Here is a 72089-nt window from a genome sequence, read left to right as displayed (position 1 = left end):
TTAGTCAGTAGTGGGCTGCTGCTAAACATTCTACAACGCACAGAATAGTTCCCCCAATAAATAATTATCTGACTCAAACACTCAATAGTGCCAAGGCTGAGAAACCTTGCCCCAGGCGTACATTGCCCCTAGTTTGAGCTCGCCCGCCTTACCTCTGTAGAGTCTCCCAAAGCAGGCATTATGTGTTTTAATTTTTGATTTCCAGTACTTAGAGGTGAAAAATAAACTTTTGTTGAAAGACTTAATGAATAAATGAGTCAGGCCATAAAAATTAAAACTACAAGGAAATAGTCAACCAAATCTCTAAATGATATAGAGACTGGTTATATCCTACGGCTGTGAATCTGAAGGTGGGATGTACGGTGTCTGTGATTTTCTAAAATTCCGTGTAAAGTATGTTCATATCGGCATTTTTCTGAGTAGAGAACCTAGATTTTATCAGATTCCCAAAAGAAGGCTATTGCTCCAATAATGTTAGCAACCACATTTAACACACTAGTTAAAAATTACACCTTGATAATTACTGTGTCAGCCCTCTTTCCAGGAAACGTCTGGCTGTACCTGTCTGCCATGAAAGGATTACCTTGTGGTTCTGACTCATTATTCCAAAACTTAAGAACCACAAGTGCTTGTTTTTATGCCCAGAGGCTCCCGCCTTTGACTTTTTCATTGTTCTGCTATTGTTTGTGACCCTTAGGTCACATTTACTGTATTGACACATAAAAGTGAAAGCGAAGGTCGCTCAGTCATGTCTGACTCTTTGTGACCCCGTGGACTGTACAGTCCATGGAATTCTCCAGGCCAGAGTACTGGAGTGGGTAGCCCTCAAATATTGTATTCTGAGTGTTTCCTTAATCTCACTCCAGTTTGATTGTATTTCTAATTATGCATTGAATTTACCAAGACTACATTAAAATTTAATAGGGAGATTAGAAATTATCTATTCAATGCCATATTTTACAGATGACAAAATGAAGGCCCAAAAGAAACAGGTCAGTTGTTCAATACCAGAGAAAACTGCAAGGATCAAAAAGAGATCTCCTGTTTCCTGGTTAAATCTGCTTTTTAGCAAATAAACTGATGTTTTAACTATCATGACATTCCACTCACTGGTGGGCCTGTCTTGCTTCTTAAGCAGCTTTAGCTCCTGTATGTTACAGAAACTGCCTGCCATTTCCTGAGACCTGATCACAGCAAAGAAGGAAAGATAAATGAAAGAAGACTGACAGACAATACCATGACTGAGCAATAACTACTGACCTTGGAAGAGGTTCCTTGTACATTACGTCTTAACACACAGTTCTTAGAAAATAAGGGCTTCTGAGGATGTTCTCTTTTTCTTAGGTGCAAACAGAACTAGCACCAGACCCCTGTAGGTCCCCAGGGCTGACTCTGTATGCATTGGGTCTCACTTGGACAGGTCTAGCGAGCTGGGGTCTTATATCATGAATTCCAGAGGACAGGAAAGTTGTGCATTTTCATTCGAGGCCAAAATGATCACTCGGTAAGCAAATTGGCATCAGGGGAGCAGAATCTCATCTCCAAGGAAAGGGCATGTGTCCACACATCACCTACTTTTGACCTGTTACTAACCCTGCAATTCAGAAACTGCTGCTCTGCCCTATTACAGACATGAGGAGATGTCTCTTAAAAACTAGCTGCTTTTTATCATTGTGGCCACCTAGTAGCCATGTTATCTTCACCTAAATGGTTTCTATTTCTAAGCCTTGTTTTCCTCTTTTGTAAAAAAGATAATAATGACAGCAATACCTTATAAGTCACTTAACTATTGCAGAGAACCCAGTAAGCTCATACTAAATGTTAACTATTTATATTTGAATATTTTTAATTATATTGTTTTGGAGGGTAGCAATACTCTAGTTAACCATTATATTTTTTCAGTTTCTTAAGAAGTTAATAAACTCTGTTTGGAAACTGAGCTTTATTTTTCAATAACTTTGGTAAAAAAAACCTTCCTGACCTGACATTTCTGATGAGAAATTTGCTGCTAAACAAGAGGAGAAGTACAGTGTTTAATTTCATGCTTATTTACTAGTCAAAATTGCTGTATAATTACCCGATTTTCCAATTAACCTATACAAAGATTCAATACCTAGAGGAGATACACTTGACTAAATTAGTTTTAATTTATGTTTAGTTTTACAAGTTACTTTCAGCATTTGATTTTATTGATTCACCAAAGTTGTGCAGAGTAACTGATGTGGGGGTGTGGTGCTGACTGTGCAGAGAAATCTGCGTTAAGGAGAAGAAAATAAAAGTATAAATGAGCATAAATGTCTTAATTGATTTGACTAGTTATTAGAAACAAAAATAAACCTTCCCAGTTAAGGCTTTAGAAATAATTGGTTCTGGCTTGGTCCTTACAGGGTGCGTGTGTATGTGTTTACATCCTATATTCTGAATTATGGGAGAGTTTGTATGAAAAATTAGAGAATAAGGCATTGGATTTTTTTTTTCTTTCAGACTCTGGAAACATGGTTATGTTTATTATATTCTTGGGTTCCTGGCTTTATGCAGATATTTTTTCATGTTTTATTTCTTATTTTTCTCCTTTCAATCCCAATACCCACTCCATTCACCAATAGACATTCTAATTTGCTTAATAGTCTTTGATGTGCACATATCTTTGAAAACTGCATTAATATGTGCATCACTTTTGTCACTAACAGTATGTTTATGACGTCTATCCATGTTGCTGTATGTATATCTAGGGTATGATTCTAACTGCGATATGGTATTCCAAATATTCATTGGTTACATTTTACTTACGTTACTCCCCTAGTAGTTGCACCTGCGTTGTCCCCACTCTTATTACATACCACCCAGTATGTAACTATTTATGGGTCTGTGAGAATATTTTGTGGGATATAAATGAAGGAACACGATTTACAGGAAACTGAATAGATAGATCTATATCTGTATACTTTTTAAACATAAGTAGTGACAGACTGCTCTCCAGAATGCTCTTCCTGTTTCCAACCCTACTTCCAGTTTTCCCTTTTCCTGTTTCCACCTAGATTTTACTTGACATTATCTTGCTTCTAACTTTTGCCTCTCAGATCAGTAAAATATGATATTAAAAAGTTATTTAAATTTTCTATTTTTTCCTGCTTACTAGCGAGGTTATCTTTTCATACACCTACTAGCTATTTGGATTTTTCATTTTGTGAATCATTTCTATAGCCATGGTTCTTTTTACCCGCTGCATTTTTCGGTTTGTAGTTACTAGAGAAGTTCTTTGTTTATTCTAGTTTTAGAGCTAGCAAATATTTTCTTCCAGTGACCTGTTAGCTTTGTCTATAGTACACTTCACTAAACAGAAATTCTTAAATTTTATATAGTTATAGCCATCACTTTTGAGCAGTATCATTTGTACTTCATCCAAGAAGCCATTCCTTAGGATGGAGTTAGAAAATATTCCTTTACATTCTATATATTAGCTTTATAGTTTAACCTTGCACTTTTCGCTTTTTCATTTATTGGGAGTTATCTTTGTATATGGAATAAAGTAAAAAGCTACCTTATTCTTCTTCACATGGTAAACCAGCACAGCCAGAATAATGTTAAAAATTTATTTTTCTCTACTGCTTTATGATGCTTCCTCAATCATAAACTAGGTTTTATATACCTGTCGGTCTGTTTATAAGCTCTCTGTTCAATCACATTGGTCTCTTTGCCTGTTCTTATACCAACACCACATTGCTTTTATTGCTAAGGTTAGAAGTGTATCTTAAAGCCGAAGCTGACTCACCCAGCTTTGCTATTGTATTTAAAAATTTACCTAGTAATTTGGAGACTTTTATTCTTCCATATAAATCTTAAAATCTGAAAACATTCTGCTGGAATTTCACTAACATTTTTAGGTCAATATTAAGAGAAAAATGTTATGTTGTTATTTAATTTGTTTACTCAGATTCTCTTCTTACATTCTTACTAGAGCTTTAAAATTTTCCGTGAGTTCTTGTGTATTATATAGTTAAGTTAGTGCCTATTCACCACAGTTTTTATTGTTACCATAAATGGTATCTCCTTTCTATTAATATATTTAGCTAATTATTGCTGGTTGAAGTTTTTAAGCTGATTTTGTTTGGCAAATTTGTTGAACTCTCACAACACTTTTAATATTTCAATATTTTGTCTGCTAACTCCTTTGAAATTTTTTAATATAGACCTGAAAAATGGCAGTTGTTTGTTCCTTTCTAATCCTATATCTATTATCTTGTTTTCGAGTACTACTGTATGGCCAGAACTCCTGTTATCATATCACATTATGATTGCAGCCAACCTTCAAAGTTTCTCTATAAAGTATGATGTTGGTTATAAAGGTTAGTAGATATAAAGTGGATATAAAGTAGCTAGTAGATATAAAGCCTATCTTTATATCTAGGGAAAACTTACACTTCTAAAAAAAAGTTTTTTAAAAATAGTCCTTACCAAATCATTTTTCCAGCAATTTGAACAACAAAATTTTTTTCTAGTCCCTTAATATATAGATTTTATGTTAAACTACCTTTGTATTCTCAAAACAAAACCTTCTTGATCATATTTTTGGTTTTAAAAATACACTGGTTCTACTAGCAAATAACTGCGCTTAGAATTTTCTCGTCTGTATTTATAAGTAATATTGCTTCTTACACTGTTCTCATCTGGGTTTGAAATCAAGATCTTACTAGCATGGTAAATTTACTTAGGCTGCTTTCCCTCTTTTTCTATTTTTATGGAATAACTCATATAAAGTTGAACAGTTCTATAATAATTCAGTAAAACTCTACTATAAAATTGCACAAATGCTTTGATTACCATAAAATTTTAATTGTATTAGTCTATTAAACTTTTCTATTTCTTCTTGGGCCAATTATACATTTCATGTTTTTCTCATAATTTATATAATAAAAATATCAAATCAATATGTGTATATCTGAAACTAATATAATATTTTAAGTCAACTATACTCGACAAAATAATAATAAATAGAAATAAAAGAATATGCATTCTTTGTTTGATAGGCATACATTTCTGTACATATCTATTAGTTCAAATATATTAGCTGTTTAAATATTGTAAGTTGTTTCTTATTTTTGACTCTTAAAGGATCAGTTACTGAGTTATGTCTTAAAAATTCTTCACGTGTAGTACTACTTTCAATGGTTTGAAATTTGCCTGATAGGTATTATTCTAATCTTTCAACTTTTTTGGATTTTTTCATTTTAAATTTCTTTCTTCTTAAGAACATGCTGCTCAGTTTCGTTCTCTTTTTGAAGCTGAACATTTACTGGTGAGTTTATTCATATTGATCTTAATTATATCATTCAGTCGTGTTCAACTCGTTGTGACCCCATGGATTATAGCCTGTCAGGCTCCTCTGTCCATGGAATTCTTCAGGCAGGAATACTGGAGTGGGTTCCCATTGCCTTTGCCAGGGTATCTTCCGGACCCAGGGATCAAACCCGAGTCTCCTGCACTGCAGGCAGATTCTTTACCATCTGAGCCACCTGGGAAGCCTCGTTATTATTTACTAGGACTGAAATGGCAAACCACTCCATATTCTTCCTGGAAAATGCCATGGACAGAGGAGCCTAGCAGGCTATAGTCCATGTGATCGCAAGAGTTGGACACGACTGAAGGACCAAACCACCACCATCTCTAAAATATAATTTTGTGTTTCTTTATCATTGTTTTTGTGTTTTATTTGGTATTTTGTGTTTTATCTGTTTTATCTTTATTTCCTATGGCATCAGGTGGCTCTTGCGCCTTGTTTACATATTCTCACCCTGCATTTTACTCGCCTTTCTTGGTGTGATCAGCTTTACAGGGGTGTGTCCTAACAGTGCCTGACTCAGCTGCATCTTCAAACTCCCGCTTCTTGCTTCCTGCCCCAGGGCTTATCTGATACAGCAGCATGGCATGGTCTGTTTATTCAGGGGCAGACCCAAAGTGTCACTTGGCAGCTTATGGGCACTACACTCTTCTTTCAGTCCTTGGGGAGGCAGACAATTGCTAGGGACATTTTCCACAGCTTCTTAAAATGTCCCATGAGGAACACTCTTTGTCAACAGCTCCATAATGCATTTTGGCTTTTCCTCCCTTCTTTCTATTTCCCTCCTCCAGTCCCCCACTCCTACTCACTGCCATCCCTTTCCCAAATAAACTATCTGCATGTAAGCCCTTGTGTCAGATTCTGCTTTCTCGGTGATACCTAGCCGAAGACTCCTAACTTGCTTAGAAATATGGAATTTTCTTCAGCTAGTTTGAAAGTTACATACTAGCATACTAGAGCATTTTATTTTTCATTGATACTTAATTTATTAAAATGAATGCTTCCTTCATTAATTTCATGAGCTAATAATATCTATAACTGCCACTCTCTCATTTACAAAAAACAGATTTAGTTCAGCATATGTTCACTTTTCTCTGGTTGCTCTGCTTCTGGTGATTTTTGTATCACATAGGCTTTGTCTGAAATTATTATAGATGTATCTTGTTTCTCTTCCTGATTCTTGCATTTTCTCTTTTCTTTTTTTTGGCCACATTGTGCAGCATGTGGGACCAGGGATTGAACCCACGCCCCTTACATCGGAAGCATAGAATCTTAGCTACGGGACCACCAGGAAGTCCCCTGATTCTTTCTTTTTAATATGAAGTCAAACTTTACTCCCTATATAGCTATAGAATCCTGCAATATCTATCTCCCTCTGTAAATATTTGTCCAAGAGTGTATTTAATGAGAATCTTCTGTTATATATTTTCTCAGTCTTACATCACTGAGAATATAAAACCTGAAGTTCAGAGATCTTTTTAACACTTTGTGTTAACCAGTAACACAAATATTACCCTATTATCTTATCCAGCTAAGGTTGTTGTTGAGAAGTTATATAATAACAATAGCTAATACGTACAGAATGCTTATCATGTACAAGGGAATGTTTTAAGCAATTTACATATATTAACTCATTTAATGTCAATGATAGCAATCTCATTCTTGTTCCAATATAGGTATAATTCCCTGTTCCCATTTCTTATCCCCATTTTGAAAGTTTGTAGAATTTTTCGTTTTTGGCTGATGGTCTTAAAGTGTGAGTATATTGCTCCCAGATTTGATTTTTGATTTCTGTTTTCATCTACTCAACTTACCAATCCATGAGTTTTTAAAACCTAAGGTATTATATACTTCCTTAGTTCTGAAAAATTCTAGTTTATCATTTCTTCAAATATTTCTTTTCCTCCATTTATTTGGTTTTTATTTTTGCTTTTTCTCCAGTATTATTAATATACAATTGACATATAACATTGTGTAAGCTTAAGGTGTACAATGTGATGATTTAATGCACTCATATATTGTGAAATGATTTACCACAGTAAGTTAGTTAATATATCCATCACATGATTACCATTTTTTTCCTTTTTTTGTGGTGAGAACACTTAAGATCTACTCTCTTAACAACTTTCAAATATATAATACAGTATTATAAACTATAGTCACCAGGCTGTACATTAGATAATCAGAACTTACTCATCTTATAACTGGATGTTTGTACCCTTTGACCACCATCTCCCTCTTTCCCTCACTACTCTAGCATGTAGTCACCACTCTACTCTTTGTTGGTATAATACGTTTTTAGATTTCATGTATATAATTGAAGTCTCATACATCATTTATCTTTCTCTCTCTGACTTATTTCACTTGGCATCCATGCTGTCAAATGGCAAAATTTTCTTCCTCCCTTTCTTTGTTCCCTCTTCTCAAGACTCCTGTTACATAGATCTCAACTTTTTATAAAAATTTCTATCTTCTCTATCTTATGCCTTTGCTTTATACTTTCCTGCCTGTGCTTCCTGGGAGAGTTCTCTGATCTTCCAGAGGTCACTAATGCATCTTCAAGTGTGTTGAGCTCTTTAACTCTTACGTTCTGATGTCCATGTTTCTTCCACTGATTCATTCTTATAAACATCCATGTGTGTGTTGTGTTCCTAATACTCTCCCTTAATTTCTTCAAGGATTTTTATTTGGCTTAATTTTTTTCTTCTTCTCTCTAGTGCATTAATTGTACTTTATCTAGTGTCAGTTGTTCAGTTTCTCTTCTTTTAAAAGGCTTACACCTCAAAAAATTACTTCTTTAGCTGGTAACTTTTCCAAGCTGAAGGAGCAAAAGTGTAGACCCCACCTAGGACCCCCCAGAGTGTATTTGGCACCAGGAAGGAGATATTCCTCAAGGAAGGTCTATGGTGTTATATCACCCTCCTATCACTCACTCTGCTTGCTCTCTTGACCATCAAGTAGGCAGACTGCTTTGAAATCTTCCTGTGCCCTGGCGTATGGAACTATTTTTTCAAGAGCTGCCTCTCTGAATTGCAATCACCTATTCTATGGGAAATAGGAAGTGGAGAGGGAGGAAAGAATATCAGCGTCCACCCAAGATAAAAAGCTTTCCCTCAGCTGACTCTGATTCAGAGCACAGAATGGTTTCTGCTCTAGGCTACCATGCTCCTCTCACCGAGGCCTAGCCTCCCTCTGTCCTCCCAGGAGTTTCTCACAGTTTGAATGTCAGGTTCTAGGATTCCTCTTTTTCTTCTCCCTTGGCATCCTCAGGAGTGGATCAGGGAACTTAGAGCTAGATCAATTTCTTGACCAGTACCAGCCAAGTACTTTCTGGGAACTCCCAACTGTATCCTCATTTATAAAATGTGTCTAAGAAGACATTTCTCCCAGAAATATGTTCAGGCTGTCTTTCACCCAAGAAGTTTTACAGAGGTGGCAGTTTTATGCCAAGGTGTTGAAATTTCAGAAAGAATAGAGCCAGGGCAAGATAGTATGATAGGCCTTGATAAGTACATATACCTCAACCATATATATTGGCTTCCAGTACCTCTGCAGAGACTTTTTCACTCATTTCCCCCTTTCTTTCCTTCTTTTTTTCTTCTTCTCTCCCTGACCCCTACATCTCTCTCCCTCCCTCCCTCTCTCTCCTTTCCAGCCACCCCCAACCCCCTGAATGTAAAATAATCAGAAGCTGTTTGCCCAGCAACATGAATCCATACAGTAGGACTCAGGTAAAAGCAGATCTGCAGCAGGAAGTTTGGTGGAAGGGCAAAGAGAAACACTTTGGTCAGATGAGGGTGACTGATTTGAGCTCCAGAATCAAAATGTTACAATATAAGTCCCCCAACAATAGGTGATTCTTATAAGGAGAGCATTATATGGTTCTTCTTTGCTCTTCTAATTATAATGTCCCCTCTGATTTCTACCCATTAACGTGTTTCTTGCCAGAAGCAAGCCAGATGATTAACGACAGCTGGATTAGTCACTCCAAATTACTTAATAGTTTATAAAAGAAAAAAATTACCAGAAATCTGTAGTCAATTTTTATTTTCTCCCAAAGTGCGAAGTTGTATGGGACTATCCAGGAAACGTTATTTTGTTTGCATTCTACATTTATGTAAATTCACAAGAATAAATGTTTCTAATGATATTATCTTCTCTCCTTTGTAAGTAGATTATTGACTGTTACACTTTCCAAAGAAGGATTTCACCAAATAAGGGCCTTTGCAAATGCAAATGGTACACAGTCGCTGAATAAAAAATAAATCTACCCCCAAAGAGAAAGTAACTGCTTCTCGGTAATGATAATATTATTCATTTACCTCAGATTTTTTTCTTCAGTTATCCTCAATTCACTCAATATAGAAAAAGGCTCTTAGAGTCAGGTTGTTTTGCATTTTTTGACATCTGAATTCATTTATTGTGGCCAGAACCTATCCCACCTGTTAATCTGGCCTTCTAAGCATGTCATAATCATTCCCTCCCTACTTTCCATGGGCTTCCCTGGTGGTGCAGTGCTAAAGAACCCTCCTGCCAGTGCAGGAGACACAAGAGACTCGGGTTTGATCTCTGGGTGGGGAAGAAACGACACAGGGAAAAAGACCCTGTCCCTATCCAACATGTTAGAGTGTGATAGAGCTGTAGAGAGATGGACATAGTGGGTGCAGGAGTACCCAGGACAGGCATTTAATCCTGTCTTGGGGGACTATGGAAAGATATTTGAAGAACAAATTGTCTATTGTTAAATCAGTATGATTACAGAGAGTTATTCAGGTGAAAAAGGATTGGTAGATAGCATTAAGGTAGAAGGAACTAAGATGAGCAAGAAAGAGTCGGAATATTTGGAGAGTTGCCCGCAATTCAGCATAGCTGAGGCATTGAATGTGAGACAGAAAGAGGGGGGAGACAAGGCTGGAGAGGAAAGCTGTGTATAATATGAGCTGAAACTCATCTTGAAGGCAGCAGGGAAGTAAGCAGTATCTTTAAGCAAGGGCATGACAAATCAGATTATTGTCGGAGGTTTTGTTTTGTTTTTTAAAATTAAGATAGAATTGAAATATAAATGATATTAGTTTCAGGTATACAACATAGTGATTCAATATTTATATATATTGTGGAATAATCACTGTAAGTCTAGTTAACATCAATCACCACACATAGTTACAGTTTCCTTTTAGCATGAGAACTTTTAAAATCTACTCTCTTTAGTAACTTTCAAATATATAACATGGTATTATTAACTATAGGCACCACGCTGAATATTACACCCCCAGATGTTGTTTATCTCATAACTAGAAGTTTGCACCTTTTCACGACCTTCACACATTTTTTTAGCCCCTCTGGCAACCGCCAGTCTATTCTCATCTATGAGTTTGGTTTTTTTAAAAATTCAGATTCTACATATAAGAAAGGTTTGGTAGAAACCAACACAATAGTGAAAACAATTATCCTTCAATTAAAAATAGATAAATTTTTTAAAAACGGTCAGATGAAATTTGTCTTTGTCTGACTTCTTTCACTTAGCATGATGCCCTCAGGGTTCACTCATGGTTTGCAAATGGTAGGATTTCCTTATTTATGGCTGAATAATATTACATTGTGTGTATATGGTGTTATATAATTATATACTATACAATAATATAGTGTATATATATATTTTTTCTTATTGATTTATCCATCAGTGGACACTTAAGTTGTTTCCATATCTTGTCTATTGTAAATAATGCTGCAATGAACATGGAGGTGCAGATATTTTTTGAATGAGTGTTTTCATGTTCTTCAGATAAATTCCCAGAAGCAGAATGCTGAATCATATAGTAGTTCTATTTTTAATTTTTTGAGCAAATTCCATACTGTTTTCCATAGTGGCTGCACCAATTTATACTCCCACCAGTAGTGCACAAGGGTTCCCTTTCCTCCATATTCTCTCCTGTTTTAAATCTCCTAAAATGGGTTAATTTTTTAAAAGATCACCTTGGCTACTCTGTGGACCACAGATTAAAGGGAGACACAAAGAGATGCAAGGAGACCAGTTCAGGAGGCTGTTGTAATAATCTAAAAGAGAGATGGATGTGGATCAGACGAAGGCAGTGGAGAAAAATAGATGTTGTTCAGAGATATTTGGAAGTGAATTTAACAGGATTTGGCTATTAAGTGAAATAAGGGTACAAAGCAAATATTGGTGTCATGAGTTTGGGGAACCTGGGAGGAAAAAGAGGAGAGATGGAGAAGAGAAGAGTGGGACAGGAGCAGGATGAAGAGGTGGATGATGAAGGGTGGTCGGGAAAGGATGCACACCTTGATGCTAATTAAACAAAAATGCTTGTACATATCACCAACCAGGCATGTAAGGAGGACCTTCCTAGGACCCTGAAATCACTCCACCATGGTGGCCATCTAGCCTGTTCATGTGGTGTGATGGGTGTGGCGGCTAAATTCAAGCTGGAAATGGGCCTAGGAGGAGTGCTATGGCTCAGCGTTGCTTCAGACACAGATCAAGGCAGTTGTGGTTACTACAGGTGGGACACAAAGCTGCTAAAAAATAGAACTATGGGTCTCTGTGCATTCTCTTCTAGTTGGGCTTAGTATAGTGAAGGTTGTTAACAACTCCTTATTCCTTAAATACACATCCATTGGTGGGGTTCCTGAGAGATGCAGCTCATCACTACTTACTTGATGTTGCCAAATTTCCAATACTCTATCAACTAAAAAATGAAAGAATTAAGTCTGAGAAAGTTAACGTCAGTTTAGCATTAAAAAATTATCTTCCTAAACATAAAGTGATGACAGAGGAGGCAGAGACTGCAGTGATGCAGCTATAAGCCAAGGACCACAAGCATTTCTGGCTACCACAAGAAGCTAGAGAGAAGCATGAAGCAGATTCTCCCTCAGAAGCCCCCAAAGAAAATCAACCTTGGCAACACCTGGATTTTAGACTTCTGGACCCCCAAACCAAGAATATAAACTTCTGTTGTTTTAAACACCCTCTAAAAAATGATCTTCCTTTTGAGGAAACCGAAATTGATATTTAATCTGTTTATCTTAAGAAATAAAATTTCCTTTGCTGGAAGAACAATGAAAATATGCTCTTCATATTTTTTCTTCATAACAACTAAAAACAAAGACAGACCTAGAGAATTTTTATGTTAATATCAGCGATACTGGAAGGTTGCCCCGAAAGAAAATAGTGCCCACAGGAATGACAACAACATAGATCAAGAAAAGCAACTGTGTACTTGATGGTTTGCAATGTGCTCTGTTCCTGGGTAGATCGGCAACTCAAAGTCCTTAGCAGTGCAAAGGGGCATTAGATCACCCACCACCTCCCAACTCCCCCAACCAGGGCAGGATTCTTTTCTCTGGTATGTTCATAAGGACTCTGTTCAGTCTCGTTTTAAAGGTCTTAAGCTTGGAGGTTTTAATCATCTCTTTTAAAAGACTCTTCCCTCCTATCATAGGAAGTATGTCCTTAAGGGAAATTCACTGATACTTAACCCATATTTTACTTGTTATAATTTCCTATTACCCTAATTAATACCTTTCTCTGAGCCTTTCCTTGTGACTCATTCACCAGGTATCATCTCTTCCTCTGCGGAGTTTTTGCCATTCAGATCCCTTGCATGTGGACAGTTATCCTGAGTCTGTAGTCAGCTTTAATAGTTAGGAAATGTTTAAGCCTGCAGTACTAATAAATCAGCTCAACATATAATTAGAGGCTTTACTCTGTGAAGAGAAGATATAACCCATTTGTTAATAACATCACTTAGGTCTTTTGAAAACATTCTTGCCTAAAATAACTGAGTCAAATTAAGAATGAGCCTTTAACAAAATGTCAAAATGATGGCCTTCTAACAGAGTATGAGCCCAGTTCCTTCACTGAAAGTACAGCTAAGAGCGCTCTGTAGCTTTCTGCTAGCCATTCCAGAGGCAAGCTGACTCAGCTTCTCCAAAGCTGATTAAAATTCATACGTAATTAATATTCATTGATGTGCTAGATGCTTTTGTTTAATCCCCACATTACACTCATTTTATAGACTACAAGGCTAAGAGATGTTAAGAAATGTGGCCAATGCCACACAGTTGGAAGTGACAGATTCAAGGTATAGACTCAATTCTTTTGATTCTAAATTCTGAGCTCTTGAAACGTCATTCACCTAACTGCGGGATGATAAGATGATTACTTAATGGGCTTGAGTCTCTCTACCACACACAAGGCCTCAGCAAAATATCTGCTTTGTATTTTCTGTTGTGCCATAAAGCACATGGACATTAAGAACAAACATTTTTACAGATGTATAAGAGCCATGTAATTCATATTTTCCACCTTGTAGTAATCCATGTCTCCTTGCTCAACCTACTTCACGTTACTCATTTTGTACTCTTGTACATATAGCCACTGACCCCTTTTATAGCTCAGGTGCTCCAAAAAGTTTTCCCAAAGATCACAGAGTAGAGAGTGGCTAAGTTCAAAATCAAACACAAGTCTCTCTGTCTCCAGAGCTCTTCCTTTATTTATTTGTTGGAAGTGAATCAAGGAAGCCCTATTTTGCTTTCTTATTAGCAGTGTTGTGGGGAAACAAACCAAAGAATGATTGCAACTTGTTTTACAAAGTAAAATATGCTAGTGAAGAACCCAGAGTATCGACCTATTCCTAGGAATAGTGCACACGATGAACTTTAAGATTCACTAAACCAGTTTTTTTTGTTGTGTAAATCCTCCTCCTGTCACTGTCTTAAATATGCAATGTCATCTCTTATGTTTTGTAATCTGTGCAGCTAGTTCTAATTCTACTGCTACTCAGATAAATTATGTTTAAAATTGAAGCCAATAATTTTTAATAAAGAGATCACTCTGTATAATCAAATAATATTTCAAAAGAACATGTAACCTGACAAACACTACCTCGGCCAGGGTGACCAAGGTCAACGTTAATGGTGGTAAGTTATGTTGATAGCACCTTTGATGTCATGGGATGAAAATGGCACTTTATCACTGTGGTCTTGCTCTCAAAGATGCCAATCCCAGTCTAATTATGAGAAAAACATTAAAAAAAATCTCAAAAGAGGGACATTCTTAAAATACTAACATAAATATAGATATAGCCAAAATAAAAAAACTAAGCACTTCTCAAAACTATCAAGGTCATCAAAAACTTAGAAAGTCTAAGTAATTGTCCCTGTCAAAGAGGAGTCTAAGGAGACATGATGACTAAATACAACATCATATCCTGGATGGGATCCTGGAACAGAAGAAGGATAGTAGGCAAGAACTAAGGAAATCTCAATAAAGTATGGACTTTAATTAGCAATAATTCACTGATAAGGGTTCATTAATTATGACAACTATACCATACTAAGGTAAGATGTTAATGATAGGGGAAACTAGGTATGGGGTATGTGAGACTCTCCATAGTATCCTCATGATTTTTCTATAAATTTAAAATTGTTCTAAAAAAAGTTTACTTAAAACTAAAACAAAAGAGCAAGTATGTAGGTTCTTGCTTTGAACAAATTCCTTAAAATGTGTATTCTCCTTCTCTTGTTCTCATGTTTTTTAAAAAAATTCTAAGAACACAGAAAGAATAGCATCTTTTTCATCCATAGGAAATAAACTTATCATGGAAGTGTAATAACTTAGGCTATTCCCATCCTTCTATCATAAACAGAGATTAAGAAATTCAGGGCTATGTTTCTTTAACTTTATTGTTAATTAATTATGATTCTAAAAAAATCACTTTTCCATTTGTAAAAAGGATAAAATTCTGCCATGTGGGAGGCTTATAAAATTTAATGAGATGAAATAAACAGATAGTGCATGAAAAGAATGACTTTAAGTACTGAAACATGCATATTACCATATGTATAATAAATAGCTAATGTGAAGTTGCAGGGATACAGGGATCTCAACCCAGCGCTCTGCGACAATCGAGGGGGGTAGGAGGGGTGAGAGGTGGGAGGGAGGCTCAAGAAGGAGGGGACACACGTATACTTATGGCTGATTCACACAGTTGTATGGCAGAAACCGACACAACAGTGTAAAGCAATTATTCTCCAATTAAAAAGAAATTACTTTAGTGCATTCCAATATCAGAGCTTTTAAAAATAATCAGTTTTCATCCATTTCTACAGCCGACCAGAAGATTTTACTTTGCTGTCAGCAAAGAAGCCTATAATGATTTTATTCCTTTGCTGGGTTTTCTTCACACAAATGAGCATGCACTTACACTTCGCTTAAATACCAGGACATGCTGACACAAGAATTGCATAGACAATCCACACCCTGGCTCCTGCTCAGTTTTTAAAATCTAGGACACAGTGTAACCCAGCAAGGCACTGTTTCATGAATCAGCCCCTTGATGCGAGGAAAAAGTCCTTGGCAACCTGGCTGCGCTGCTCTAAGGTAAGAGAAGTGATTGCCTAGGGAGAAGATATCAAGGCCACCACATGTACAGACTTACTCTGCCCAGGAAATGAGGAATTTTGCTTTGCTTAGAATCAGCTCTAGAATTCAGAATTAAGCTAACTACAACTTATTGTTCTAATATCCTAAAAATGCATGCTTTTCATAAGACCCTAGGCGCTAGCTTTCATATTCGTGCTTGCTTTGCCTCTGCTCGCCATCCCCGCGCCCTTGAAGCTAATACACCATTGCTTGATCTCATCAGGTAACATGAGGTAAAGTGAGGCAATCAGCTGTTCAATTCAGTCACAGGTATGAGTGTGGAAACAACCCCATGTGTAATCAGAAGTCACAAGACAGTAAGGGCAACTGCAGGTTCTGAAAGGAGACCTGATTGGGTCTATGCCAGAAACTAGGCAGCCTAGTTTCTGGGGTGGGGTATGGTCATCAATTCTATGCTGTCTGTTGTTCTTAGGGTTTCTGCTATCAGTGGCTGATTCAAGACAATCTCACCTTGGGGGACCAACCAACAAATCACCTCCAGTCTCTGGCCCAGGGTAATCTGAAAGTGCACCTTTTTGTCCCTCATGTAGGCCTGTGAACTCATGCTGATAAAGACTCATGACTCGTGGTAGCTACTGACAAGAATTTTATGGAAAATAAATTCACCCAGTTTGGTGGCTTGAGTTTTAGTATTACATGACTTGAAAATTATAATACTGAATTCTATAGCCTGCATTTCTTTTCTCTTTAATACTGTTCTTACCCATCTTTCCCTAGAGACTCCTCTCTTCTCATCTCCAAGACTGTCTGTGAGTGAATCTTGTACTTTTTTGTGAACTGTATAGACAATGGACACCATTTCTGCTTTAAAAGTTTAGACTAAGTACTAAAGGAATGAAGACACCAGAAAAGAATGTAATAAGCATGGAGAAAGTTGTAAAAGCTAATAAATTATATCAAATTCTTCCCGTCAAATTCCCTTTGGCTATGATGACACTATTTGGCTTTCAGTTCTTATTCGTAAGAATCAAGTTCAGAAGAAATAAGGAAAAGTGCTGACTGAGTTCCTATTTGTGGGTAATAGTTATTTTTCAGGAACTCCCATATGTATGTTACCAAACTCAGTGGGCATTTTCACAATACAGGAATCAACTCCTATGAACATACTGGGATACTCACATCCCTTCCCAGAATTTTCTGAATGCTAAGGAGTTATTCAATCAATATACAGAACAAAGGAGAATTTGACTTCAAATTTTATTTTTATCATTTGACTCACAAGAGCAACTAAACAGAATTTTATTAAATATAAATGTGATTCTGAAACAAATGCACAAGACTGCATGGCTTGGTTTCCAATTTCATTACCATATCTCTGCTCAGCAATGTTATGTGGACTCAAAGTTTTGTCTAGGATTTTCTTCTTCACTTAGTCCTTAGATTCAGAATGCCATTTAACAGAGGCTTATGTTCCATAAAGTCACCAGATAATACAAAATATTTACACTAAGAAAGTTGATTTTTTTTCCTCTGGATATGGAACTCATGAACTAAGGACAACCTTGGGTTTAATGACTATGGAGTCAGTGAACAAAACAAAGAGAATGTTTTGAAGCTAGACAGTTAGCTGAAACTTCCTCTTACAATTGTGACATGACAGTTACATCTGCCCAGGAGCCTAAACAACCCCATCAATGGTCCACGAGTTCTTGGTTTAATGATATACCAAAAAATTCTTACTTTACAATTTTCATTTTTCCGGATACCTTATGAACCCACATCTTTTGAATTCTACATTTTAAATCCCACTGCAACTCTCTTTATAACATTTGGATAATGGAATGTTTTACGCTCCATTTACCTGACTTCCTATGGGAAGGGAAGGAAGTATCTATGTATATTCATTTCTGTTAGTCCACAAAAGGACTCACCTTTTTTTTTTTTTCCCATTTACGTTCTAGCTTATTTTGGTCTGTTTTATAGATCCAGTTACTTTAATAGCATATAAGAGTAACTCACCACATTTCAAATTTGTATTTATATCATCAGTTGAATGAGTGTGATAAGCACAAATGAGCAAAATGGTGTTATAATATCACAAAGAACCAGCATCTAGGATAAGAATTGCTTTGGTCCTCATCCTATATGTGTAAATGGGAGAATCAACATAGGATAATTATATTATCCTTAGTACTTTAATATACAACAGTAAGTGAGGGTGTATAGTTGAACAAACCTATCTTGTGGTCAGTCATTACTGTCTTGAGGTTTTAATTCAGAAGACATTTGTTTTGTTCTAAATACAGTGTTTACAAAGCTTTGATAGACTGGCAAGAAAGCACCCAGAGAGGAAAAATTGTACTATAATATTAATAAATATATTGGAATAAACATAGCCTCTGAAGTATTTTTACCTAAATTTTAAAATGCTCTTAGAATCAAGAAATGGTGCTGGGATAACTGCATATGCATATTTTTAAAAGAGAAGGAAGTTGGACCCTTATTTTATACCAGATGCAAAAATTAACTGAAAATGGATCATACACCTAAATTTTCATGACCTTGGATTAAACAATGGTTTCTAGATGGGACTCAAAAGCACAAGAGATAAAAAAAAAAAAGAAAAAATATAAATTGGATTTCATTAAGATTAAAAACTTTTCAATGGTAACTATATGAGATGATATGCTAATAACTGTGTAATCATGTCATAATGCGTATATATACATATTAAATCATCACTTTGTGCATCTTAAACATACACAGTCTTTATATTAAAATTTACAAATAAGGAAGATTTAAAACTTTTGGCTTCAGTGGAATCATCAAGGAAATGAAGACAATCCACAGAATGGGAGAAATTGCAGATCATATATCTGATAAGTGACTTTTCTCAGAATATAGAAACAACTCATAACAATAAAAAAGACAACTCGAAAAAGCTTTTGGCAAAGTTCAACACCCATTTATGATTAAAAGAAATCTTCAGAAAGTGGGCATAGAGGAAATATACCTCTATATAATAAAAGCTAAATATGACAAATCTACAGGTAACATTATACTCAGTGTACTGGAGAAACATTTCCTCCAAGATCCACTCTTGCCATTTTTATTCAACATAGTTTTGAAAGTCCTAGCCATGGCAATCAGAGAAGAAAATGAAATAAATGGAGTCCAAATTGGAAAAGAAGTAAAACTGTCAATGTTTGCAGATGACATGATATTATACATAGACAATCCTAATGAGGCTAAAAGGAAACTGCTAGAGCTCATCAATGCATTTGGTTAAGTTGCAGGATACAAAATTAATGCACAGAAATCTGTTGCACTACTATACATTAACAACAAAAGATCAGAAAGAGAAATTAAAGAAACAATCTCATTTACCATCACATCAAAAAGAATAAATTATCTAGGAATAAACCTACCTAAGGAGACAAAAGACCTGTATTCTGAAAACTATAAGATGCTGATGAAAGAAATCAAAGATGACACAAATAGATGGAAAGATATACCATGTTCTTAGATTGGAAGAATGAATATTGTCAAAATGACTATATAGCCCAAGGCAATCTACAGGTTCAATGCAATTCCTATCAAATTACCAATTGGCATCTTCATAGAACTAGAAGAAAAAAATCTTAAAATTTGTATGGAGACACAAAAGACCCCAAATAGTCAAAGCAATCTTGAGAAAGAAAAATGAAGTTGGAGGATCAGATTCCCTGACTTCAGACTATACTACAAAGCTACAGTCATCCAAACTGTATGATGCCATCATAAAAAGAGAAATATAGATCATTGGAACAGAATAGAAAGCCCAGAGATAAAACCACCCACTTATGGTCATCTAATCTATGACAAAGGAGGAAAGTATGTACAATGGAGAAAAGAGAGTCTCTTCAATAAGTGGTCCTGGGCAGGGAACTCTACTCAATATTATGTGGCAGCCTGGATGCAAGGGGAATTTTAGGGGGAGAACAGATACATGTATATGTATGGCTGAGTCCTTTTGCTGTGTACCTGAAATTATCACAACATTGTTAATTGGCTACACTTCAATATGAAATAAAATGTTAAAAATAAGTGGTGCTGGGGATTTCCTTGTAAGTCCAGTGGTTAAGACTCTCTTTCTCCAATGCAGGGGGTATGGGTTTAATCTCTGGTCAGGAAACTAAGATCCCACATGCTGCAGTGCAGCCAAAAAAAAAATAGTGGCACTGGGAAAATGAGACAACTACATGTAAAAGAATGAAATTACACCACTCTCTAATACCAAGCACAAAAATAAACTCAAAATGGATTAAAGACCTACGTAAGGCTGGACACTGTTTGACATAAAACACAGCAAGACGTTTTTCAAGCAGTCTCTTAGAGTAAGGGAAATAAAAACAAAAATAAACAAATGGCACCTAATTCAACTCAAAAGCTCTTGAAGAGCCAAGGAAACCATAGACAAAGAAAAAGACAACCCACAGAATAGGAGAAATATTTGCAAATGATGCAACCAATAAGGGATTAGTCTCCAAAATTTACAAACAGTTCATGAGGCTCAATATAAACAATCAAACAACCCAATCAAAAAATGGGCAGAAGACCTAATAAACATTTATCCAAAGGAGACATACAGATAGCCAAGAGGCACATGAAAAGATGCTTAACATTGCTAATTATTAGAGAAATGTAAATCAAAACTACAATGAGATATTACCTCATACCAGTCAGAATGACGCTCTTCAAAAAATCTACAAACAGTAAATGCTGGAGAGAGTGTGGAGAAGAGAACCCTCCTACAAGAAGATAAATTGGTACAGCCACTATGGAGAATAGTATGGAGATTCCTTAAAAAACTAAAAATAGACCTACCATCAGTTCAGTTCAGTTCAGTTGCTCAATCGTGTCCGACTCTTTGTGACCCCATGAATCGCAGCACGCCAGGCCTCCCTGTCCATCACCAACTCCCGGAGTCTACTCAAACTCATGTCCATCGAGTTGGTGATGCCATCCAACCATCTCATCCTCTGTCGTCCCCTTCTCCTGCCTTCAATCTTTCCCAGCACCAGGGTCTCTTCAAATGAGTCAGTTTTTCACATCAGGCGGCCAAAGTATTGGAGTTTCAGCTTCAACGTCAGTCCTTCCAACGGACACCCAGGACTGATCTCCTTTAGGATGGACCGGTTGGATCTTCTTGCAGTCCAAGGGATGCTCCATATGATCCACTAATTCCACTCCTGGGCATACATCCAGAGAAAAATGAGGTTTGAAAGAATACATGCGCCTCAGCGTTCATTGTAGTGCTGTTTACAAAAACCAAGACATGAAAGCAACCTAAATGTCCATCAACAGATGAATGGATAAAGAAGATGTGGTACATATATACAACGGAATATTATTCAGCCATTAAAAAGCATGAAATAATGCCATTTGCAGCAACATGGATGAACCTGGAGATTATCATAAATGAAGTAAGTGAAGTAAGTCAGAAAGAAAAAACAAGTATCATATGATAATGCTTATATGAAGAATCTTAAAAAATGATACAAATGAACTTATTTACAAAACAGAACCAGACTCACAATTAGAGAACAATCTTATGGTTACCAGTAAAGAAAAATGGTGGGGTATAGATTGGGAGTTTGGGATTGACATGTACACACTACTATATTTAAGATAGATAACCAACAAGAACTGACTCTATAGCACAGGAAAATCTGCACGATATTCTATAAAAACCTAAATGGGAAAGCCATTTGAAAAAGAATAGATATGTATAACTGAATCACTCTGCCATATACCTGACACTAATATTCTTTTTATTTTTTTTTGAAGGATAATTGCTTTACAGAATTTTGTTGTTTTCTGTCAAACTTCAACATGAATCAGCCATAGGTATACATATATCCCCTCCCTTTTGAATCTCCCTCCAAGCTCCCTCCCCATCCCACCCCTCTAGGTTGATAGAGCTCAGGTTTGCGTTTCCTGAGACATACAGCAAATTCCCATTGGCTATCTATTTTACATATGGTAATGTAAGTCAAACTAACATAATATTCTTAATCAATTATGCTCCAAAATGAAATTAAAAAAAATCTTACTGACCAATAAATGTGTAATCTGAAAAGCTAAAAAAAAAAAACAACTCAATTTTAAAGTGGAGAAAGGATTTGAATAGATATTTCTCCAAAGAAGATATCCAAATGTCCAATAAGAATTTGAACAAGTGAACATTATTAATCATCAGGGAAATGCAAATCAAAACCATAATGAGATACTACATCAAAACCATGAGAATGACTATAATCAAAATGACAATGACAAGTGCTGCCAAGATTGTGAATAAACTGGACCCCTCAAACATTGCTGATGGGAATGTAAAATGGTACTACACTTTAGAAACAGTTTGATAGTTCCTCAAAAAGTTAAATAAACTGTTACATGAGTCAGCAAATCCACCCCTACAGAATCCACTCCTAGTTATATCCCAAGAGAAATGGAAACATAAATCCACATAAATTTATAACACCCAAAAAGTGAAAAACAACCCAAATGAGCATCAACTGATGAATGGATAAACACAACGTGTTGTGCTCAAGCAATGTTATACTCAGTTCAGTCGCTCAGGTGTGTCCGACTCTTTGCAACCCCATGAACCGCAGCACACCAGGCCTCCCTGTCCATCACCAACTCCTGGAGTTTACTCAAACTCATGTCCATCGAGTCAGTGATGCCATCCAGCCATCTCATCCTCTGTCATCCCCTTCTCCTCCTGCCCCCAATCCCTCCCAGCATCAGGATCTTTTCCAATGAGTCAACTCTTCGCATGAGGTAGCCAAAGTATTGGAGTTTCAGCTTCAGCATCAGTCCTTCCAATGAACACCCAGGACTGCTCTCCTTTAGGATGGACTGGTTGGATCTCCTTGCAGTCCAAAGGACTCTCAAGAATCTTCTCCAACACCACAGTTCAAAAGCATCAATTTTTCGGCACTCAGCTTTCTTCACAGTCCAACTCTCACATCCATACATGACTACTGGAAAAACCATAGCCTTGACTAGACGGACCTTTGTTGGCAAAGTAAGGTCTCTGCTTTTTAATATGCTGTCTAGGTTGGTCATAACTTTCCTTCCAAGGAGTAAGCGTCTTTTAATTTCATGGCTGCAGTCACCATTTACAGTGATTTTGGAGCCCCCCAAAATAAAGTCTGACACTGTTTCCACTGTCTCCCCATCTATTTCCCATGAAGTGATGGGACCAGATGCCATGATCTTAGTTTTCTGAATGTGGAGCTTTAAGCCAACGTTTTCACTCTCCTCTTTCACTTTCATCAAGAGGCTTTTTAGTTCCTCTTCACTTTCTGTCATAAAGGTGGTGTCATCTGCATACCTGAGGTTATTGATATTTCTCCCAGCAATCTTGATTCCAGCTTGTGCTTCTTCCAGACCAGCGTTTCTCATGATGTACTCTGCATATAAGTTAAATAAGCAGGGTGACAATGTATAGCCTTGACGTACTCCTTTTCCTATTTGGAACCACTCTGTTGTTCCATGTTCAGTTCTAACTGTTGCTTCCTGACCTGCATACAGGTTTCTCAAGAGGTAGGTCAGGTGGTCTGGTATGCCCATCGCTTCAGAATTTTCCAGTTTATTGTGATTCACACAGTCAAAGGCTTTGGCGTAGTCAATAAAGCAGAAATAGAGGTTTTTCTGGAACTCTCTTGCTTTTTCGATGAGTCAGCAGATGCTGGCAATTTGATCTCTGGTTCCTCTGCCTTTTCTAAAACCAGCTTGAACATCTGGAAGTTCACAGTTCACATATTGCTGAAGCCTGGCTTGGAGAATTTTGAGCACTACTTTACTAGCATGTGAGATGAGTGCAATTGTGTGGTAGTTTGAGCATTCTTTGGGATTGCCTTTCTTTGGGATTGGAATGAAAAGTGACTTTTCCAGTCCTATGGCCACTGATGAGTTTTCCAAATTTGCTGGCATATTGAGTGCAGCACTTTCACAGCATCATCTTTCAGGATTTGACATAGCTCAACTGGAATTCCATCACCTCCACTAGCTTTGTTCGTAGTGATGCTTCCTAAGGCCCACTTGACTTCACATTCCAGGATGTCTGGCTCTAGATGAGTGATCACACCATTGTGATTATCTGGGTCATGATGATCTTTTTTTGTACAGTTTTTCTGTGTATTCTTGCCACCTCTTCTTAATATCTTCTGCTTCTGTTAGGTCCATACCATTTCTGTCCTTTATCGAACCCATCTTTGCATGAAATGTTCCCTTGGTATCTCTAATTTTCTTGAAGAGATCTCTAGTCTTTCCCATTCTGTTGTTTTCCTCTATTTCTTTGCATTGATCACTGAGGAAGGCTTTCTTATCTCTCCTGGCTATTCTTTGGAACTCTGCATTCAAATGGGAATATTTTTCCTTTTCTCCTTTGCTTTTTGCTTCTCTTTTCACAGCTATTTGTAAGGCCTCCTCAGACAACTATTGTTGACCATCAGTTCAGTTCAGTTCAGTTGCTAAGTCGTGTCTGACTCTTTGCAACCCCATGAATCACAGCACGCCAGGCCTATTTGTCCACCACAAACTCCCGGAGTTTACTCAAACACATGTCCATTAAGTCGGTGATGCAATCCAGCCATCTCATCCTCCATCGTCCCCTTCTCCTCCTGCCCCCAATCCCTCCCAGCATCAGGGTCTTTTCCAATGAGTCAAATCTTCACGTGAGGTGGCCAAAGTACTGGAGTTTCAGCGTCAGCATCAGTCATTGGAGACCATAAAATGATAGAAAGTATTGATACATGTTATAACATGGATGAACCTTGAAAATGTTATGCTAAGGGAAAGAAGTCAGACCAAAAACCATACACTCTATCACTCCATTTGTATGAAAAGTCTAAAATAGGCAAATCTATAGAGAAAGTAGATTAGTGGTTGCCAGGGCCTGGTAGAAGGGGAAATGGGAGTGACTGCTAACGGGTATTGGGTTTCTTTTTGGAGTGATGCAAATGTTCTGGAATTAGTGATAGTTGCAAAAATGTGACTATACTAAAAACTTGTAAACTGTACACTTTAAAATGGTAACCTTTATGGTATGAGATAGGTATATGAAGTCCCCACACTTTAAGGTAAAGAAATTATGGTTTAAAAAGTTTGAGAACTTTAAGACTGATTAAACCCATAGGTCTCAAAATGCGGTCTGCAAATCACCAGCATCAACATCACCTGGCAACTTGTTAGCGACACACGTTCTTAGGTTACATGCCAGGTCAAATGAGTCAGAACCTCCGGAGGCTGGGTTCAGGACTCTGTGTTTTAACGAGCCCTGCAGGTGATTCTGATGAACACTCAGGTTTGAAAGCCACTGGGTTAGTTACAATTTTAAGGCCTCATTGCTCTTCCACTCACTAGATTCGTAAACTTTGGCAAGTATCTTGACCTTTCTGTGCCTCAAATTATTCATCTGGAGAAATGGTTCCTTACAAGGTTATTATGAGGATAAAATATTTAAATACAAGTAATGTGCTTGGAAGACAGCTTGCCACTTAATGAGTTGAATACTCAATAAGAATCAGCTATTATTCTATCAATCAAATGCAGATCCCCTAATTTGGTGGAATTGAGCCACCTATATGTTTAAATTTTCTAGCAGCCACATAAAAAAGTAAAAACAAACTAATAATAATATAATTTATTTCACCCAACGTATTAAAAATATTAGCATTTCAACAAGCAATCAATGTAAAAAATGTTTAAGATAGTTTACATTCTCTTTTCCAAACACAGTCAACAAAATCCAGTGTATTTTATACTTAGAGCACTTTTTGATACAGACTAGTCACATTTCAATTGCTCAGTAGTCACCTGTGACTGGCGACTATCATACTGGACAATACCACTCTGACATAAATGCTGAGCTGTTTACCCTCTCTAAAGTTCCTGTGCCTTTAGCACACAGTCCCTGCCTGAGGATTTTCAAGGAATGGATGGCCAGATGGGGACAGGTCAAGAAGCATCTTTTTCTGACCATGTCTCATCTTAACAGGTGATGCTGGGTTGCAGATAAGCCTTCAACACATGCTTTTTGCCCAAAGATGGGCACAATAAAGAACAGAAATGGTAGAGACCTCATAGATGTAGAAGAGATTAAGAAGAGATGGGAAGAATACACAGAAGAACTGTTCAAAAAAGATCTTAGTGAACCAGATAACTATGATGGTGTGGTCAGTCACCCAGAGCCAGACATTCTGGAGTGTGAAGTCAAGTGGGCCTTAAAAAGCACCGCTGTCAACAAAGCTAGTGGATGTATTGGAATTCTGGGAGAGCTATTCAAAACCCTAAATAAATGGTGTTACCACAGTGTTGCACTCAATATGTCAGCAAATCTGGAAGACCCAGCAGTGGCCACTTGACTGGAAAAGGTAAATACTCATCCTAATTCCCAAGAAGATTAATACTAAAGAATGTTCAATACATCAGATAATTACACTCATCTCCCATGCTAGTAAGATCATGCTTAAAATCTTCCAGGCTTCAGTTCAGTTCAGTCACTCAGTCGTGTCCAACTCTTTGTGACCCCATGAACCGCAGCATGCCAGGCCCCCCTGTCCATCACCAACTCCCGGAGTTTACCCAAACTCATGTCCATTGAGTCAGTGATGCCATCTAACCATCTCAACCTCTGTCGTCCTTTCTCCTCCTGCCTTCAATCTTTCCGAACATCAGGGTCTTTTCAAATGAGCCAGCTCTTCACATCAGGTCGCCAAAATATTGGAGTTTCAGCTTCAACATCAGTCCTTCCAATGAACACCCACGACTGATTTCCTTTAGGATGGACTGGTTGGAACTCCTTGCAGTCCAAGGGACTCTCAAGAGTCTTCTCCAACACCACAGTTCAAAAACATCAATTCTTCGGCGCCCAGCTTTCCTTCTAGTCCAACTCTCACATCCATACATGACTACTGGAAAAATCATAGCCTTGACTAGATGGACCTTTGTTGACAAAGTAATGTCTCTGCTTTTTAATATGCTGTCTAGGTTGGTCATAACATAGTCTTCCAGGCTAGGCATCAGCATTACGTGAACCAAGAACTTTCAGATGTCCAAGCTGGGTTTAGAAAAGGCAGAGGAACCAGAGATCAAATTGCCAACATTTGCTGGATCATAGAGAAAGCAAGAGAGTTCCAGAAAAACATCTACCTCTGTTTCATAGACTATGCTAAAGCCTTTGACTATGTGGAAGCTCTTAAAGTATGGAAAGCTCTTAAAGAGATGGGAATACCAGACCATCTTACCTGTCTCCTGAGAAACCTGAATGTGGGTCAAGAAGCAACAATTAGAAGTATGGAAGAACTGATTGGCTCAGGATTGAAAAGGATCATGACAGGGTTGTCTGTTGTCACCCTGTTTATTTAACCTATATGCTGAGCACATCATGAGAAATGCTGGGCTGGATGAGTTACAAGCTGGAATCAAGATAGGTGGGAGAAATGAACAACCTCAGATATGTGGAAGATACCACTCTAACGGCAGAAAGCAAAGAAGAACTAAAGAACCTCCTGATGAGGGTGAAAGAGGAGAGTGAAAAAGCAGGCTTAAAACCAAATATTGGAAAAAACTAAGATCATGGCATCCAGCCCCATTACTTCATGGCAAATAGAAGGGAAAAAAGTGGAAGTAGTGACAGCTTTCCTCTTCTTGAACTCTAAAATCACTGCAGATGGTTACTACAGCCATAAAATCAGAAGACGATTCCTTCTTGGCAGGAAAGCTATGACAAACCTAGACAGTGTTTTGAAAAGCACAGCCATTACTCTGCCTACAAAGGTCTGTAGAATCAAGACTATGGTCTTCCCAGTGGTCATGTACAGTTGTGAGAACTGGACCATAAAGAAGACAGAAAGCCAAAGGATCGATGCTTTCAAACTGTGGTGCTGTTGAAGACTCCTAATAGTCCCTTGGACAGCAAGGATATCAAACCAGTCAATCTTAAAGGAAATCAACCCGGAATACTCACTGGAAGGACTGATGTAAAGTTGAAGCTCCAGGATTTTGGTCACCTGATGAAAACAGCTGACTCATTGGAAAAGTCCCTGATGCTGGGAAAGATGGAGGGCAGAAGGAGAAGAGGGTGTCAGAGGATAAGATGGCTGGATGGCATCACCGATGCAATGGATTTGAACTTGGGAAAACTTCAGTAGATGGTGAGGGAGACGGGGGGCCTGGCATGCTGTGGTCCATGGTGTCCCAAAGAGTTGGATACAACTGGGTGACACCACCACCACAACAAGAATAAGTTCTCAACTACATGTTATTATACAAGAATGATCATGTAAACCGCCTGAGGAGAATCTTAACAGAGTGGCAGATTACAGGTTTTTGCATGTTATTTGCTGTGGTATTCACGGGGTCTAGAAAACTTACCTGGCACAGAGCAGGCACTCAACACATTTTTTTTTTAAACTAATAAGTGAACAATGCTTTTCTAACTTAACCTTTTAATTTTATTACCATTTTTTCAAATATCTGAAAACATCTAACAATTCCTTTAATATTGCCCTTACTTCTCACAAAGCAGATCCATTTTTGTCTCAGAAATTGATTTTTAAGCTCTTCCTTATTTTTAAATATTTATCGAGCCCCTAGTAAAGATCAGGTTTCTTAGAGTATGACCCATAACAGAATTGCTCATATTAGGAGTTTATTTTCCATGAAAGAATACATATTTCATGTATGTATAGGCATCATACAAAAATTACAAACAAAATTTTGTTTGGATTTTTCTATTGCTGGCCTAAGAATAATTTGAAGCAAGGAAGCAAATATCTTAAGAGTTTCAATATTGATGAGCATTCCTTATTCTTAGTATAATCTAAGACATATTTACACATTAAGGGCCCACACCACTGGATAATGCTGATGTTATTAAAACATATAGACTGAAGGAGCATGCAGAAACACTGTTGATGTTGGGGTGGAGTGGTTTCCCAGGGAGACTGGTACCTGCTTTGAATTAGTTTCTTCTCTGAGTTCCTAGGAGTCCTGAAGCAAGATGGTGTGTGAAGTTTACAAAGTAAAAGATGAGGTCCTAAAAACAACCTATAAGGCCTACCAGACCTCTGTAGTAATATTCCTTAAGCTCACTCCCCTCCAGCCACACTGGCTTCCTTCCTGCTACTCAGACACTCCAAGTTTCCTTCAACCTCCCTCCTGTGCTTTAGGTTCCCTTGGACTGTATTGCTTTTCCCCCAATATCTACTTGGCTACCTCCTTTTCTGCCTTAAGTCTTTTCCGATGTATTTCCTCCACAAGTTCTACCCGAATTTACACATTAAATACAGTAAGCTGCCTGGATTCTACCTCTGCCGCTCATTTTCCTTATCCTACATTTCATCCCCCTTAGCACCTACCAACCTTTAACTTATATTATACTATGTTGTTCATTGTTCCTCACACTACTGTGTATTAATAAAAGTCACAGGAGCAGAGATCTCGATTTTTTTTTGTTTGTTTTTCACTGATGTACCCTATCCTAGAGCAGTGGTTAGCCTATAGTAGGGGCTCATATCCTTGTAGAATGAATAAATGAATTAGTTCACTCATAGACCAGGCTCTTTAACAGATTTCCTTTTCAATTTTTGAGACTGCTCTAGCATTAAGACCAACTGGGAGGTTTTGTGAGCCTGTATGAAAAGTTGAACTCTCCCAACCTGTTGGCTGGGCTTGCTCACTAAAGGTTCCTGTCTCTGGATGTTTTTCTGTTGGGCAAATTGCCAGAGCCTGAATTTGTCCACCTTGGGATATGATGCAAGATTTAAGTTCTTTTTTTCTTTTTCTTTTTGGATGGGCCTGTTTCAATTTTGACTGACTTTACTGTTTTGTCTGGGGCTTTATTCTTGTACTGAGTTCTATTTTTCTGTGTTGATCAAGCAATTTAGCAACTATTCTTCTCAGAGCTATGGAATAGTAGAAATTAGAGATGGAAAAGAACTCACAGTTGATCCAGTCTATTCCCCTGCCATTGAAGTCTTGCTTACCACTATACAATGTCCACGGCTTTGTTGAATGAGGTTTTAAATGTCCTCAGAGATTCCTTTGGGCGCCCACTCAACTAACCTAATACTCCTAACAATTAACAAAAATTCTCAATGTTTGTCTAAACTTTCCCTTTCATATTTCCATTTTATTTTTCCTATTGGTACTCCAAGGTAGCAAGCCCTTTCTCTTTGGGGATTTTATACCTTTCAGAGAAGTGTAGACTTACATTTCTGCTCTGTTCCCTAGCCAATCTAATACATGTGTTCCTCCCTTAATCTTTTTATATTGTCTTTAATTGTATTTTTGCTTATTGAATTCCTTCAAACACTTCATCTTAATTATTAGTATGTGTACTTTCACTAGGCATCCATTGAACTACTGTAACATAATGCTTTTCCTTCTGAAACCTGAAGACAAAGCACTGCCATCTACCATGTGAAATTGCAAATATATACAATTCATTGCCATAATCAACTAGGGTGTATTTATTCACCAGAATATTAAATAATTTCTGTGCAGTGCTGTTCACTTGATCTTAAAATTTTGATGATAATTGTGTAATATCAGATATCTCATTGAAGTCCTTTGAACTTTTGTTTTTATATTTGCAAAAGGAGAGAATATCTGTTTTAGCCTCCTTTGCCAAAATCTTATAATAGTAAATATATGACTATAGGACTAGAAAGAGATCTTTCAGAGATAAAAAAGCTTTCATTTCCCAGCTTTCAGACATAATCACACAGGTTAAATTATTTTCAATACTATGAAGTTCAAATGGCACTCTTTTTTTTTTCATTTGTTTACAGTAATTTATGCTAGATCAATGTATCTCTAACTAATTCTACTAAAGTGAAAATTTTTTAAATTGCCACATGCCATTTATAAAATACAAAATCACAGGTTGTGTGAAGTAGTAATGTCAACTGCTCTAAAATTTTCAAATTCACACTTTCTGTTTTTATCTTGTCTCAGATGGGCACTGGTCCCTGGACCTCATTTTGAGTAGCCTTGATGAATAATCACACTCCTTACATTTAGATTCTGATACTTTTCAACATAAATATGTCTCTTCTGATGGTTAACAAAATACTTGCTTTTACTATTCAGCTTGTCTGTTGCTTCCCTTCAAAGTTAACTTTTAAAAAATAGAAGAGTCAGTCAATTGTTTCTCCCAAACATCCCGTTATGTGTTTTCCATTTATTTGTGTTCACTTTTTCAACATGTAGTAATCCTGAATTTATTTCATAAAATCAAATCTGAATGAAAAATACTTTTAGGAAATAAAAAAGCAATTTCCTGGAGTTTATACTAGGTCAGTGAGCTATAGGATGGTCTCTTGGTCACAAATGCAAGTAGTTTCATTTTCTGGAACTCTCACTAGCCTCTAGCAGTCCTGAGCAAGGCCACACTGATAGTGGGCAGAAATCCATCAATCCAGGAAAGATTAAAAAACACTCTCACTTATTTCACCCTGTCTGGCGCTCTGCCATCAATCTGTACGTTTTGGATTTAAGACACAGATTATATGTCAGCAATAACCAGAGTAGCTGTTACATAAGCTGGTTATGGGATGCCATTTGCTTTCAACTGGCATCTTTTACAGTTTGGGTATAACAAAAATTTAGTTTTAGCACTCTTTTCTGAAATAAACTTCTCTTACTTTTAGTGGGTTTTAATTACTTTTAGAGGGAATTAAATAAAAATATACTAAACTATCATTTCTCCGGGGAATTAAAAAAATAAAATTTATGGGAAAACATGAAATGTGGGGAAATATTAAATACAGTGAACTGCACAAATGTAATGCATAAGTTAGATATTGAGCTTTTTATGATCTAAGAATCTATTCCAAGAAAAAGAAAACTGAAATTTGAAGATTTACAAGCTTGCTTGAAAAATAGTAAAAAATAAGTTCCAGCTGGTCAGAGAACATAGGAAAGGTACAACACAGCAGAAGGGTACATAATGGCAGAGGATGAGTGAGGCGTTGGCAGTGGAAAACTTTAAATACAGGACATTTTACACTTCTCTTTAAAGGGATTTTTACAAAGGTAAGGAAAAAGTACACACACATATAATACATATCAATATCAGAAAAGTGTATTAAAACAATGTATCAGATGAAGTTTTCTTTACACAGTTTTCCAAGAGCAAGCATATGGCTAATGTGGATTAATCACTAATGAATTTAATAAAGTGAACAGATTATTAGCTCTTAAAGCTAGTTATTTTGTTTTCAAATGTTTCAATGTGCCAGATGTTTCATAAAAATAGTTTTCACTATTTAAAATGATTTATGAAGCTAGATGCCCAACTTTTATTTCTGTGTTAAAATTTAAGAGTTAAAAACCGTTTAACAGACAAACAGAATTTGCAGTTACTGAATGTGAAAAGAGCTCTTAAAATGCTCCTCTTCACAACCATTCTCGTTCCCATAGAAACCAATGTGAGATCCAGGAAAACAAGGTAAGTTCTAAAATAATCACCATTATAAATACCCATTATATAAATGTAAATACAGGCAATTGAAATGATTTAGATGATTTTGAAATTGCATATCATTTCCCAAACCATAATGATTCCTTCAGAGTGGTTCTTGTCTGTCATATAAATACAGCATTTACAAAATTTTAAAAATTCTTATGATTTACTTGTGAGACCATAATTGCCTTTTCAAACAAGTCTTGGGCATGCAAATATCAATTTTTGAACATGTATTTTGGTGCAGGATGGATCTTTTATTGGCCAGGCCATTTCTTTATGGTAGATTAAGTACTTATCATTACCAGCATTTGAATTTTATGTAACCATTTCTCTATTCATTATTAATTGCTCGACAATGAGATCTAGAGATTTTAGAGAGTTATTTTACAACTACAATTTTTCACTTTTTTATTTGTCCAAGAATTTTGTCATGATAAAAGATCCAAGATATCTTTTATTGGGATTGTAATTCTTCTCAAAGTCCAGAACCAATCATTGAGTATAGAGTGCTCATAATATTAATGAAGATGTGAATGTGAGCTGTTCAGAGAGATATACATCCCTCTAAGAAGAGCTAAGCCTCCTAGTGTTTGAGGAGCAAGAAAATTTCAGAGGAAAAGTCCCAACAATGAGAAGCAAACACTTGAACTTAATATGGCTGTTGAAGGAGTTCTGGACATAACACCCTAAAATATGCTGCTTTGGTATATTGATTTTAAGCTTGAAGGGACATGAAAAATGACAAGACAATGGAGAAGCTTTCTTTGAACTTTACCTGCCTAAAGACAAATACTCCAAAAGGAATTCAACTGTCATAAATCTTCTTCCTAGGACTGACTCTCATTACCTGGGAAGAGACTAGATGTCCAATTCAAATCCAGACAAATTGTCACAAACTATATCTCCCATCTATTCTTCAAGGGCCCATTTACCATTCTTAAAAATCATTTACTCTCCCCTAGGTGGACTGATGCTGAAGCTGAAACTCCAATACTTTGGCCACCTGATGCAAAGAGCTGACTCATTGGAAAAGACCCTGATGCTTGGAGGGATTGGTGGCAGGAGGAGAAGGGGACGACAGGGGATGAGATGGTTGGATGGCATCACCGACTCGATGGGCATGGGTTTGAGTAAACTCCAGGAGTTTGTGACGGACAGGGAGACCTGGTGTGCTGCGATTCATGGGGTCGCAAAGAGTCGGACATGACTGAGCAACTGAACTGAACTGAACTGAGGTTGCCTATGTCCCCCACTTTCCCCTATTATAATAAGACAGTATATAAGCTCTCAAATCTCAGTGCTTTTTGAGGTGTCCCCTTTTTCCCTGTGATGCCCTGCTGTGTGTTATAATAAAAAATAATAAATTTGTTTATCTTTAATGCTGTTAATCTGCCTTTCATAAATTTATTTTATAGACCCAGCTATTGAACCTAGGAGAATAAAGGGAATGTTTTTTTCTCTCCTACAAAGTTAAAGACACCACAACAAATTATGGACTAGTTACACAGTATTGATAGATGGATCAGTTTTTAGAAACTCAGATATTTTCCCTTACATTTCACTGAAACCCTTGATTCTTAAAAGGTGGTCCCCAAACCAGCAACACTGACATTGCCTGTGAGCTTGTTAAAAATGCAGAACCTCAGGCCCTAGGCAGACAAGATTAATATAGATCTGAACACACATTAGAGTTTAGAAACACATCCAGTCCCAAATATTTGCTCCAGGAAAATTTAGTTTTATTCTAGTGGACTGGTGGAAGCTAAAGAAGCTACTGTCCAGGATGTAAATATAAAAGGAGAAAGACCATGTCTGCAAGTGGCATCTGCAGAGCATGTAGCTCAGAACAGAATCCATAAATAAAGTTAAATAAGTTTGAGAAAAGAGAAATGGAAATTATCTCCTTAATATTGAAACTGGCGAAACTCCTTAATTTTGAAAATTTTGAAAAAATTTTCAAGTTTTGCTTTTAAAAGAAAACATTCTTTTATTTTCACCCACTCCCCATAAGCCAAGCCATCAAAATATATTATGCATACAAATCAATTCAAAAGGATTAACGATTTAAATGTAAGACCTGAAGCTATTGAAAACTCCTAGAAGAAAACATAGGTTAGCTTCCAACTAATAAAAATAAATGGAAAAAAAAAAGAAACATAGGGAAGACCATCATGACATTGGTCTAGACAGTTCCTTGGATGTCATGTCAAAAAACACAGCCAACAATAGCAAAAATAGGTAAGTGGTACTACATTGAACTAAAGAGTTCTTTACAGCAAAATAAACAGTAGAGTGAAACGGCAACCTACAGAATGGGAGAAAATATGTGCAAACTATATATAACAAGGGGTGACTCTCCAAAGCATACAAGGAACTCCTACAAACCAACAGCAAAAAAAGCACAAATAACCCAATTTAAAAATGGGCAAATGACTTGAGCAGACATTTTCCAAAGAAGACATACAAAAGAGTGACAGGTATGTGAGAAGGTACTCAACATCATAAATTATCAAGGAAATTCAAATCAAAACCACAATGAAATATTCTCTCATATCTGTCAAGATGGATATTGTTTAAAAACCCTCAAAAAGTAACTTGTATTGACAAAGGTATGAAGAAATTGTAACCCTTATATAATACTGGTGGGAATGTAAAAGTTGCAGCCACTCTGAAAAACAGTATGGAGATTTCTTTTAAAAATTACAAATAGAACTACTATATGATTCAGCAATCCCACCTCTGGACATTTATCTGAAAGAATAAAAATCAGGATCTGGAAAAGACAGCTGCACTTCCACGTTTACTGCATTAACCACAACAGCCAAGATGTGGAAAAACCCTAAATGTCTACTGATGAACGCAAGAATAAAGAAAATGTATATGTACAATGGAGTATTATTCATCCTTAAAAAAGAAATTCTGCCATATTTGCCAACATGGATCAATCAGGAAGATATTCATGCTAAGTGAAATAAACTAGGCTTAGAAGGACAAACACTGAATGATTCCGCTCATATGAGGCACCTAAAATAGTCACACTCATAAAAACAGAGAATAGAAGGTGGTTGCCAGGAGCTGGGAGGAGAGGGAAATGAGGAGTTGCTTTTCAATCACAAAATTTCAGTTATACAAAATGAGTAAGTTCTAGAGGTCTGTTGTATAACACTGTGGCAATAGTTAACAATACTGTATTGTGTATTTAAAATTGTGTTCAGTGTTCCTACCAAAACAAATTAAAACAAACAAAAACACCCAACATAGATCACAGCAGAGTTCAGAGCTAGCTGCAAGTATCCAGTGTTGTAACCCAGAGATACCCTCATCTTTATTTTCTAATATCTCATCCTTTCCACACTTCCCCTGCTTTATTTCCACGGCTGCAAGTGGTTTGGTTTGACCCACCTCCTTTCAAATTTTTGTTTCTCGTGGAGTTACATTTGCATTTATTACCAATGTATGTAAAATTTCGTATATTATGACTTTGGTGGGGAGAGGAGGATCCTGACGGTATGCTTCATGGATTTAATCTCATCTAGAACCTGCCTTTTAAAGACAGAGAGAAGCTGCAGCAAACTGTTGTGTTATGGTGGTTAGAAAAGGCAGGTAAAACAATAGCTACAACAAGGCAAAAGTTCATTACTGAACTTTGATGTCAAACATTGATGCTGTTGGAAATAAACTTTTCTTCTAAACTTGAGTTTTATGCATTGACATAAGGTGGGAATCAGCATTATTCTCCTCTCTACTTCAAACTATTACTATTTATTGCCTATTTACCACATGCCAAGCACTCTTCTGAGTATTCTATATGAAATAGATCATTTAATCCTTACAACAACCTTACCGGGAAGGTAATATATAACTCCCACTTCCAAGATGGGTAAACTGAGACTCAAGAAGGAAAGTAATTTTCTAGGACCTCTCAACTGATAAGTAGCAGAGCTTGAGTTTGAACTAAGGTAGGGTGACCCTGGAGCCAAAGCTTTTTCCATACTTTGAACAGACATTGTAAACTTGAGGTGTATGTCGGCCTCTTCAGTTCTTCATGGCTGGTCAATTAGCTGTTATTTCCTAAAATCTAAAGGAAAGTGCCTTTGAAATCAGTCCTTCCTTTAGATATCAGCCATTTGATAATCCCTCACCTGGAAAGAAATACAAAAAGGACAATCTTGATGATCCATTCTGCCCCGTTACTAGTCAACTCCACAGCAAACTTAAGCATTCAGGTATTTGTGATTTAACTTTTATTATGTGCATCCCATTCGCTCCTCCAGTGGACCACATTTGTCAGAACTCTCCACCATGACCTGTCCATCTTGGATGAGACAGACTGAAAACCACAATCACAGAAAACTAACCAATCTGATCACATAGATCACAGCCTTGTCTAACTCAATGAAACTATGAGTCTCATCTCATTCTCCCCAAATTTCCTAAATTGTTGGTCTTGTGCTGAATACGTTAGCTTCTTCTGATATTAGTCAATTTCTGGTTCCAAGTGATTTAATCACTATCTAAGGATCAGTTTGGTGTTCCAGTCATAGACTGTCACGGTGGAAAGATACTATCATTTATGCCAACTCACACTTATTATGAAATTCCTAAAGACGACATATCCAAGAAGATGAAAGACATTTTATTATGTACTCATTTCTTAGCACTCACTTCTTTTGAAAGATTTCCTTGGCCTTGTTGAGGTCCCCAGAACAAGCCACCAAGATGTGTTGCCCTGTCTTCCCAGCTCGGCCCCATCTCATCCAAACACAAGTTTCTCTGGGCATCATCTTCTAACAGCTGAATCAGATTAATACTTGCTTTTGAACTGGAGACAGGTCTGATTTAGCATGACATCATAGACACCATTTCCTTCACAGTTATACATGGGCCTTTCCCACCTTGTCTGTGCATTCTGGGTGCACCAGAGCTTTGCCCTTTAATAGCATGGTCTTCACAGACTCTTAGTTGTCTCCAGTACTGTCATTACCTGCCTTTCCTTCAGCCACAGGCTCCTTTTTCTTTGCAGGAGGAGGGTCTTCTGTAACTGTTTTGCCATTGTTAACCCTTTCAGTTTGTGATCAGTCACCAGCAGTCCCCTGCAGCTGAGCTGCTATGGATTATACAGTGGAAGTGAGAAATAGATTCAGGGGATTAGATCTGATAGAGTGCCTGAAGAAGTATGGACAGAGGTTCGTGACATTGTACAGGAGAAAGGGATCAAGACCATCCCCAAGAAAAAGAAATACAGAAAAGCAAAATGGATATCTGAGGAGGCCTTACAAATAGCTGTGAAAAGAAGAGAAGCAAAAAGCAAAGAAGAAAAGGAAAGATATACCCATTTGAATACAGAGTTCCAAAGAATAGCAAGGAGAGATAAGAAAGCCTTCCTCAGCGATCAATGCAAAGAAATAAAGGAAAACAATAGAATGAGAAAGGCTAGAGATCTCTTCAAGAAAATTAGAGATACCAAGGGAACATTTCATGCAAAGATGGGCTCCACAAAGGACAGAAATGGTATGGACCTAACAGAAGCAGAAGATATTAAGAAGAGGTGGCAAGAATACATATAAGAACTATACAAAAAAGATCTTCATGATCCAGATAATCACGACGGTATGATCACTCACCTAGAGCCAGACATCCTGGAATGTGAAGTCAAGTGGGCCTTAGGAAGCATCCCTACGAACAAAGGTAGTGGAGGTGATGGAATTCCAGTTAAGCTATTTCAAATCCTGAAAGATGTTGCTGTGAAAGTGCTGCACTCAATATGCCAGCAAATTTGGAAAACTCAGCAGTGGCCACAGGACTGGAAAAGGTCAGTTTTCATTCCAATCTCAAAGAAAGGCAATCCCAAAGAATGCTCAAACTACTGCACAGATGCACTCATCTCACACGCTAGTAAAGTAATGCTCAAAATTCTCCAAGCCAGGCTTCAGCAATACATGAACTGTGAACTTCCAGATGTCCAAGGGTTTAGAAAGGCAGAAAGACCAGAGATCAAATTGCCAACATCTGTTGGATTATCAAAAAAGCGAGAGTTCCAGAAAAACATCTATTTCTGCTTTATTGACTATGCCAAAGCATAGTGTGTGATCCACCGTGTGGATCACCACAAACTGTGGAAAATTCTTAAAGAGATGGGAATACCAGATTACCTGACCTGCCTCTTGAGACATCTGTATGCAGGTCAGGAAGCAACAGTTAGAACTGGACATCGAACAACAGACTGGCTCCAAATTGGGAACGGAGTATGTCAAGGCTGTATATTGTCACTCTGCTTATTTAACTTATATGCAGTGTACATCATGAGAAACGCTGGGCTGGATGAAGCACAAGCTGGAATCAAGACTGCTGGGAGAAATGTCAATAACTTCAGATATGCAGATGACACCACCCTTATGGCAGAAAGTGAAGAAGAACTAAAGAGCCTCTTGATGAAAGTGAAAGAGGAGAGTGAAAACGTTGGCTTAAAGCTCAACATTCAGAAAACTAAGATCATGGCATCTGATCCCGTCACTTCACGGCAAATACACGGGGAAACAGTGGAAACAGTGACAGACTTTGTTTTCTGGGGCTCCAAAATCACTGCAGGTGGTGATTGCAGCCATGAAATTAAAAGATGCTTACTCCTTGGAAGGAAAGTTATGACCAACCTAGACAGCATATTAAAAAGCAGAGACATTACTTTGCCAACAAAAGTCTGTCTAGTCAAGGCTATGGTTTTTCCAGTAGTCGTGTATGGATGTGAGAGTTGGAATATAGAGAAAGCTGAGTGCTGAAGAACTGATGCTTTTGAACTGTGGTGTTGGAGAAGACTCTTGAGAGTCTCTTGGACTAAAAGGAGATCCAACCAGTCCATCCTAAAGGAAATCAGTCCTGAATATTCATTGGAAGGACTGATGTTGAAGCTGAAACTCCAATACTTTGGCCACCTCATGCGAAGAGTTGACTCACTGGAAAAGACCCTGATGCTGGGAAAGATTGAGGGCAGAAGGAGAAGGGGACAACAGAGGATGAGATTGTGGATGGCATCACCGATGCGATGGACATGAGTTTTAGTAAGCTCTGGGAGTTGGTGATGGAGGTCTGGTGTGCTGCAGTCCATGGGAATGCAAAGAGTGAGACATGACTAAGCAACTGAACTGAACTAACTGAACTGAATGTGCATCCCAAAAGGAACTTTAGGTTTCGTTTGCTTGAAATAAATGGAATCATCTACTGTAAAATCTGCTTCTGACTTGACTTTCTGTGAAGCTAAATGTAATCAACTAATTACAGATACTGTTGCCAAAACACAAGTCCATGTGCTAGACACACAGTGAGGCCAAACAATACCTTTAATAATATTAATGGTCTTGCAGTAACATTTGCCTGGCAAAAGCGTAGGCAATAACAGCCCACAGTAACGGCCACATGGAACAGAGAAAGGTGTACTGAGGGCCCTGAAAGGAGATGGGTGGCTCATGCCTTAAAAACCCCAAACTCTCCGAAAGTTCTCAGCAAAGTTGTTTCCTAGGAAAGGTTATGGAGGGTGTGGTGAGTTGCCGCAAACTTCCTGGTGTCAGATACTGTGTTCTTGACATCAGGTAATGGTCAGGTAATTTGCATGTTTGCTCAGCTGCTCAGTCATGTCCAAGTCTTTGTGACCCCATGAACTGTAACCCATCAGGCTCCTCTGTCCATGGGATTTCCCAAGCAAGAATAGTGGACTGGGTTGCCATTTCCTTCTCTAGCAGATGTCCCCAACCCAAGGATTGAACCAGCATCTGGTCAGCTAACATGTTCCTGCCAATCTCCACCAAACAAATGTTATTTTCTGTTTTGACAACAAAGGGCCAGGTCCCCAGACACAACATTCCCCCTCCAAGGCAGATCTCAGCTGGCAGCTCCCTCAGGACCAAGTCCCCAGGCCCCACCCATCCATCATCACTGATGGAGCCAGGTACCCAGGACCCAGCTGGCCCTCAGCCTCCTCAGGCTGCCCAGAGGGTAGAGGCTGGGCCCACAAACCAGGTCCCGGGCAGACAGCTCCCGCCATTAGGTTGCAGAGGCGGAGACAGGGAAGAGGTTCACCACTGCCTCAAGGCCTGGGCCTGGCCAGTGGGTGGCCTTGGCGAGGGCTCTGGAGACCTGCAGACCACAGCTTCAGTCTGTTCCCTGGGCCCCCCAGGTCAGCTGCCAGCTATAAACCATGTGAGCTGGAGAGTCCCTGAGAGAAGGCCAGGAGCCACCTCTTAGCTCACACTCCAATCGACCACTCCACCGGCCAAGTGGAACGGCCCACTAACGGTCGCTCAGTGACAGTTGCTCGTTTGGGGGAGGGGCCCACTGTGGTGCCTGACCAATGGCTGAGCGACTGCTATCAGTCTCGTGGGTAACCGTTGCCAGGTAACAGTGTGACAGACACAGCAACAGCCTGTGCTGATGGCGGCACCTGGCCCTCCTCTATTATAGCATCATCTGATATGTAGGTAAAGGCATAGTTTTAACTATTAATACAATGCTTCCCATTAGAGTTGTGAAGGGTTTCCCCTCCAGAGAGCTGAGTCAATGCTAAGGTTGTTTTCTTCTTCATTCTACTGCTTGCCTTCTGCAAGTCGACCCACATTTTATGTTTCTGCCTTTTTCCTACATGTGTGTACGCTTAGTAGTGGTAGAAAGAAATGATTCCAGGGGTTCTTGTGTCAACTGCCGATCTCTTCCCACATTGAGATGGTTTGTTTCCTATCCTTATGAAAACTTCACCACTTAGCACTGTGAGTTTGGCCACATCACAACCTCTCTGTGCCTCAATTCCTATAAGCATAAAAAGGATTTTTTTCTACTCATTTCATAGGGCAGTTGTGAGGACAATTCAGTAAGTAAATACACAGATAAAACTTTGCACAGTACTTGATACTTGTTGAAATCTGAAAGTGTCAGTTGCTCAGTCTTGCCTAACTCTTTGCAACCCTATGGACTATAGCCCATCAGGCCCCTCTGTCCATGGGATTTCTCAGGCAAGAATACTGGAGTGGGTTGCAATTTCTTTCACCAGGGGATCTTCCTGATCCAGGAATCGAACCCAGGCCTCCCGCATTGCAGGCAGATTCTTTACCGTCTGAGCCACCAGAGAATACTTGTTAGCTATTATTATTATCATTATAATTGACTTGTGGAGGACCTGACTTACTTGAAAAATATCACCAAGATATCATCTAAGAAACAAAACCCACATTCTGAGACTTTTAGGGTTGGTATGGAGAATCTGAGATATTTAAAATGTACTTCAAAGAAACTAAGTGATTTGCCTAAACTCCTGTTTAGTAGGAATTGGTCCATCAAATATACATGTTATTTATACATGTTCAATTTAACTAAGTAATAATGCTGCTTATACTTTATTAATAGCTGCTACTGCTGCTAAATCGCTTCAGTTGTGTCCGACTCTGTGCGACCCTATAGACGGAAGCCCACCAGGGTCCGCCGTCCCTGGGATTCTCCAGGCAAGAAAACTGGAATGGGTTGCCATTTCCTTCTCCAACGCATGAAAGTGAAAAGTGAAAGGGAAGTCGCTGAGTTGTGTTACTCTTAGCGACCCCATGGTCGCTAAGAAAATCCATGGGATTTTCCAGGCAAGAGTACTGGAGTGGGGTGCCATTGCCTTCTCCGTATTAATAGCTACCATTTTCCAAAGTTTTTCCATATGCCATGACTATTAAAATAAGTTGTTCATTGTGCCACGTGCCATGATGACTAAAATGAAAAGTTATTTCAGTGGTTCCAGCATTCTGGATTTAATGAATCAGTAAATTTTTTTTAAACATTGGGTTGTTTTTCAAAAATTAATTCATTTAAATTGAACATATTCTATTTTAGGAGAAAATCATTATATGTCACTCATTATTTTTTCTCTGGTTAAAAACTGATACAAATATCATGATAAATCAGATTGAATAATAGGTCCAGGAACTAGAAACTCTTGACTTCTTGGTCAAAAATTTTATAGCACTTCAAAAATGTAGATAGATATACATCCTATAACACAAAATTCACCATTTTGAAGTGTACACTTCAGTGGATTTTAGTATATTCACTATACTGCAACCATCATCACTATCTGGTTCCAGAGGACTTTCATCACTCCACAAAGAAACCTTCCACTTATCAGCAATTAGTCCCAAATCTCCCTTATCCATCTCTTAGTAGGCATTAATGTCTCTATTTCTTCAGATATGTTCTTTGGAATATCTTTTATCTATGCACAAAATGGCTGTCTCAGATATGTGATCTGGTTTTCATTCTTTGTTGCCTAAATGAAACTGCCTGCCCAAAACTTCGCCTTGATGGGTGGGTTGCCAGGAGCATATGTAATATGTATAACAGAGGGTACAGTAGAGAGTATGAAACTCTAAGAGACCTCACTGTCTACATTTACTTCCAATTTTAAATTTTCCTCATCTTTTCTTTCAGTAATTTGGTATTTAGTTATATAACATGCCAAATTACATACACTTTGAACTTAATTTGAAGACAGCTAATGTTTTCAGTAATCAATACAAATAAAAACAGTATTATAAGAACCATTTTATTTAAAAAAAATTTACATCTAAGTTCCCAAATTCTGGTCCAAATTTGTGCTCTTATTTCATTGCTCCATCATCTGTATGTGCACACACATTCTGTTCATTTCTCAGACAATTTTATTTTAAAATAGAGATTCAAATGTATTACATTTCACTATGATTTACCTGTTTACATGTCTCTGAGTGGAATATGAACTCCTTGAAGGAAGGCCTTTGTCTATGTTTGATTTTCAGCACACTGCCTGGTACATGGTAAAAAATAATGTTGAATGAAGGAATGTGATTTAAATACATAAACAATGCATCAAAACCTACAATAATACCCAATTATATGTATATGTATATAATTGGGTATTATAAAACAACTCCTCTATAATACTACCTGTGTTAGTTGCTTAGTTACATCCACTCTTTGCAACCCATGGACTGTAGCCCACCAAGCTCCTCTGTCCATGGAATTCTCCAGGCAAGAATACTGCAGTGGGTAGTTATTTCCTTCTCCAGGGGATCTTCCCAACCCAAGGATAGAACCCAGGTCTCCTTCATTACAGGCAGATTCTTTACCGTCTGAGCCACCAGGGAAGCCCAATATTGTATACTACATATACACATATCATCTAATGTTTTATGTAGTTCACAACTATATTTAAAATAATACTCAATATTTGAAAAATTCAAAATGACATATTTAGAACACCATAAAACGTCACATGTATAGTTTTACATAGTATTCTAATACCTTGTAAATTAGTTATTACATACACATATACACAGCACACTGTTTAGCAGGGTATTTACCATAATTTAAGCACAAGACAGAAGAAAATTGAACAATGAAAAAGCTTGGAGATTAAGGTCAGGCAATCAAGCCTGCATTTGGATTGTTTAGCACTACCTGAGTGATGCAGGCTATTCTTTCTGAGTCTGAATTTTTTGTGCTGTGGAGACATTTAATTTCATGGTTAGGGAACTGGTTTAAGGGTGGAGTTAATCTAATTTAAGAACCTGCACTTGGCCGACCTTTGACGAACTTTAGCAAACACTTCATCCCTCAGCCTAAACCAAGTAACGGGGTTTATTTTTTCCACACATTAAGAGTCTTTTCCAGTCAGGGAAACCTACCGTGTTTCTCAATCTGTCAAGTCAGAGAGTCCGGGTAAAATGGTAAAGGCACAAAACAATCCATCTTTCTAACTCTGAGTAACTGCTAAACCCGCAGGAAGCGCTGGGCGGACCTCCAGTATCCCAGCATTCCTTGCGGTACCCGGTTGCTCTTCTCCCCTATCTCTATGGTAGAGTCAGCATAGAGGCGGCAACGGCAACGGCGGATCCTGCTGCGGTGAGCAAGAACGAGGGTTCGAACTCTCTTACTCGCCTGAGAGCTTTTGGGCTCGTGGGGTCACGATGTCAGAGAAAAAGCAGCCGGTAGACTTGGGTCTCCTGGAGGAGGACGACGAGTTCGAGGAGTTCCCTGCGGAAGGTAGGCCGCGGCCCCTGGACCTTGTGGACCGTGACTCAGGCCTCCGAGTGGAGGCGGTGCGAGAGAAGGGCCCGGCCGGGGGGCGCCGGTGGGAAGTGAGGGCCGTGCTGTTGGGACTCGAGGCCCTGCTCGCTCGACCCTTCACGGCTGGCTTCGGGTCGGAGTGTCACGGTGGGATTCACCTCAGCAGTGAGGCTAAATGCTCTGTTTCCTCACTGGGAGGAGCCACGGTGGTTCCCCAGCCCGAATCCGGGGTGGTGTGTCCTATTACGCTTCAGCTCGGTTACCCGCCGCCTCGTTCGTATCTACACAATCTCTTTTCCCTTTATTTATTGTTGTCGTTATTTTATTATTTGTTTTAGCAATCTTCCTTTGCCTTGAACCGTTCCAGAGTTAAATTGTTCCTAGTTAGACCAGTGCTGCTTACTTTCAGGATTTCACACATGAAGAATGGGAGGATCAGGTGTTGATGCTTAATACCCGTTATTGCCTTTCCCTTGTTCCTCATTCGTTTTTGATCACGTAAAGTTTTAGGATTTATAAAACCCTAAGACGTCTGCATTTTTGTTAGCTTCTAGGTTGCCAAGAGAAACTTGAGTTATCTCATTGTAGGTAATAGCAAATAGGTAACAGTGACTGAGTGGTTGCTTGTCTTGAGTCATTTGCTTGTATTAACTTAATTCATCTTCACAAGTCTAGTAAGTAGGAACTGGTATTAACATTTTTCAGATAAACAAACAGAAGCTTAGAAAAGTTAAGAAACTTGCCCAGTGTTGCATAACTGGCTCGAAAAAATGGACAGCTGGTTCAGTTGACACAAGCACTCTTTAACTCTCTAGCTGTAGAGCTTCTGTTTGTTAGATCGTTGTTGCCAGTTAGATTTCCAAAATTAATTGGTTTTTACGGACTAATTGTTATGCATAGGATAAATATTTGTCTCCTAATGAAAGGAGTGACCTTTCTGAAAGTGGTAGAGAATTGGGGTTGATGGTGAACAAATCTGTTACATTAAACAGTTATTGCATCACCACAGTCTTCCTAAGTTGTACTCCTACTGTGCATAAAACCACATAGCTGTAACACTTGTTATTTTTATTTATAGTGTATTCTGTTTAGTGGAAGAAGACAAAATATTTGATATAGTTAGCATTTATTCATTGTTTATCAGATACAAGATACAATATTAGGCACTTTATCTACATTTTATACTCTAATTTTCATAACTCTAAGGAAACTGAGGCTCAGAGATTGTAAAAGCGTGTCATTAAGTAGTTGTCAGGATCTGAATCTGGGTCCCCAACCGAAGCAAAGTTCAGCCTAAATCCCTAACGTTTAGCAAAGTGCCTGGGACATGGTAGGTGGTCAGTAAATGCTTGTTGAATGAATGAACCTGTGTTTAAGATAAGTACTTGAGAATTGACTGATTAAAAAGTATGGTGGCTCAGATGGTAAAGCGTCTCCCTACAATGCGGAAGACCTGGGTTTGATCCCTGGGTCGGGAAGATCCCCTGGAGAAGGAAATGGCAACCCACTCCAGTACTCTTGCCTGGGAAATTCCATGGACAGAGGAGCCTGGTAGGCTACAGTCTCTGGGGTTGCAAAGAGTCAGACAGGACTGAGCAACTTCTCTTTCACTTCTTCAAAGATAATTGTGTACCTGATGATACATTTGATGTTTCAGCAGCTTTCATCAGTTTTTGCAGAATATGTTATTCTTGTTCTAAGTTTGTTTGTCAGCATCAATTTATCCAAAATATTGGTAGTTACATATGTTAAAAAAAATCTTATTAAAGTTAAAAGGGAAAGCAAAGAATATTTTTCCTTCTGAACAGACCGGTTTTCTTTCTCAACTGGTTTGTTAGCATAAGTAACTCACCATTTATTGGACACCTTACAGAAAATTTATCATCTTCAGGTTTGAATATGTGGAACTTTACTCATTCAGGAAACTTGCTGTTTAGAATGAGAAATAACATTTGCATGTTCATATTTTTATGTTCTCCAGCTTATAATTCAAACAGGTAAAGTCAGAGAAGTGCTGTTCAAAGCAGTACTTTGAAACTGGCCCATTTTGAATCTTTCAGTATTTCAGTTTTCAGATCAGCTGCTAGTGCCCTGAATTATTTTTCAAGCCTTTTCCCTTCTTTGGAGATTCTTTTCCTTGTGATTGTCTTTATGGTAAATATGCCATTGATAAACTTGCTAGCAGATAATGCTTAAAATTGCCTATAATCATCTGGTTGGTTTATAGGAGGTCTTACTTTCAATGGCCTGTTGGGTTCTATGCTCCAGAAAGTGGGTGATGTCCATTATCTAGGGTAGCTTTCAGTTAAGAGCCCATTTCATGAAAGCCATTGCTGAAATTGTGTATCTTTGGTTTGACTAAAAGATTGTAGGTCTTTTGAGGGTATTGTTGCTTCATCTCATTCTGGATAAGAATGTGTTTGGTAGGGTGTCAATTCAGTCATAAGGAAAGGGAATTTCTGTTTTAGAAAGTAAACTAAAATAATGTGTTTTCATGGAGACTTCATTGTTTCTTCTGAATAGGTCGTCTTCAGAGCGAGGTGTAACATGTAGGGTGATTTTCTGAAGGTGCAAGGGAACAAATGCTCCTTTTTATAATTTAGAATGAAAATAAAAATTATCAAATGAGATCTAATTAAAAGCTTCTGCAGCAAAGGAAACCATAAACTAAACAAAAAGATTACAGATGAGGAGAAAATATCTACAAATGAAGGGACATACAAGGGGTTACTCTCCAGACTATTTTAAACTTTAAAACTGTGGATCTGTATTACATTGTTAGTCTTCATGATTCTAATTGGTGGATATGTAATCTGGTCATACAGAGAAGGCAATGGCAACCCACTCCAGTGTTCTTGCCTGGAGAATTCCAGGGACGGGGGATCCTGGTGGGCTGCCGTCTATGGGGTCGCACAGAGTCGGACACGACTGAAGTGACTTAGCAGCAGCAATCTGGTCATAAACAGGAACTATTAAAAATCACGTTTAGGATCTTCATGAATTCTGCAGCTTCTTGACTATAAACTGCTTGAGTATAGGCTTTATTGGAAGACTTTCCACATTTTGAGAATGATCATAATAGTTTTGGAGGCTTGGAATGGTTAGAATTTTAGAACTGGAAAGCAACTTGAAGTCAAGAGAAGCTCTAGCACTTGTCAAGATCTTATAGCTAGGTAAGTAGTAGCAGGGTGGCGCCTAAAATTGAACTACTCTGTAATATATTTGAAATTTTAAAGAATTTTGTAAATCAGACATACTTTGAAAAGCTATTAAAATATTTTCATTAATCTCATTTCTTTTACAGTGAGAAGTGGGTGTGAATAAAAATGGGAAGAACAAGTGAGCTTTTAAGTTCTTTTATTCGCTTCTTCCTGTGCCGGAATTGAGAGGTTTTTTCCCCCTTTTTTGAGGGGAAAGAATATTTAAAATGAACCTGATTTTGCCTTTAGAAGCAATGATGTTTACAAGAAATTACTGTTACACTTAGTAGTCTGTACCTTTTCTATAAACCAGTGGAACTGCTGTGCTAGCTGAAGCAGACTGTGTGCTAAGTCGATTCAGTCGTGTCCGACTCTGTGTGACCGTATGGACTGTAGCCCGCCAGGCTTCTCTGTCCGTGGAATTTACCAGGCAAGAATACTGGAGTGAGTTACCATCTCCTCCTTCAGGGGATCTTCCCAACCCAGGGATTGAGCATGAGTCTGATGGTTCCCTAATGCTAGTATTAAGCACCTGCTATGCATAGTCCTGCAGAAGGAGGAGTTGTCCTATGAAAAATGTCACTGAGAAATATTTATGTGAACATTGGATACCAACTGAGCTAAATCCTCAACAAGAAGGTTCCTTAAAATCTTAAATGTTGAAAGTAGATACAGCTAATACCATGCCAGATACTATACTAGTCAGTTTACCTAGAACCAGAGGGGCTTCGGTATAGTGGACACGTAAATTAAATCACGTTTAAATTAGTTGCATGGTAGTAGCAAGAAACATAGAATTTATGTTAACTAAAATCTTTTAAGAAAAAAGAGAAATAACAGTGAGGGACTTCCCTGGTGGTCTAGTGGCTAAGACAGCTCCCAGTGCAGGGAGTGCGGGTTCCATCGCTGGTCAGGAAACTAGATCCTGCATGCCACAACCAAAAGTTCCCGTGCTGCAACTAAAGATTACACATGCCACAACTAAGATCCGGCGCAGCCAAATTAATAATAATAATAATAAAAAGAGTGGGTCATACCTCAGTCTTATATATATTTAAAAAAATGATAAATATAATACATGCTAAAGTACATATGTGATTTCTGTTCATGGTAATCATGTGCAAGAAGAAAGTTTTTGAGCCCCAGGATGGAATCTGGGATCAGACTTATGTTCAGAATACACCATTCATTAAGTTTTAACTTGTCAATGCATAGTAGTTACTTAAATTCTTTAAAATATTTTTGCAGCAGAATATATAGGATGATTATATAAGTAGCTGTTTATTTATTTAAAAGTTAAACCTATAAAAAGGTATAAATTTAAATGTGAAAGCACTGTTTCTCCTGCTTTCCCCCAAAACAATTCCCATGCTTCATATAACCAGTTAAACACTTCTTTTAGTATCCTTCCAGAACTTATATATGCGATATATGTGTGTTTGTATGTTTCCTCACGAAGGACAGTATTGTATATACTGTTTTTCTACTTGCTTTTACGTTATATATCTTAGACATGTGTCACATTAATATAAACATCCATCTCATGCTTTTTAATAGTTGTGTTCTACTAGTCCATTGTATGCACATTAAATAATCTATAAATATCTATTGATATCTGGTGGTTTTAGGTTTTTGTTTGCTTGTTTTTATGCTTTGTTTTTTGCTGTTACAGAATATATTGAGGTGAATATTCTTATATCTTTGCTTTTGTTCTTATTTGTAAGATAAATTCTTAGAAGTTGTCAAGTCAAAATTCATTTTTAATTTTTAAATATAATTTTTATTTTAAAAATTATAAACGCACAGAATAATTGAAAGTATAATACAAACATCTCCCCCTGCCCCAGCTACTTGAGAGTAAGTTGCCAACCTGATGTTCATCACCTCTACGTATTTTAATGTGTATGTCCTACAAAGACATAACCTCAGTACAATATACAAAATTGGAAGTTAACACACAGATGTATAACTATCGTCAAGTCCACAGGTACCTTTCAGGTTTCTTCAGTTGTTATAACAATATTTTAATTAAGATCATGGATTACATTCAGTTGTCTCTTCTGCATTCCTCTTGTCTTCTTCAGTCTACAGCAGGTGTCTCTGTTTGACTTTCATGATTTTGATACTTTTGAAGATTATAGGCAAGTTATAGTATGCTTCTCAACTTAGATTGGGCTCATATTTCTATATGATTAGATTTAGGTTCTACATCTTTTATGTGCTTGTATAAAACCATGGGTTCAGATAGATATCTGTAGTTTACAGTTCAACACCATAGGGCTCATTCTAGTTTATTCCCTTTCCACATTTGTAACTCTCTTCCCCAATAGTGAGCAGCCTGGCTCCTGTTATCATAAATGTCTATTGAGTGATTGTCCTTCCTAACCAATGTTTGTTGCCCTCTCCACCCCACAGATCCCCTTGTTATCTCCCTTGGGCTTGAACATTTTTATGCTAGGCCACTGTCCCCTCTCCTTCTTCTAGTCTTAGATGGTTTCGTCACTCTGTCTTGGCTATGACACAGCAACCACACAACACTGCCCCTCCACAGGATTGCCCTCCTGGCTCTGCTTGAGCTCTGACACCTTTTCAGAACCAGGTACCTTTTGAATTTTGACATAGTCTCAAGTTGCCTTTTACAAGTGTTAGTTGCTCAGTCATTTCTGACTCTTTGCAAACCCCCGTGGACTGTAGCCCTCCAGATTCCTCTGTCCATGGGATTCTCCAGGCAAGAAGACTGGAGTGGGTTTGCCATTTCCTTCTCCAACTATAGTTCACCTTTTCCCTCAGAAGGTTACCTACACTCCATATTAAACATTTTAGCCTTTACAAACCCGAGGGATGAAAATGGAATTGTATCATTTTGATTTGGATTTATTTCTTCGAGTGACATTGACCATCGCATTTTTTCTTGAATTGTTACCTTCTTAATCCTCAGTTCCTTCATGTAATTTGTGGATAATAATTGGAGTCATGTAAAGCTTATATGATTGTATCAGTCTGTTTTGAGCTGCCATAACAAAATACCGTAGATTGAGTGACTTAAACAATAATAATTTATTTTTTTGCAATTTGGATTGTGGGAAGTCTGAGATTAAGTGTTAACCTATTCAATACCTGGCAAGGGTTCTCCTCTTGGCTTGCAGATTGTTGCCTTCCCACCATATCCTTACAAGGTAAAGAGAAAGAGAGCTATCTGGATTCTCTTCTTCTAACAACACTAATTTCATTATGAGGATTCTACTCTCATGATTTCATACTACCTTCATTACCTTCTAAAGTGCCCATCTCCAAATACCATCACAGTGAGAGTGATTAGGGCTTCAACATATAAATTTCAGGGTTGGAGGACACAAGCATTCAGTCCAGAAGAGTGATATATTTTATGTACAGTATAGAGTTTGGCAAGAAGTTGGTATTCAATGAACATTAGTCCCCCCTTTTTTCCCTCCCTCCTAATCTTCTTAAGGATTTGGATTTTTGCATGTTTGGTATTTATTTAATTTGAACCATTTTTGACAAATATTTTGTAATTTTCAGTTCAGTTCAGTAGCTCAGTCGTGTCCGACTCTTTGTGACCCCATGAATCGCAGCACGCCAGGCCTGCCTGTCCATCACCAACTCCCGGAATTTACTCAAACTCATGTCCATCGAGTCGGTGATGCCATCGAACCATCTCATCCTCTGTCACTTCCTTCTCCTGCCTTCAATCTTTCCCAGCATCAGGGTCTTTTCCAATGAGTCAACTCTTCACATGATTTTGTAATTTTAGATGTATCCAAAATTAAGCTTGTTGAGCTTGTGGATTATTTGATTATTGTTTAGTATTAAAAACTTATAAATTAAAAAGCATTGTCAGAAGTTTTTCCAAAAATATTTTTTAAAATAGTTGGTTATTTACATAAAATATGAAGAGATGTACTGGCACACATTGTTTTAAGAATGTGTACAAGTGTATAGGAGATATAAAGAAACACAGTGGACTGAAAAACCCCCAGTCAAGATACTAGTGCTTGCCAGAACTTTGTGAGAGGTGTGACTCAGGATATTAAACAGTAAAACTACTTGGAAAAACTATTTGCTTATATTTAACTTAGTGGAATGAAGAAGCTTTAAGCAGTTGTGATTTAAATGGTGTTCAGCATTATGTAGTAATGTTTTTAAGCATAATCCATTGAAAGATGTGCTGAACAGTGAAAATGAGGGGAAAATAGAAGTTTCAGAAACTATACTTACACTCTTCTGAAGTATTAAAAATTCACCAAATACTTTTTTTCCCCCAATTTTCTGTTCGATTTTTGATGTAATGCTTGGTAGAAATGGTATTATCTTCATTCTGGATCCAGTTTCTCTTTTTTAGCTCCATCACCCCTTAAGTTTCCTTGCAGTGGTTAGCACGTAATAAATTATTAATTGGATATATATTTGTAGAGTGCTCCCTATAAATCTGGCACTGAAAGGTGCAGAATGAGAATGATTCTAACTGCCATTTATCAGTACAAAGTGCTTTAGATAGTTTTATGTAATCCTCAGCAGCCTAATGACAGTTTTATAATTGGGGTTCAGCAAAATAACTTAACCAAGGACAAAGTTAACTAGAAGCTGCATTGAGTCAAATTTGACTCTTTAGGTAGATATTTGTCTTTGAATTTAGTGATATAAATGTCAGTGGAGATACGGATCAGTAAGTTTTCATGCCAGGCTTGCGCTTTTTAGTATTTTGCAGGTGCTTATCCTGTGGGGAGGGCTCCAAGCCTTTCTCTCCCCACCCCCAGTTAAACCAGAACACCTTTGCTTTTGACTGTGTTTATCTCTTGGGTTTCTGGGTAAGATTTTGCTTGGTTTCCTTCCAGTGGAAGGGGAGTTACTGGTGGTGTGGGGATTAAGCCATTGATAGTGAAGTGCAGCAGCAGTTTAAAAGAAGGGGAAATTATTTCCAGTTGTGTACCATGTGAGGCAGCAGCATTTGAACAGAGCTTTCAAAATGTAGAAATGTAGGAAAGGGATTTCCAGAAAAAAAGAGGAGTAAATAGTTGGAGGTAGAAAATCAGTGTGTATGTGTGTTTTATTTGACTATGAAGTTGTTGCGCATGCAGGTAGTTTGGGGCCTAATCGTGGAAAGCTTTAAGCCACATGACCAGTTTGGACCTGATCCTTAGGTAGATGAGAAGGGGGGAGGATTGTTTGATATGTGTAAGTTTCCTTAGGCAATAGGAAGTTTAGGAAAAATTAACCCAGCAGAATTAATTTGAAAGGATAGAAAGAAAGAGTCAGGGAAGCTAATTAGCAAATTGTTCAAATAGCTTAGTTAGGACTGCTGCTGCTGCTAAGTCGCTTCAATCCTGTCCGACTCTGTGTGACCCCATAGACAGCAGCCCACCAGACTCCGCCGTCCCTGGGATTCTCCAGGCAAGAACACTGGAGTGGGTTGCCATTTCCTTCTCCAGTGCATGAAAGTGAAAAATGAAAGTGGAGTCGCTCAGTCATGTCTGACTCTGTGCGACCCCATGGACTGCAGCCCACCAGGCTCCTTTGTCCATGGGACTTTTCCAGGCGAGAGCACTGGAGTGGGGTGCCATTGCCTAGGACTAAGGGCCTGTAATAGGTTGTTACTAGGAAAGAATGATGCAGAAAGAGCAAGGAAGCTTTGGCAACTAGTTTGGCAACTAGTGTGGGAATAGGAAAAAATCAGGGATTGTGATTTTGCACTTCCATGACTAGTGGAAGACCAATGGTGGAAAAGATAAGAATAGTTAATGATTTTGGGGAATTTTATAGAATTAAAGAGAACTAAAGAGCTAATCAACAAAGAGGACCAAAGTCAGCATGTTTGTAGTGCGATTTGATACACACACACACACACACACGCACACACAACATATATTGTTGTTGTTCAGTCGCTAAGTTATATCTGACGCTTTGTGACCTCATGAATTGCAGCACGCCAGGCTTCCCTGTCCTTCACTGTCTCCCAGTGTTTGCTCAAACTCACGTCCATTGAGTTGGTGATGCCATCCAACCATCTCATCCCCTGTTGCCCGCTTCTCTTCCTGCCCTCAATCTTGCCCAGCATCGGGGTCTTTTCCAGTGAATTGGCTCTTCGCATCAGGTGGCCAAAGTATTGGAGCTTCAGCATCAGTCCTTCCAATGAATATTCAGGGTTGATTTCTTTTAGGATTGACTGATTTGAACTCCTTGCTATCCGAGGGACCCTCAAGAGTCTTCTGCAGCTCCATAGTTCAAAAGCATCAGTTCTTCGGTATTTAGCCTTATTTATGGTCTAACTCACACATCCATACATGACTACTTGGAAAAACCATAGCTCTGACTATACATACTGTTGTTGGCAAAGTGATGTCTGCTTTTCAATATACTGTCTAGGTTTGTTGCAGTCACAGTCCACAATCATTTTGAAGCCCAAGAAAATAGTCTGTCACTGTTTTCATTTTTTCCCCATGTATTTGCCATGAAGTGATAAGACTAGATGCCATGACCTTAGTTTTTTGAATGTTGAGTTTTAAGCCAGATATGTTTAATTTTAATGAAAGGAATTATTTTTGAACTTCCTTTTTTAAAAAATGTCAGAAAAATTACAGATGATTGTATAAGTCATCTTGGGCCTCTGTTTCATACTCTGAACCACAAACAACTGAACGTTCACCGGTAGTCTGGTAGCAACATCGTTTAAGACTTGCTTTTGGTTGTTTGCTCTGAAGTTCTTCACTGACATTTTTTATCCTTGTTGGAGAAAATTTAGGTATAGTACAATGGTGCTATGCTCTCTGTGATTTCCTAGCCACTGGGTATGTAGATGTTTTTTGTATCATGATAACCTACAGAAATGAAATTTTATAAAAAAAGTTTGATATGTTTTATACAACTTAAGCAGGAACATGTGTAAATTTATCTCAGAATGACTAGATATAGTGTGGCTTTATTATCATATTTATGACTAATGATGCTATTTGCAACTGTTGCTGTTTCACCTATGGTGGTGAATGTACAACTTAAAACTTTTTTTACCTTTCCTTTGTTTCTTTTATAAAATTTTTCTTCTTGTAATGTTCTGTATATACATGCACATTTTTTATTTGAAGGAACTTTGTTGGAGATTAGTTTGTTTATATTCAAAGTAGTTTTACTGTTAAGGAATGAATGAAGCTTGATGCTCCTGAAAATCGCTGTAAAATAGAACATTAGCAACTCTGTTTGTTATAAATAGAATTTCCTCTACTTTTCTCCAAAGTGGTATACTTCATACTTTCAAGAAATTTCAGAATGTGTGTTGGAGAGTGGGGAGAGTAAATACTTTTAAAAACATTGAGAGAAAAACTTTTTCATACTTAAATGTCAAGGTGATACTTAGATGAAGTATTGGGATCTTTGATAACTCTGATTTTTGAAATTTAAAGCTAGTCAAAGATATAATTCTCACTGGCAACTGTGAACAAAGCCAAATTTGAAGCAAAGTCTCAATTTAGGATTGCTAGAAACTTATGTATTAGGCATCTGTTATTGGTTATTTCCAATTCTGACTTCTTAAAATATGGTAATTTTTTACCAGTACACATCTGGAGGTCTGCACACTGAAGTAAACACAGCTGTGGTTATTTAAATGATTAATCACAATCTTGGCAGTGCATTTAGTGCTGAAGATACAGTGTGTACTTTGTAGTCATCTACATATTGAAGGAGGGCATTAGACATAAATCAGGTATCCTTGTTTGATTTTTATTATTTTGCCCTTTTTTAAAAAAAGTGTTTCTGAGTTTAATGCTTTAAAAGTAATTATGATTGCATGGTTATCAATGCAGTGTTACAATGGAAAAGTAAACACAGTTCAGAGATGTTTTGCAGGAGAAGTCTGCCAAATTCAGAGATTAATCAATCACATTTTATGTTGCATATGCATTTAGTTGCATTTACATATATTGTAATTTATATATATTGTAACATGTATAGTATGGAGGACTTGTAAGAGTTGGAAATAAATTTGGGGATATTATACCCTATTTAAACTTTTTATGTAATATAGTTCATTCAGTACATTCCTAGATAATAAAGAAAATCTTTGTTTACAGTTTTCGTTTAAAATAGGTTATAGATTCTGGTTTGTCTTTGTATGCTCCCTAGTGTCATAATTATGAAGTACTATATAATAATACCTAAGAAACATAGAGCCATTGTCATGAATCTTTTTTTGTGTATGTGTTCTACCTAAAATCTTGCAATGGTGTTTTTTCTCCATTCATGAGCCATCTTCTTTTTCTTGGGACTTTATTTCTGCTTTCTTTCTTTTCCTTTTCTTGCCATTAAAGCTACATGAAAGGGTTGTTAACAGAGAGAGATGTGTGATCCTTATGCTAAATGATCATCAGAATTCAACTTGATAAAGTGAAAATTGTGCTAGCCTTAAAATTTTTTAAAAGACACTGTTCAGGGACTTCCCTGGAGGTCCAGTGTTTAAGACTCCACGCTTCCACTGCAGAGAGTGTTGGTTTGATCCCTGGTCAGGAAACTGAGATTCCTGCATGCTGCAGTGAGCCTCTCCCCCCAAAAAGATAGTGTTCAAACTAGTATTTCCCATATTATTAATATGTGAAAGAGTTAAGATTTGGACTTCCTACAAAATAAGTTATTGAATCTTTTATGTTGTTCTAGATTATATGAAGCAATAAGGTACAAATTAACAGGTTTTTTTTTAGTCTCTTAAGGTTAAAAGAATTAAAGCCAACTTGAAGATATTTTAATGACACAAGTAATAACAGTATTAAAATCAGTGTTTTATTTTTTATTTATTTTTGGCCACACCTCACAGCTTGTGGAATCCTAGTTCCCCAACCAGGGATTGAACGCAGACCTTTGGCAGTGAAAGCATGGAGTCCTAATCACTGGACTTTCAGGGAATTCCCTGAAACCAACATTTTAAATCAGGTCATAATTAGATTAAAAGTTCTTATGGGCCCTCTATTTTAATTGTTCTCGAAAGGGTAGGCTTACAAGATTAAGAGAGAAATGTGAAGTAAATGTTATTTTATATTTCTGGCCTGAATCTTTTGATATATAATCATTTCCTTAAAATTTTAGGAAGCTGGTTGGTTAGAAGTGGTTCAGGCTGATGTGAGGTTTGGTGTCTTAGAATCTTAAAGTTCAGTTGTGACTTGAGCTATATCATCTCTTTTACTCAAGATCATGTATCATATTCTAATTAATGTATTTATGTATCAAATTAATCAAATCATAATATACTCAAAATTATTTTTTGGAACATTAAACTCTATTAGATATCTTTATAAAGATTCTTTAAAATATTAGTAAAATAGATGCTTCTTTTGACAATTCCTATTTCTAGGCTTAACTCAAATATGTTTAAAGTCTGGAATTTGAGGTCATGAAATACTGTTAGAAAAAAGTTAATATTTTTTTGTAAAATAGTCTTCTCTCTTTTTTTTTTTTTTTTTTTTTTGGGTTAGTGGTAATGGTGGTGATTTCCAAAGAGGGGTATGCTACATAGTGATCTCTAAGGCTTTCTCTTGTTTCCAAAATTCTGAAATTTTAAATAATCTTCAGTCATTTTATAAAAACTTGAGGTATAAAGCCAAACTTTGCTAAATTGATTTAATGAAGTGATTTTGTATGAATTTTTTAATACTGGAAGGTGTTAGTGTAATTAAATCAGGAAACAAAAACATCCTAAGCCGTCCATTAGTATTATTAGATAGCTCAGAGATATAGGTTATAGGAAGACTGGAGGGGATGAGGACAAATAACATTTTATAGTCATTATTCACTTGCAATGTAAGGGATTTTGGTGTTTTTTAGTTGCCGAGTCATGTACAACTCTTCATGACTGCATGGACTGCAGCATGCCAGGCTTCCCTGTCCATCACCAACTCCTGGAGTTTACCCAAACCCATGTCCATCAAGTCGGTGCTGCCATCCAACCATCTCATCCTCTGTTGTCCCCTTCTCTTCCTGCCTTCAGTCTTTCCCAGCATCAGGGTCTTTTCCAGTGAGTCAGTTCTTCACATCAGGTGGTGAAATTATTGGAGCTTCAGCATCAGTCCTTCCAATGAACATTCAGGGTTGATTTCTTTAGAATTGACTGGTTTGAACTCCTTGCAGTCCAGGGGACTCTTTAAGAGTCTTCTCTAGCACCACAGTTCAAAAGCATCAATACTTTGGCGGTGTCCCTTATTTATGGTCCAGCTCTCACATCCGTACATGACTACTGGAAAGACCATAGCCTTGACTAGATGGACCTTTGTTGGCAAAGTGATGTCTTTGCTTTTTAACACTTGTCTAGGTTTGTCATAAAAGAGATAATGGATTGCATTTTTCCATTATAAGTTCACCATCCAAGAATTTGAACTTCTGTGATTTGAAGTGCCTTGTTGAATTTTAATTAAAAGATAAAATCATGAGGTTGATTTTTAGTGATTTAGTATTAGAGAAATATATCTACTCTTTGAGCTCCTTTTTAATTTAAAATTTGATCTCAGGCTGCAACCCATACCATCTTAATGTTTCTGTTGTATACTTAATGCTGCAATTTCTGTTCCCTTTTTTTTTGCCTTAAAACAGCTCCCTTCTTTCTGAGATTTCTTTGCTCTTAGAAGAACAAAAAGAAAATTTGTATATAAGAATTTAGAGAGTAAACAGTTTATTGTTGATTGCAATGACAATATGAGAATAACAGTATTCTTTTATCCCTATACCTAACGATTAACTCTTGACTTAACAAAGTCAGTTTGCTTGTTTATGAATGTTCAGAAATGTTATTTTTTAATCTTTAACCTTGGAAATAGATATCCTTTTTTTTTTTTTTGGCCAAACTGTGGCTCCCAGGACTTTGTTCTCTGACAGAGGATGGAATCTGTGCCCTCTACAGTGGAAGCACAGAGTCGTAACCACTGAACCTCCTGGGAAGTCCCTCGATAACACTATTTTTTTTCAAATTTGATTGCATTAGCTTTCTGATTGCTCTTCCTTAGACTGAAGGAAATCCTGAGTGTGATTCTTTCTCTAACTTCTTAATCTGTACTCACTATAAACTATAGGTGGATTCATAAATAGAATAAAAACTTTCAATTTGAAAGGTACTTCTGTAAGGAAGGAGAACATGTAAGGGTATCTCTAGCCCAGTCAACTTAGTTTTGAAATTTAGTTAATATTAGTATTGTTAAGTATTACTGTTGTTAAAGACCTCAGAAGAGTAAATAGGATTTGAATTTAGATCATTAAAAATATTTCCTCTTTGAGAATAATAATATTACTGGAATATACAAAAATATTTATGCAGATAAAAATCAGTATTTTCCATTATTGAATGCTTACTAATGAATGCCTTATTCACTACCCTATACAGAGGATTGAAACACAAGTGAGCACACACATTGCCATTGCCAATACATTTGCCTAAGTTTCCTAGGAACCTGAAATAAATTGCCTGAGAGAAACCTCCATCTTTTCAGGCATTGATATCTTAAAGAAATTTCCCACATGATGTCTCTTCAGGGAGCACTCAAAGAGATGATCATGTATTCTTACAGTAAATACAGTTGAGAATTTTACATGACTCATTCACAATACATGATATTGTTGATCTCTTCTGTCTTGAAATTTATACTCTTGATCCCACTGAAAGCACCCACTGCCCTGAGATTGACCAGTCAGAGGAAGAGAACCTGAGAAACGTAGCTCCGTTTACCCGACATTTTTTTGAGGGCCTACTCTGAGCTTTCATGCTGGCTCAGATGGTGAAGAATCTGTCTGCAACAAAAGGAAACTTGGGTTCAATCCCTGGGTCAGGAACGTCCCCTGGAGAAGGGTTGGCAACCCACTCTAGTATTCTCGCCTGCGAAATCCCATGAGCAGAGGAGCCTGGCCGGCTACAGTCCATGGGGTCACAAAGAGTCCAACATGACTGAGCAGCTAACACACTATGTGCCCAGTACTCAACTCTAGATATTAGAGTTCCAAATTTAATAAAATACACTTCCTACCTGAATGTTTTGAATAGTTGCTTATGGAAATAGTGGTGGTCATTTTGGGCATCAGTAAAAGATAAGTATAGAGTAAGGAGGACAGAAAAAGACCACTAATAATTCATGATAGTAGTTACTTACTAGAACCATAGCTAGGAACATTTTGATCTTAAAAAAAAATCAATAAGAAAAGGAATGAGTTAGGCTTTTCATGTAAAGCACATACAGATTTTAAGCTATTCAGCAATGGTTCATATTGGTATTATATTTATCATATTATGTACCTAACAAAACACTTTAAATGCCATATGTCAACATCATGAAAATACTTTCATGATGAACAGAAGAAAATATTTCCATTTACCTGAACCAGAAACTTGGGAGGCATCTTAGCTATCCTTTCTCCTTCAACTCTCATAATTATTCATTAAGTCCTTTTCATTTCAGCTCAAAAATCTACTTAGTCTCCCCCTCCCTATTATTGCTGCCATTATGTTAAATTAAAAGAGATTATTCCCTTCATGAACTATCGAAAAGTGTTACTTGGTTGTGTCCGACTCTTTGTGGCCTCATGGACTGTAGCCTACCTGTGCATATGCACAACAGGTATTGTGTAGCTTAAGAGTATAGAGATAAATAAAAGTTTTTACTCTTAAGGAGCTCAGATACTCTGAATGGATATAGACATATAAACTGAGAATTATGATTGTACAGTGTGTAGGTGTTGTGACAGACATATACGTGAAAGAGGAGACCTTATCTCTGAAGGAAGAGAAAAGAGGGGATTAGGAAGGCTTCCAGAGGTGATATCCAGACTGATTTTTTAAAAGCTGTTTTTCTCAGATTTTGAAACTTTTAACCCTGTAGAAGTTTTTGAGGGCACAAAAAGGGGTTGTATAATGGGTGAAGGGATCAAAAGATACACATTTGCAGTTATAAAAATAAGTCATGGGAATGTCATATATAGCATGGTGACTATAGTTAGTGATACTCTGTGGCATGTTTGAAAGTTGCTGGGAGAGTAGATCTTAAAAGTCTTCATCACAAGAAAAAAAATGGTATGTATGCTGGTGATGGATTTTAATTCGATTCGTTGTGGTGATTATTTGTCAGTGTATACAAATATCAAATAATGTATACTAACACCTACTGTTATGTGTCAATTACAGTGTTATATGTCAGTTATACCTCAAAAAAAGGTCAGCACATCCACATTTCACCAGTTAACATTTTGTCATATTTACTTTGTTTCTATCAAAGTATGATATACATACTTGTATATACAAAGTATGAGAAGCATTTGCAAGTAAACACAACAAAATGACACTTGGTTCTTATATATTTCAGCATGCATGTCTTTTTTTTTTTCTTCTTTTTTTTCCCCTTTACTTATTTATTTATTTTTTCAGTGGGTTTTGTCATACATTGATATGAATCAGCCATAGATTTACACGTATTCCCCATCCCGATCCCCCCTCCCACCTCCCTCTCCACCCGATTCCTCTGGGTCTTCCCAGTGCACCAGGCCCGAGCACTTGTCTCATGCATCCCACCTGGGCTGGTGATCTGTTTCACCATAGATAACATACATGCTGTTCTTTTGAAATATCCCACCCTCACCTTCTCCCACAGAGTTCAAAAGTCTGTTCTGTACTTCTGTGTCTCTTTCTGTTTTGCATATAGGGTTGTCATTACCATCTTTCTAAATTCCATATATATGTGTTAGTATGCTGTAATGTTCTTTATCTTTCTGGCTTACTTCACTCTGTATAAGGGGCTCCAGTTTCATCCATCTCATTAGAACTGGTTCAAATGAATTCTTTTTAACGGCTGAGTAATATTCCATGGTGTATATGTACCACAGCTTCCTTATCCATTCCTCTGCTGATGGGCATCTAGGTTGCTTCCATGTCCTGGCTATTATAAACAGTGCTGCGATGAACATTGGGGTGCATGTGTCTCTTTCAGATCTGGTTTCCTCAGTGTGTATGCCCAGAAGTGGGATTTCAGCATGCATGTCTTAAAGAATAAGGACATTGTCTAAGATGATTTTACAACCATGTTTAAGAAAGTATTAAATTCTGCTTTTTATTATTTGTGTATGAGTTATCTTTTTAAAAAATAATTTTATTTATTTTTTGCTTTGCTAGTTCTTCAATATTGCATGCCCTTTTCTCTAGCTGTGGTGAGCAGGCTCGTCATAGCAGTGGCTTTTCTTTTGTGGAACATGCAAGGGTGTGCAGGCTTCAGTAGATGCAGCTCTTGGGCTCCAGAACACAGGCGCAGTAGTTGTGGCACGCGGGTTTAGCTGCTCTGTGGTATATGGGCTCTTCCCAGACCAGGGATTAAACTCATGTCTCCTTCATTGGCGCTGGCTGACCACTGAGCCACCAGAGAAGCCCTGAGTTATCTTTTTTTTTTTTGGCAGTTTTGAATTCCAGGCTGATATCTTCCTGCTGCTCAACTTACTTTAGTGTTATTGGTGCTGTGTTTTGAAAGGCTGTGTAATGAACCTTATAAAAATAAGCTCAAGGAAAAATCAACGGTAAAATATCCTCCTGAAGTTATAATAAATTTTCATGGCAAATAGAATTTTTTGTATTAACTACTGTTTTAGATTATCTGCAAATTCAAAAATTGAGAAGACAAGATAGCATCAATTGAAATTTAAAGAGGAAGATTACTGTTTCTCATAAAGACGGTTTTAGATGTTTTGAATTGAGAGATTCTTAAGTAGCTTCTGAAGCTTTTGTCTTTATGGAAATAAAATATGAGAAATACTTAGCATCTGTTTGTGTTTTTTAGACTGGGCTGGTTTAGATGAAGATGAAGATGCACATGTATGGGAGGATAATTGGGATGATGATAACGTAGAGGATGACTTCTCCAATCAGTTAAGGTAAGTTTTAAGTCAAAATTTATATACCTTAGTATTGTGAGTATGGAATTTATAACTTATATATGACAATTGACCTTTGAAATATTTTTGAATTATGAAAAGTAAGATACATTGCCTTCATCTCTTGTGTTTCTAAACATGAATTCTTTGGGTAATTGCATGGAACTTTTGTTCTTTCTAGTCTCTTTATAAAGGTAGTTAAATAGGAACATATTTATCATTTTATCCTTGTGGGTTTAATTCTGTCACTGTTAATTTTCTACCAATATTGAACAACTGAGCAGAAATTAGAATGGTGAAGTACTCAGACCCAATGTATTATTGATGCTCAAACTGGGATTGAGATTGAGGTGTGGTGGATGTACTTTTTCCTATTCTTGTGCAGCTTAGTGTAGCTCAGTCGTGTCCGACTCTTTGTGACCCCATGGACTGTAGCACACCAGGTCTCCCTGTCCATCACCAACTCCCGGAGTTTACTCAGACTCGTGTCCATTGAGTCAGTGATGCCATCCAACCATCTCATCTTCTGTCGGCCCCTTCTCCTCCCACCCTCAATCTTGCCCAGCATCAGGTTCTTTTCAAATGAATCAGTTCTTCACATCAGGTGGCCAAAGTATTGGAGTTTCAGCTTCAACATCAGTCCTTGCAGTGAACACCCAGGACTGATTTCCTTTAGAATGGACTGGTTGGATCTCCTTTCAGTTCAAGGGACTCTCAAGAGTCTTCTCCAACACCACAGTTCAAAAGCATCAGTTCTTCGGCACTCGGCTTTCTTTATAGTCCAACTCTCACATCCATACATGAGCACTGGAAAAACCGTGGCCTTGACTAGACAGACCTTTGTTGGCAAAGTAATGTCTCTGCTTTTCAATATGCTGTCTAGGTTGGTCATAACTTTCCTTCCAAGGAGCAAGCATCTTTTAACTTCATGGCTGCAATCACTATCTGCAGTGATTATGGAGCCCCCAAAAATAAAGTCAGCCACTGTTTCCACTGTTTCCCCATCTATTTCCCATGAAGTGATGGGACCAGATGCCATGATCTTAGTTTTCTGAATGTTGAGCTTTTAAGCCAACTTTTTCACTCTCCTCTTTCACTTTCATCAAGAGGCTCTTTAGATCTTCACTTTCTGCCATAAGCATGGTGTCATCTGCATATCTGAGGTTATTGATATTTCTCCTGGCAGTCTTCATTCCAGCTTGTGCTTCATCCAGCCCAGTGTTTCTCATGATGTACTCTGCATATAAGTTAAATAAGCAGAGCGACAATATACAGCCTTGATGTACTCCTTTTCCTATTTGGAACCAGTCTGTTGTTCCATGTCCAGTTCTAACTGTTGCTTCTTGACCTGCGTACAGGTTTCTCAAGAGGAAGGTCAGATGGTCTGGAATTCCCATCTCTTGTGAAATTTTCCACAGTTTATTGTGATCCACACAGTCAAAGGCTTTAGCATAGTCAATAAAGCAGAAATAGATGTTTTTCTGGAACTCTCTTGCTTTTTCGATGATCCAGAGGATGTTGGCAATTTGATCTCTGGTTCCTCTGCCTTTCCTAAAATCAGCTTGAACATCTGGAAGTTTATGGTTCATGTATTGCTGAAGCCTGGCTTGGAGAATTTTAAGCATTACTTTGCTGGTGTGTGAGATGAGTACAATTGTGCAGTAGTTTGAGCATTCTTTGGCATTGCCTTTCTTTGGGATTGGAATGAAAAGTGACGTTTTCCAGCCCTGTGGCCACTGCTGAGTTTTCCAAATTTGCTGACATATTGAGTGCAGCACTTTTACAGCATCATCTTTTAGGATTTGACATAGCTCAACTGGAGTTCTATCACCTCCATTAGCTTTGTTCGTAGTGATGCTTCCTAAGGCCCACTTGACTTCACATTCCATAATGTCTGGTTCTATGTGAGTGATCACACCATTGTGATCATCTGGGTCATGAAGATCTTTTTTGTACAGTTCTTCTGTGTATTCTTGCCACCTCTTCTTAATATCTTCTGTTTCTGTTAGGTCCATACTATTTCTGTCCTTTATTGAGCCCATCTTTCCATGAAATGTTCCCTTGGTATCTCTAATTTTCTTGAAGAGATCTCTAGTCCTTCCTGTTCCATTGTTTTCCTCTATTTCTTGCATTGATCACTGAGGAAGGCTTTCTTATCTCTCCTTGCTTTTCTTTGGAACTATGCATTCAAATGGGTATATCTTCCCTTTTCTCCTTTGCTTTTCACTTCTCTTCTTTTCACAGCTATTTGTAAGGCCTCCTCAGACAGCCATTTTGCTTTTCTGTATTTCTTTTTCCATGGAGATGGTCTTGATCCCTGTCTCCTGTACAGTGTCATGAACCTCTGCCCATAGTTCATCAGGCACTCTGTCTATCAGATCTAGTCCCTTGAATCTATTTCTCATTTCCATTGTATAATCATAACGGGTTTGATTTAGGTAATACCTTAATGGTTTAGTGGTTTTCCCCACTTTCTTCAATTTAAGTCTGAATTTGGCAATAAGGAGTTCATGATCTGAGCCACAGTCCGCTCCTGGTCTTGTTTTTGCTGACTGTATAGAGCTTCTTCATCTTTGGCTACAAAGAATATAATCAGTCTGATTACACAGGCCATCTGGTGATGTCCTTGTGTAGAGAGTTTATAATTGGGCTCCACCTCCTGTCATGAAGGAAAAGAGACACACAAAGCTGAATGAATTTAGTGACTTACTACCCAAATCTTAGATTGAATCTTGGGTGTTTTTTTCCTTGTTGTAGTTGTAAAATAAGGGAGAATAAATAATCTACATTGATTTTGTTAAAAGGCAGTGGAAGCTATTGTTTAAGAAATTACATCTATTTTAAATAGGAAGCATGCGGAGGACAGTTTTTATAATCTTCAATTTCCTGGGATGGGGGAGAATGCAAACATTTTAGTTAAATTTAACAAAGGAAGGGATAGAATCAGAAACTTGTGCTGATCTCTTGACTCCTAATCCAGTGTTTTACCACCAGCCCATATCATCCTCTACACCTGAGCAGAAGACAAAGATGATTCATATGAATAAGCTCTGGCTTTAATATTATTCATGGACTTTAGGTCAGTATTTATATTATAAATAAAAATTTTAAGGAAGTGAAAGAGTTTGGGGGAAATGAATAATATATATCATTCCTACCATGTATTTTTTTTTCTACCATGTAATTTTTGCATTGCATTTACATTAGATAGTGTGATACTGTCTAAGCTAAATTATGCTTAAGAACAAATGTCTTTTTATCTTAGATATAATGATATAGGTGGTGCACATTAATCATACTTAACATTTGTACAGGGTTTTATAAATTGGCCCCCACATAATTTTATTGTGAACTTTTATAAAATCTAATTTGTGGCAGATCAGTTCCTGGTGATACTTGGAATGGTAGTTTAAATAACTGAAATTGATTACAGGACTAAAAACATTTTTGTGCAAATGTTTATACAGTGCAGATCAGCAGGACTGAAATATCAGGTTGAAAAAATTACTTAAACTTGTAAAAAGTATCTTTTGAAAGTGTTTGTACCAATACACGTTTTTGGAATTTTTATCCATATTTAAAGTTAGGAAAAGGAAAGGAGACGGTGGGACGAATGGAGTGAATAGCATGGAAACATGCCATATGTAAAAAGATGGCCAGTGGACATTCACTGTCTGATTTGGGCAGCTCAGACCAGCGCTCTGTGACATCCTGGGGGGGCGGGAGACGGGAGGGAGGTTCAAGGGGAAGGGGACATATATACACCTATGGCCAGTTTATACTGATGTATGGCAGACAGGAACTCAATATTGTAAAGCAATTATCCTTCAGTTAATAATAAATAAGTTTAAAAAAAGTGAAGTCTTACTTAATACTTTATATTACTGTATTTATTTTGCCTACATATAGTTAATACAGAATAATTCTCACACACCCTTAAATTTGATTAATAACTTTTTGTTAGGGTGATACAGATGTCAGTATGAAAAGTAATCTCATTTTTCTTTATGTATAAATAACAGTATGATTATAAAAATCCCTGAAAGTTTGGTAGCAGTTTCTAGTGTTCTTAGCCATATGGTTAATGATACTTAAAATTTATGCTTAAATATTTATTATGAACAGAATAATTGTACAGTATTTGGAGAATATCACTAATTCCCTCACATTTCTTCCCTAAATAGATTTATCAGAAAAATAAGGAATATAAAACATAGGTTTACTAATGGGAAAGCAAAGTTTTATTGTCATTATGTTGATACACATCCAGTTTCCTTCTTAGGGACTAAAGTAAAACTGTTTGGTAGTATTTTAAATTGATGTTCAGGCTGTTAGCTCATTTATTTATTATTGTGTTATTTCTAAAAATCATCTTGTTTCTTTATCATAAAGAATGCCTAGTGATGTTGTTCTTTTGTCTTTCTTTATAGAGCTGAACTAGAGAAACATGGTTATAAGATGGAGACCTCATAGCATCCAGAAGAAGTGTTGAAGCAGCCTAAACCTGAACTGTTCACTAAATTCTAGAACAGAGAGCCCAGGATGGGATACTTAAAAATGTTTATTTCATTACCTGTTTTGATTTATTTTTGTTTTTGTAACACAAAAAAATAAATGTTTTGATCTAATTTTGGTTTGGTTCGGAAGTCTTCATTTTTTGACTCTAATCATTAATTTCCTCATTGTGCTTTTTCCAGAGCTTTATTATAGACAGCAAAGTTTTCTCGTAATGATTTTCTTTTTTAATGAATTCTTTTTTTTTAATGTTAACTGAGGCTCTAAGAGGTTAAGTGATTTTGAGGCTAGAATTCATCTGATTACCAATTCAGTACTTCTCTTAAACCGCATAGATTTAATGTTGGTCTTATTTATAAATTACTTCTTTTAAGTTACATTTAACCTTAATTTCATCTATATTTTGAAAGCTTAGGCATTTACTGACATTTCTAAGGTGACCCCTTCATAACCTCTGTTTTTAAAATATTAGTTATTTTAAATTGCTGTAATTAGTTTCTGAGCCATTAATAATAATAATAGTTGATAATATTATTAGTACTTAACATCCAGAGTGGTTTGACCACAGTTCTAAGAATGATGTCTCTGTCAAAACTGAGAAAGTGGACTCAAGATATTTTGTTAACATATACACATTCTTTTTTTTTCCATATACACATTTTTATATACCACGTAACAGATTCAGTTAGCACAATTAAATTTCTGCACAGTGGTTACTATTGCCACATCTGCTTTTGTGAATGGGGAGGTTTAATTTGGTAAAGAATTCTTATAACATTCAGAATGGAGCTAATATATATAGCTTTTATTAGGAATATTTTCAAATTTTAATGTGTTACTTGTTTACAAGTAGAATCATTGGTACTCTGAGTATCTGAAATTTATCATGAGATAGTATTGACATGAAAAAGAGGGTTGGGCACTTCAAATATCATTTGAGGTGTGCCTTGAAATTATTTTGGGCATAGATAATTTTATTCTTCTAAGACAGGCATGCCTCTGCTTTGTCTACTAGATGAACAGATGGAATAAAAAATAAGAAAGAACTTTGGAAATTATTTTTTTTAATGATTTTTTTAATCATATAATGAAGCACAGGCAGCCATACGATTGTAGCTTGTGAAGAAATACGATGTACATTTTCTCGGTATTATGATCAGTGATTATAAGGGCATCATTAGACTCCATGTCACCCTGACAGTGTCAGGTTAGTACACAGAGGGATGGCCATCCCCTATGCCTTGAATTTAAGTTGATGAGGTACAGTTTTGAAATTTAATAGGAATTGGGCAGAGATTTTAATGGGTTACCTCTAGTTTCTCAATGTTTTGTTCTTAATAAGTTTTCAAAGTTCAGTTTAGGTGGCTTTCTCTGAGTACCTGATAATTGGTATTTGGCATCCGGATGATGAAGCACATCAGTGGCAGAAGGTTAGACCAGCCAGACAAGCTGAAGAAAATTCTCTCTATGGATTTTATGGTTAGTTGATGTTCTTTGACTTTGGATCTTCACAATGAGTCTGTGAAGCAAGCAAGAAGGGCCTGTTTATTGTAAACATTTTATCAAATGAAAACTGGATCTCAGAAAAGATAGGAGATGAAAGGGTCCAAGGTTGCTTTTGAATTGCCAGATATAGACTCGAACCCAGGTTTTTAACATTATAGTTTTTCATTCTAATTGAATCATTTTAAATTAAAATTGTAGGTGTAATAGTGGTCAGGTTTTTTGTTTGTTTTTTAAGAGTTTTCCTCTTTTATTTTTTCTATATTTTATTTATTTTTTGGCCACACTGCAGATCCCTGCTCCCTGTAGTGGAAGTGTTGGAATCTTAACCACTCGGCCATCAGGGAAATCCCTGATGGTCAGCAATTTTCATCAGGCCTTGGGTTAAAATTGTTGCCATTGGATGCCATACTACTCCCACTGAATATTTAACTTAGAGGACTATGATAATGAGCCCTCTCTTTTGAAAAATAGAGTGTGTTAATAATGCTTTTTTTGTGTTTCAAGATCTGCCTCATATTTTTTAAAGGTACTTGTATCTTTTCTCTCCCATGCTTAACCTTAAGTTAAATGATGGAACATTATTCACCCTTTGGCAGTGAGCTGACAATTTGCACTACTTATAGTCCACCCTAGTGGCTCAGCGGTAAAGATCTCTTGCCGACGCAGGAGACTTGGGTTTGATCCCTGGGTGAGGAGGAAATGGCAATATGCTCCAGTATTCTTGCTGGGAGGGAAAATCCCATGGACAGAGGAGCCTGGCAGGCAAAGAGTCAGACCGGACTGGATATGCATGCAGTCCACCTACATATATGACATTAAGGAGTTGGACTAAAGTTCTAGAGTTCTCTAGCTACCTTAGTGGCCTCTGTCGTACTCCACTTTTAAATCTTGGTATGGGTCCAGACCCTGCCCTAGGTCCACTTCTTGCTTCATCTGTACATTAATCTCACCCCATCTCAGGTGCTTAAAACAACAACAAAAATAGCTCTATGATTTGATTCTCTATTCTCGGTCTTTCCCTGAAGCCCCAAACTCATATATTCAGCTGACAGCTGCATCACCTCTCCAGTGTCTAATGGGTATCTTAAAGATGGTTAAAGAGAAGCCTTGATAATCTTTCTCAAACGAGACCTTTCCTCTAGTCTTCTGCATCTCAGTGGGTGGCCGCTTTATCCCCATGCTGAAGCCAGCACTGTTAGAACTTCTCTTGAATCCTTTTTTCTCCCAGTATTCAGTCCATTGAAAAACTCTCGTCAACTCTGTCTCCAAAGAATATCCTGTATAGTTATCATTGCTTGCCTACTAGCAGTGTCCATTTCCCTCTTCCTCTTTTCTAACAGATACACATTTCCCCCTCTCAGATATCCATCCTTCATTCACATAGACCATGTGACTCAAGGCAAGCCAACCCTAAACCCAGTTCATCTTCTGTATAAATGAATGAATGAGGGGATGGACTGATTTTCCAAGTGTAAGCTAGTGAAACAATGGGCCAGAGTCAAAATTGCAAAGGGGAACTCTGTTTCTTGAAATAGCACATAAAGGGAGGCTCCTCTGCATATGAATAAGGGAGCATCTAATCTCAATTGTAAGTGGCAGTCATCTAGCAACCATACCAGTTTGAGGGTTAACATGATTAGAAAGCCTGGAGAAACAGTTCTTTGATGTCATTGAACCTGCTCCAGTGCTAGGCTTCCTGTAGAAGAAGCCTACAAATTTCCTGGACATTGAAGACATCTTAGGGTGGAGATTTGGTTTCTAACCTATGTCCAGAATCATTTACTTCCACTTACTATTGTCTTAGTCTAATCTACCGCCGTTGATCACCAGGACTTACTGCAGTGATCACCTGATTGGTCTCTGCTTCTGCTTTCTCTGTCCGGCAGTCTTAATGGGAAAAACATAGGGGTCTTGTTAAAATTTAGATCATTCTACCCCTTAAATGCCATCAGGGGCTTCTTAAAGCAGCATAAAATCTCAACTGCTTATAAAGCCAACATAATTTGGCTTCTCCTATCTCAACTTAACATCACTTGATTTTTAGTAATGTCATGTTTTGGTCACTTAATGAAGAATTAAAAAAAACTCACCTAAACAGACAATGATTATACTACACATAGTTGGCTTAAACATGGGAGGGGACTTTATGCGAGTTGTTGCCTGGAATGCTTGCCTTCTTCATCCGTAAAAGTCAGGCTTTCCTAGCCACTAAGCTAAAGTCAGTTCAGTCACTCAATAGTGTTCATTCTTTGCGACCCTGTAGACTACAGCATGCCAGGCTTCCCTGTCCATCACCAACTCCCAGAGCTTGCTCAAACTCATGTCCATCAAGTCAGTGATGCCATCCAACCATCTCATCCTCTATCATCCCCTTCTCTTCCTGCCTTCAATCTTTCCAGCATCAGGGTCTTTTTCAACGAGTCAGTTCCTCGCATTAGGTGGCCAAAGTATTGGAGCTTCAGCATCAGTCCTTCCAATGAATATTCAGGACTGATCTCCTGAAGGATGGATTGGTTTGATCTCCTTGCAGTCCAAGGTACTCTCAAGAGTCTTCTCCAACACCACAGTTCAAAAGCATCAGTTCTTCAGCGCTCAGCTTTCTTTATGGTCCAACTCTCACATCTATACATGACTACTGGAAAAACCATAGCTTTGACTATGCGAACCTTTGTTGGTAAAGTAATGTCTCTGCTTTTTAATATGCTGTCTAGGTTGTCATAGCTTTTCTTCCAAAGAACAAACGTCTTAATTTCATGACTGCAGTCACCATCTGCAGTGATGTTGGAGCCCAAGAAAAAGTCTGTCAGTGTTTCCATTGTTTCCCTGTCTGTTTGCCATGAATGATGGGACCTGATGCCATAATTTAATTTTTTTGAAAGTTGAGTTTTAAGCCAAATTTTTCACTCTCCTCTTTCACTTTCATCAAGAGGCTCTTTAGTTCTTCACTTTCTGTCATAAGGGTGCTGTTATCTGCGTATCTGAGGTTATTGATATTTCTTTGCATATCCCGGCAATCTTGATTCCAGCTGTGTTTCATCCAGCCTGGCGTTTCACATGATGTACTCTGCATATAAGTTAAATAAGCAAGGTGACAATATACAGCCTTGATGTACTTCTTTCCCAATTAGGAACCAGTCCGTTGGTCCATGTCTGGTTCTAATTGTTGCTTCTTGACCTGCATACAAATTTCTCAGGAGGCAGGTCAGGTGGTCTGATATTCCCATCTCTTTTAAGAATTTTCCATAGTTTGTTGTGACCCACACAGTCAAAGGCTTTAGCATAGTCAGTAAAGCAGTAGACATTTTTCTGAATTCTCTTGCTTTTTTGTGATCCAACAAATGTTGGCAATTTGACCTCTGGTTCCTCTGCCTTTTCTAGTTCAGTTCAGTTCAGTCGCTCAGTCATGTCCAACTTTGCAACCCCTGAACCGCAGCATGCCAGGCCTCCCTGTCCATCACCAACTCCCAGAGTCCACCCAAACTCATGTCCATTGAGTTGGTGATGCCATCCAACCATCTCATCCTCTGTCATCCACTTCTTCTCCTGCCCTCAATCTTTCCTAGCATCAGGGTCTTTTCAAATGAGTCAGCTCTTCACATCAGGTGGCCAAGTATTGGAGTTTCAGCTTCAACATCAGTCCTTGCAATGAAC

At 37.6% G+C, this 72089-nt stretch overlaps 1 protein-coding gene across 1 annotated transcript; it reads left to right on the top strand.

The window, feature by feature from the left end:
* The first annotated feature begins 44105 nt into the window (after positions 1 to 44105).
* SEM1 (SEM1 26S proteasome subunit) lies at positions 44106 to 67045 on the top strand. The gene is made up of 3 exons (XM_043871676.1): positions 44106 to 44307; positions 62324 to 62417; positions 66848 to 67045. Exons 1-3 carry the CDS (start codon positions 44232 to 44234, stop codon positions 66888 to 66890), a joined length of 213 nt encoding a protein of 70 aa, XP_043727611.1. The 5' UTR covers positions 44106 to 44231; the 3' UTR covers positions 66891 to 67045.
* The last annotated feature ends 5044 nt before the right edge of the window (positions 67046 to 72089 follow it).

The sequence above is a fragment of the Cervus elaphus genome, chromosome 18 (assembly GCF_910594005.1).
Source record: "Cervus elaphus chromosome 18, mCerEla1.1, whole genome shotgun sequence".
NCBI lineage: Eukaryota > Metazoa > Chordata > Mammalia > Artiodactyla > Cervidae > Cervus > Cervus elaphus.
Note: the sequence above shows the minus strand (reverse complement) of the source record. Positions and strands in the feature narration are given on the sequence as shown.

Coding starts and splice junctions, on each gene's coding strand:
- SEM1 (XM_043871676.1), top strand. CDS start 44,232: ATGTCAGAGAAAAAGCAGCCGGTAGACTTGGGTCTCCTGGAGGAGGAC. Junction 44,308..62,323: donor CGAGGAGTTCCCTGCGGAAG/GTAGGCCGCGGC, acceptor TGTGTTTTTTAG/ACTGGGCTGGTTTAGATGAA. Junction 62,418..66,847: donor GACTTCTCCAATCAGTTAAG/GTAAGTTTTAAG, acceptor CTTTCTTTATAG/AGCTGAACTAGAGAAACATG.